This window comes from Arachis hypogaea, chromosome 3 (assembly GCF_003086295.3).
Source record: "Arachis hypogaea cultivar Tifrunner chromosome 3, arahy.Tifrunner.gnm2.J5K5, whole genome shotgun sequence".
Lineage (NCBI taxonomy): Eukaryota > Viridiplantae > Streptophyta > Magnoliopsida > Fabales > Fabaceae > Arachis > Arachis hypogaea.
This window is the reverse complement of record NC_092038.1, coordinates 54,434,072-54,506,160: the sequence shown is the minus strand read 5'-3', so window position 1 is coordinate 54,506,160 and position 72,089 is coordinate 54,434,072. Positions and strand designations below refer to the sequence as shown.

The following is a 72,089-nucleotide window of genomic DNA, read 5'->3' as shown; positions in this document are numbered from 1 at the left end:
TTTTGAAAAGCTTGACAAAGGGCTTTAGTGTGCAAAAAATATGTTCTTGGAGGTGTTGAGACCTTGAGAGCTTGGGGACAAGTGATTTGGAAGTGCTCCAGTTGAGCGTAGGAAGTCGGCTAAGGTATGGTCTCGGTTTCCTGTATCTAAAATGTAATGTGGTGTGAAAACTTAGGCTAGAGGCCCTAAGATAGGCATTGAATTGTTGATGTTGTTGAATGGTTGAGAAATATGATGTGGTCATATATATGATTATGAATATTGATGCCTTGATGGTGTAATATATGAGAAAAATGCATGTTGTGATATATGTTTGATGAATGGTTGGGGTTGAATTGTGGGTGAAACCATGTCGATGGTGAGTATGATATTGATTATGTATAATGATGATTGATTGGAAATTGTATTATTGGAAATGGGATGAAGAAGGATGTATGACATGTTAATATGTTTGGATTTTTAGCCATTTAATTGAGATGGGTTGAAAGGTTGGCATGGTGGTTGTGAAATTGATAAAAATGTTAATGTATGAGTTGAGGAGGCTTGAGGTTGATTCTTGGAATGTTTCGGGTTGATTTCAAAAAAGGATAAAATTAGTATGTTTTGGTTGATTTTGAAAAGGGTTGAAATTGGTTTGTTTTGAAAATGGCACTTTGTGGTTTTGTATGAAAATATGGCTTTTGGGCATACTCTGATGGGGCATAACTTTGACTCCGGATCCCCGTTTTGTGCCAAACTTTTTTAAAAATGAAATTGGATCCGGGATGTTCATGCCATTCGAAGAATAGGCGAAAATGATTTGAAATGAAGAAGTTATGTCCATCGGAAGATTGAGGGTTAAATCTGTGAATTCTGCAGCTTTTAACTTAGAAAAATTTTTAGCAGAATTCTCCCACAAGTGAGCGTGACTGATGCGTACGCGTCTTTTTCGAAAATGCACCATCCATGTGTGTGCGTCAATGCACTGCACCAAATGCCAAGCCATTTTCCCGAGAGTTGTGCGAGAATTGTGTCAGTTTTGTGCGTGGGGCACAAACACACCCACACGTACGCGTGGCTGACGCGTAGGCGTCACTTGGCTGTTTTTCCGTCGATGAACTTTTTGGCGATCCACGCGTGTGCGTGGGCGACGCGTACGCGTGACCTTGTTTTCATCCCAAAGTTGATTTTTAAGTTTTAAAAAGCCAAATCTCATACTTCTAAGCCTCCGATCTCACCCTTATGTCAGAAATCATTATGATATGCCTAGCAAGGAGAAAAGAGCTAGGGGATGTGGTAACTTGTGAATGAAACAAGGGAAAAATTTATGATCATTGATGATCAAAGATTATTATATGAGATGCGGAGGATGGTAGTGGAAGTGCGTTATGTTCCATGAGCCGAAGGACTGTATATGTTGATAAATTAGCTGGTTCTGGATTGAACTATGAGCCGGATAACTGAGTTATTGCCAGATTACGGCGGAGCCATTGTTGATTTATGGCCGAATATGATTGCATGTATATGCGTATTGAATGAAATGTGAATGTTGCACTTCTACTATCTGAGATACGAGTTTTCCTGGGTGAAAGCAGTGGCTAGCCACCACGTGCTCCAGGTAGAGACTCGATAATCTGCTGACCTTATGTCGTAAGTATGGCCGGACACTGTGAAAGTTCCAGATGAGCTCGCCCCCGTGGATAAACACTAGTGTGGGTGTTGTATGGATACACATTAGTGTGGGTGTTGTATGATTATGGTTATGATCATGATGATGATCGAAAATAACTCGAGTTGGGGATGCACGATAGAGGGACGGTCCAATGGTTAGCTACCAGGACTTGTCGGGTTGGCTATATAACCGATAGATGATATCATCAGCCATTAGGGATAGGCATTCATGATGTGCATATTATGTGAATTGTTTGGAATTGCCTAATTGACTGCATATTACTTGCTAATTGTCTAAATGTCGTATCTGTTTCCTATTTATATATCTTTTGTCTGATATAAATGTGTTTGCTATATTATACTCCTGCTGGTGGTTGGGAGGTCTGAAGGACTTGGAAAGGGAAGTAATAGATAGACTGAAGAATCTTTAGTTAGTTGCCAATTATGGTTTAGTCTATTTATAAGCTTTGAATTTATCTAGTGGAAGTTCTAGGATTGTCTTTGGCTTTCCCAGGACATTACATGTTAGATATGTGTGTACTGTTACCATACTTAGAACCTCCGGTTCTCACCCATGCGGATTTTGTGGTTTTGAAATGCAGGACAAGAGGCTTTCTTGCTGAAGCATGATGGAGACTTCTGGATCGTTCGAAGATCCTTTGTTCTTGGGACTCTATTTTGGTTTTATGTTTTCTGTTTGATACTTTTATCTCTACTAAATAATACAAACTATGATGACTCCTCTTATAGGAGGTTTTGGAGAATAGGTTTTCTGTATTTATGTCCCTTTGGGTTTCTTTTGGGGTTTCCTATTTTATTTACATGTATATATTGCTATGCTCGGACCAGTTATCTTCACAATCGGATTTTGAGTTTTGATATTCCTGCTTCTGACACTCCTTTGTATATATGATCTCGCTTTAGCTTATTCCTTATTCGTCACGTTTTCGATTGGAGTGTTGCGCTTTCGAGTTGCGATTTTGTTTTACCCCTTTTTCTTCAAAGACTCCTAGTTATAACCAATTATTCATACTACTATACGTACTAAATTTTTATTTTAGAGGTCGTAATACCTTGCCATCTCTGAATTATGACTTAAGCATAAGACTCTGTATGGTAGGGTGTTACAGAGCTCATTTTACATTTTTAGGATAGATAATTAGGAGTAGGAGTAGTGTAGATAGAAATTCTCTCTTAGGGTTTTATTTAAGGTTTTACAAATTTTCATTGTAGCATTTTATAGCAAGTTTTGATCTTGGATTTTGCTCATCTTTAATGTAAGTACTTCTTAATTTCCTCTTTAATTTCACTACTCTTGTTACATTTTCATCTATTTCAAGTTACTTTGTTCATTTATGCAATTTTGGTTTCTTGAAGTTTTGGTTGATGAATTTAGTGTTTTATGGTTTATATTTGCTTGATTGCATGTTTATTGTTGTTATTGTGAATATTTTGGTTATAGCTTTCATTTTCCTTTGCAATTTCCTATGTTTTACTTTTATACCCACCAAGTGTTTGTGAAAATGCCATTTGGTAATTTTGAGTAGATTTTCACACCTTGGCTAAGAAAATTTGTTCTTAGGATACTAGAGTCATGATGTCCGACATTTAGCGATAATTCTTCGGTAATTAGTTGACTCTTGTTTCCATTGACGCCAGCTTTTTACCAATTAATTGTAAGTTAGCTAGGACTTATGGATTAAGGTCAATTATGCCTTCTTGACTTACTTCTCAATGTTAGGGGTTGACAAAGCGAGATTGACTCATCATAATTATCATAGTTGTGGTTATGACGATGATAGGATTCCTTAATTCTCATTCCCAAGTCAAGGCTTTTTATGCATTCATAGAATTTCCACTAAGTTTTGATCTTGTTTCCATTTTAATTGCATTATATATCTTTTTCAATCATTTCTTAGTTCTTATATTCGCTTAGTTCTTTTAATCTTTCATTCTTTAATTGCAACCCCCATGATTTCACAACCAAGAATATGTGCCTAATTTGCATTGTCTGAGGGAAGATGACCCGCGACTTCAAAACTCCCGATTTTTATTGGTTTGTGTAGTGACAAACAAAATTAAACTTTGGTTGAGAACTAAGTGTTGACTCGGAACTATACTTGCAACGCACTTCTTTCTATTGCGAAATTCTGAGTCGACGTTTGGCTAGCACCAACAACCCAGTGCACTTGCTGGTTCAATTGCATGGAGTGTGAAAATCCGTGCACCAATAGTCAGTCCACTTCCAAGGCTCTACAGGAAAGACTGCTCTAACACCATATTATAACGGCCCAACTTCTAGCACGTCATGATTATACTAAAAGTAAGGTGTTACCGGCCTGTTTTTCTTTGTTATATATTTAATACTAAACCTTTATGTCAATATCACGTTCTAGGTTTTAAGGAAACAACAGAAAATTTTGTTTTTATTTATTAAAATAATTTATCAAAGATTTTCAAGTAATAATAATCACTTAAATACTAATAGTAATAAGGGTTAAGTACTTTTTTGTCCCTAACATTTTGGGTCAAAATTAAAATCATCTCCGACCTTTTTTTCTTAATAAGGGTTAAGTACTTTTTTCTTATTAATCCTCTTTCTATTTTTTGGACTAAAATACCATTCTTCATCATCTCTCCTCCTTTTCACCCTTGTTAGTAAGAACATCTGCCTTCTATGCACTCTCCTAATTATGTAGCAAAGATAGGGGATTTTGAACAAATTATATTCAAACATGGGTTAAGGATAACCATGAGGAAATTAAAAATGCAAATCATCAAATTGAAGATGTAGAACCCACATGCAACCAACAATTCAGTAGCTATTAATAGAAGTCATCATAATCAAATTAACATCAAATTCCAATTAATGGCCTAAGAAAGATGAACCCGGAACCCCTTAAAATGGCTAAACAACTTCGTTGCCAAATACCCTACCATCAAGCATGCTCCAAACACCACCACTCAAATCAGTTTCAAAGGCAAGGGTTTTCACCCACTCGTACACTCCCTCCATGTTTTGTGTACCGTTTCGAAAGGGGTTTACGGTTGAAGCAAGAGGAATAATTGGTGGTTCAGAGCATCTGATGAACAGAAACGGGTTGGGGAAAGCTCTAGGCCATTGGGATTCGGAGAGGTTGAGGATTATGTGGTTAGAGGAGGAGGATAGAGGGAGTAGAGGGTTGGTGATACCGTTTTCCGCCATTATGAGAGTCTGATTTGAAGGTCTTGTGTGTCGAGAGTACAATTTGAAGGTTTGGCAAAAACTCTAAAATACCCAGAAAATTACAAATTGCCAAGTCCTCTTCCTACTGCAGGTCCTTCACCACTCGCTTCAGCTCCACCAGCGTCTCTTCCTTCTTCTTCGCCTCCGCCTCATTCTCGCACCCTGTTAAGTTTAGCAGATCTGCGAGCTTCTCTATTTTTTATATGGCTGGTTCTCCCTGTCGAAGTTGTGGTGGAGCTAGATCCTTCATCATCATCGTCATAGCGCTGCTGGTAACCACAGCATGAGGTGCCGCAGCTGAGGGAAGAGCTTGCGGCTTCTGAAGGAAGTGAAGGAATGTGGCGTGGAAAGGGATTGGATTTTATGGAACCCAGCTTCTAAAGGTTTTTTTATTTTTGTTTAAGGGTAATATTATCCAAAAATATTTTTCATGGACAAAAGGATGATTTTATAACATTTTGTAATGTTGATGATGATTTTAATAAGAAAAAAAGGTTGGAGACGATTTTGATTTTGACCCAAAGTCTCAGGGACAAAAAAAGTACTTAACCCTAATAATAATAAATGTTATACAAAATAAATCAAATTAAACTCAGATACAACAACTACCTCTCTGTATAAAATAAAATCTTAAGTAACAAGAACGAGGGAACTCTATGAAAGCACTTAACTCATAAGCAAACTCTACTATTTGCCCGTGGATTCACACTGAGTCTTCAAGCCTGTGTCACTGAAAGGGTGAAAAATTTTAGAGCGAGAACTAAACCATAAGTTCTCCGTAGAGGTCGAAAATACCGTAAAAGTAAAGAATAAATGCACATAGCTCTCTTATCTTTCAGGAATAATTTCCTTTATTAAACCTTTAAAATTCTGAGTCTTACTTTAAATAATTTAGCAGTTTCCTTTAAATTACATTATTTTGAAATAATTTTAAGTTGCATTAATCAACTCTCAATCACCTCAATTTACAATCACATTTATAAACTAACAAGCACAAGCAAGTTTCACAATACAGACATACAAGTAATTCACGCAAGTCAAATGGAAGAAAATTTCACAAATAACCTAACAATGCAATAAAAGGCACATCCAAGCAATTCATACAAATGCATATGATGAATGTCTATTTTTATACAGGCCATGAGGTCACGTGTCGATTGATTGCCCATAGTTCGACAACATTTTTAAGGTTGAAGTTACTTACCACCATCCTCACAGAGAAAACATCCTTTCGGTCTCAAGTGAGAAATACGTATCACTATCTTCATTGAGCCTTATCCTTTGGATCTCAAGTGGGCATTGCATGTCACCGTCCCTACTAAGCCTCATCATTTGGGTCTCAAGTGAGCGTTACATATCACTGCTCCACTAAGTCTCATACACAATATCTCAATTAAGCTTACATTTTGCCTTCCTCACGAGATCATGCTAAAATCCAAGTTCTTTAATTTAAATAATTCAATTTTTTTTCAAACCTCATTTCCTTTAAACCTTAAACCTTAATTCCTTAAATCTTAATTCTTAAATCTTAATCTTCAAACTTCTCTTGACCTTATCTTTACTCATTTTCTTAACTTTTTTCTTAATCTTCCTCTTTAACCTTTTTCTTAACTTTATCTTTTCTTTATTTTTACCCTTAACTTTTTATATACACATACATATGCACTTTAATCCTTAACTTTTACGTAATTACTTTTCTACCCTTAAATTTTTACATAATTATCCTTTTATCACTAAAATCGGTTTAATCTTTACCTTTATATATTTCTTTAACTTTTCCTTATTCTTCTTAAGCTTTTTTTTCTTTAAACTTTAATCTTTAAATTCACTTTATTTTTTTTTTTACTTTTAACCCACTTAATTCAAACCACTTTAAAACGCTGTAACCATTTATTTCTAGCTATCAAATATCCAATTTATTAATCATACATCCTGGGTATAATTTATACAATTCAAATTAACTAAATCCTATATTTTTATAAAATTTTGGACATAACCTCCTCTAAAAATAAGACTTAACTACCCTGAAGAAGTGCCTCGTTCACAACAATTCACCAATTATTTCTCAATCAATTTCACATAATCAATCAAAATTAGAATTTCCAACCAAATTATTACAATAATTATCCTATCAACTACCATACATAACTATACTCAAATCAATCATAATTTCCGCAGCAGTAACAGCCACAGAAGCACCATGCAACAACAATAACTCAACCCTGAGACATTAATGTCGCAAAAACCTCAGTAATATATAACAGAACAACGACTATAAAAATTTCAGAGCATGACAACCTATTGTACTTAGATAAGAACCCAAAGAACGGAATGGATACAACTCTGGTGATGACATTCGGCAGGCAGAACAACGACAGGAAGCTCTGGCGGTGATGCAACGACTTTGAGACAGCGTACTAGCCCTTCTTTCTCACATGCAGCAATATCAACATTCACCACTGTCAGCTCCTCTCTTCCAGTCAAACCCAATAGTGATGACGGCGGCTCCTGAAAGCTATGGCTGCGTTTCAACAGCGACGGCAGCAGGGGTGGTGGAAACAGCCCACCACCACCGCTTTTCTCCTTCTTCGCGAGCGGTTACTATTCAGCGACGATGACACAGCTTCGACAATGGCGTCGGGCTCCACGAATGGCAGCAGTGGTGAAGAAAACCACCTCTCTCTCTCTCTCTATTCGAGCTCGACGGCGATACCTACGATGATGGTGACAGCTTGGTGTCAGCGGAGTTTCAGCGACAATGCACCATAGCGCAGGACACAGCCTCCTCCCCCTCTTCTCCGACACGCCTCTCTCTCTCTCTCTCTCTCTCTCTCTCTCTCTCTCTCTCTCTCTCTCTCTCTCTCTCTCTCTCTCTCTCTCTCTCTCTCTCTCTCTCTCTCTCTCTCTCCCCATGGTAACTCGAAGGCGGCACCGGTGGTAGTGACGCCCACTGCATCGTCTTCCTCTCCCACTCCCCCCTTCCTTCTTGCTTTCTTTTCCCTCTTTATTTCTCTTTCCCTCTTATATGATTTCTCTCTTTCTTTCTACGTAGGTGTGGATGGAAAAAAGGGGTGAGTGGTGCTGATTAGGGCTAGAGAGGTTAAGGCTAGGGTTAGAAAAGAGTAGTTTAGGCATTCTAATAAAATTTGAGGGTAGAATAGTAATTTAAAATCAAATATAATCCATATTACTTCAAGTCCTTATTTATCAACTTACAAATTATTTTTAAATAAATACTCTAATTAATTTTCTTTTAGTTCAGAAAATCAAAGTGTTAAACCCCAAATCTCGATTATTGAAATTAAACTAACATATCCTTATTATTTTTTATTTATTAAAACTTTAAATTTTAAATAAGAAAATACCTGATTATCATAAATATTATATAAATTCTAATTAGTTTTAAACTCAAATTATCGTAATTTTGATTTAATTACTTTTGGTAAAAATAATTTTCTAAAAATAAAACCATAAATAAACATAATAATTTATAAATAATTCTCTTTTTTAATTTTCCAAATACTCAGAGTGTTACATTCTATCCCACTTAAAAAAAATTTCTTCCTTAAAAATTAATATAATATACAAAATATTATATAATTTTAACACTTTACTTTTGAAGACATCAGAAAAAAAAAGTAAAAAATTTCGGTATGTATAATTCTAAATATTAAAAAAATCATATGACATAAATATAAGAAAAAAAAATGTGATGCAAAGCAAAAGCTACGAAATAGGCTTGATACTTGAGACCATTCAATTCCTACACACTCACCAAAATAACATCATTTTTTTTTGGTAAAATTTACAGATTTATTTTGTTATCAAATTTACCAAGTTTTATAAAATTCAAATAATATATTTACTTATCTATTATATTTAGTTTTTTATTTAATATACTAAAGTTAATTTCTTTTCCAAACTATTTAGAGTAAGATGGTAGTTTTTATTTTCCTTTTTCAAACTATTTATTTATTTATATTATTAATTTATTGAAAATATTAAAAATATCAGTGTATAACTACATTATGCATAATTGTTAAAATTGAACTAATCAGACTATTAATTTACTAGTTCATTAGTTGAACTAATAGGTCACTTATTGAATTAGTTAATTCAGTCTCATGTAAATAAAAAATATAAAATATTCAAAAACTTAAAAACTAAAATTTGAAATATATATCTTCACTAATATTTTAAAAATAATTAAGTCTCAACAAATTATAATCAATAAGTTATAATTCAGTTATTATTATATAATTATATAAAATTCTAGTATTTTTTATAATAAAAATTTTTTAATTTTATTTTTATATTAAAGTAATTATTTTTAATTTTAAAAACTAACTAATTAGTTGATATTTTTTATTATATTAGTATATGCTATATGTATTTATTGAAAAAATAATATTAATAAATATCATATAATCATAAAATATAGTTATATTGTAATTAATAAAAATATTTTATATTTTTTATTTATACATATTTAATAATATTTATATTGATATTAATAATTATGCATAATAAAAAATATAATTAATTTAAACATAAGGAAATATCAAATTAAGATAATATCTAACAAAATTATTGTACGATTTTACTATATATTTAATAATTATCATATAAAATAGTAAGGGAGCATACAGTAACAAGGAGAACTTGGATTCAAACCTTATGTTCATTAATTTTTACCTGTATTTGTTTACAGGTACGAAACACTAACAAGAGACACAACTTAATTTTTTTTATGCTTGTTAATTTTTTATAACTATATTTTTTATTATGATATTTTTTCAAATTTTTTTCGAATAAAAAAATAAGAATAAATTGAATTTTCATAATTTGTTCTAATTTATCACCATATAAAATATAAAACACTAATTTTTATGTCTTGCTCTCAATATCTTATTTTGTCATGTTTTCATAACCATAATCAAAATAATCTTCAAGAATATTCTAATAGTTTCTATCATTCTTCTTCAATTTTAGATGATCATTAATTATTACATCACAAATAGATTTTTCAAGTAAAATTTCAGTTAGAACTAACAAGTCTTATGTGGGAGTAGTGGACGGCTAATTTTTTTTAGAAATAAAAGAAAATTGTATGTAATTCATTGTAATAGTTAATTGGTGTATTTTTTATATGAACTTTTATTTTTTTTAGTGTGATTTTTTATATGAATTTTTATTTTTTATTTTAAATAATAAATCAGATCCTGAAATTTAAAAAATAATTAAATTTGTAAAAACATCTGAGAGTCAAATTTTATAATGCACATTTAATTTTGTGTTAAAACAATTTTTTTACTGTAAAATAAACCATAGAGTTTGATTTATATATTTAAAAATTTTTTAATATTAAAATAAGAATCAAAATTGTATATTTAAAAATTAAAATAAAAAAATTTAACCTTTAAATTTGTATATTTTAAAAAAATTAAAAATCATAAATCTGACTTTAAATTTGTAATCTCCACATAAAAAAAATACATCCAACGTTTAAATTTATGATCTCCATATAAATTTTAATATTGTTAAAAAATCCTATTGAAAATACAACACCAAAATTAAAAAGTCATAGTGGACACCCTGGCAGGCATATAAAACATACAAAAGCAGCAGCAACAGAAAGCAGCTGACACAATTATCCGTTGGAACAGAACCCAGTTTTGGGTCCTAAATTTCAATGTCCTAAAAATGGATTTCCAAATATAATACAAATAATATATGCAATTATTTTATGTATATTTAATGAGTACATCTTTTATTTTATGTATTAAACATAATTAATAAAAAAATTATTTTTCACACATTCAAAAAAGAATACACTTAGATTAATAGACCATACCACCCACAGTTTGTTCTTTGTTAGTTATTATCCCTCCTACACGTTTTCCTAATTGCACTTGCGCTTACCCTTCTTGGTCAAGCACTCAAGCATTCCCCTCCCAACTTTTAATCTAATATTTTATTCATAAGAATACTAAAAGTAATTTTTTAATAATTAACTACTTTTTCTTTAATATCTTTTACTTTTATATTAACAATCACTACATTTAAGACATTTACTAATAATTTCAATCAAATCAAATGCTCTACTAATTTGTGATGAAGTTAGTGATAATCATATATATTTAATAAATAATAAGTATATTTAATTAATTATTTTTAATTAAAAATCATATATATCGAGAAGGGCTGGTTCACAATTTTTTTAATAGATTACAAAAATCGTTTAAAACAATTTCGCTAAGAAATTAATTATATCAACCAACAATCAACTAATAAATGGTTCATTTGCAAAGGTTAAAATAGAAAAAAAAAGTTTAAAATAAAAGATAAATATTAAATGATTATTGATCAAAACAAGTTGATTCTCAATTTAATTATTTGAATAAGTGAAATTCGTTAAAGTTAAACTTTGATTTTTCTTTTCTTTTTTTTTTAATTTAAAAAAAGAAAAAAAAAGCAAGAAAATATAAACGTTCAAAGATCAGAGGCTGCAAGTCTAATAATGGAGGATTCTCCCACAGCATTGGACTATTCCAAGAGTAGGCATTCATGTGGTTAGATGGTCAGCATCTGAAAGCCGTTAGCTGAGCGAAGGTCATGGCAAACGTACAAACTACAAAGGCAAACCAACTGGGACAATATGCCTGATAACTTCCAATACATTCCCATATTAAAGGTCAACATACATGGCAGGTGGTGAAAGAGAAATTTGTCAATTCAGGTCTAGTTATAAAAGAGAGAATGTATGGAAAAAGTTTTAAAAGTTTTTAAAATACTGGTATTCTAGTAATTTTAGCGGTTGATTTTAATTAATATATATTAAATATTTTTTATAATTAAAATTATTGGAATATTAATATTTAAAAAAAATTGAAATTCTTCAAAATGTTTAATAAGTAAATTATTCAAAATAATACTCAAAAATTTATATTATTAATAAAATTAATTTCAAAAGATATAAATAATAAATACGTTTTATAAATAATTTTAAAGTATAAAAAATTAATGAAAAATCATATCTCTTTATAAGTGACAAATAATAAAACTTTAATATTTATATTCGAATTTTTTTAAAATATTTAGATAATTATTTAAAAGATCCATACAAACAATTAAAACAAGATTTTGATTTATAGACCTTTTTAATAAAAAAGTTTCACTTATTCATAAAAAGAATAAAAGAAAAATTACTTGCCATCACCAAATTTTAAGAATAGAAAGATTTTACTTTTTTAATAATGCTTGCGAAAGTCTAACTCATTCTTAAATGTTTATTACTAAGTATTGCATTTTTTATCAAGTAAATAAATATTAAATTTTTATTTATTATATTTTATATTAATAGTTTAGATTTAGAATTTAAAATTTAAAATTTAGGATTTATAATTTAAAATTTAGGATATAATTTTTTTTTAATTTTTAATAGCAAATTAATTTTCATGGATCGTTGTATACTTTATTTTCTTCGAATCGCATAAGTATTTGCACAAAAGATTACATCAAAATTAATCTAATCTCTAAAGATATTTTTGAGAATATATATTTAATAATTTGATTATTTTTGTCACGCTTTTAAATTTTTCAAAAATTTATTTGTAATTCCTATCTTTTTAGATTACCTTTGTCTGCTATATAAACTGTTGAGTACCATATATATTTTACGTTTTCTGTCATACATTGATGTACCATAAATTGCAACAGTGTGGTCTATGATAATCACTTTAGACATTGTATTGAATATAGAATCATATTTGTCTTGTTAACAGTATTGTCACCGTTATGAATACCGATGTTTCAGTATTTTTTGTTGTTGATCTCAATTTTATTTAAATTTTATAATTGTGATTAATGCTTAAAATTATTAGAACATCAATATTTTTAGATACTTGAAAATTTTTCTAGAGTATATGTCACTATATTTATTTATTTATTTATTTTAGAAAAAATAAATTTTAGGAGATTAAAATATTAGTTCTTAATTTTTTATGAAAAATTAAATATCTTAAAAATCCAATTAATATTTATTCCATAATTATTAACCTTCTAAATTTAAAAGTCTTAGATACAATTTTTATTGTGTCTTTTTTTTTATATTTTTTACTTTTGATATTAAAGATAATTGATTGTGCAACATGTATATTAAAATTAGTCATTAAAATCAGTTATCAGTATAAAATATATGTTAAAATATAAATATACATTAAAAATAAATTAAATTACACATATTTATACATAAATGTATTAATGACTAATTTTAGTGACTGATTTTGATGAACAAATACTATTTTTAAAAGATGATTAATAATAACTACTAAGCAAAATATTATAAAAAAATATGTATAAAAATATATTTTTTATTTAGTTTTAAGCTTGGGCTAAAATTAAAAAAAAATCTTAAAACTATAAAAAAATCTATAAATATTTTTTAAAAATATTATTTATATATTAAAATTAATTATTATATATTTATATATAAATATATATTATTTAATTTCTTTTTGATATATATTTTTTTATTAATAATTAATTGTAATGATTAATTTTAATATATACTAAACATATTAGTATGTTTTTGTTTTGGTAAATGTTATAGTGCCTAAAAAATAATGTCTATTTATTAAAAATAATTAAAAATTAATATTTAATTTAAAAAATATAAAAATAAATTATTTTTAAAAATTCAAAATTTATCACAAAAAAAATTAGGTAAAAATTAAACAACAATTATTAAACATCATAGAATTAACCTTTTGTTTTAAGCTTGCATTATGATGTCATGTCAGATCCACGTCAGATGAACGTGGATAACTCGGATTGTGTGTCAATGTTACTTACAAAAGGGAAAGTGGATTTTCAGGTTGTGGGACCGCCTGCACCCTATGTGGATGATTGTGGTCCACCAAACTTGTACGTGCCACGTGAGAGTAATGCACAATTTCAGTATGAAAAATGATTTTAGTGAGCACTCACGCAGTCATGCTTCTTATACTTGTATGAAATTAGGAATTAATTAATGCTTAATTTACTATTAAATATAATTTTTTGTATCTCATTTTAATTAAGGCCCACATTATATTAAGAGGACAAATCACGTAAATAAAATAAATTTCTTTTAATATTGTTTATTTATAATTTAAAAAAAATTATATTTTGATGTTGATTTAAATTTATGTATTATAAATAAAGAGAGGACACTTAAAAAATAAAGTATATATAAAAAAATTTGTAAAAATGTGCAACGATTTATGTACAAAATATATTTAAAATTGAAATGCATATACATATTCTTTCACCAATCGTTTTCATATTTACAGATTGAGTTTTGTAAAAATAGATTAAATGAAAAAATTAAAAATTAAAAATTAAAAATAAATAAATTTATGAAAAAAATATATTTTTATTAATGACAAATAAGTAATACAAAAATTAAAGATGAAAAATAGTAATAAAAAATAAGTGTTGAGACGTTTATAATGTCATATAAGGATAAATAAATTCTTTTAAAGTGAATAAGTGTTAATTAAAATTTATTGTTGGGTATTTAATAGAACACACGAATACTAATTTTATGAAATTTTTTTGTTTGAATTTGATAAATAAAGTGAAAAATAATAAAAAGAATTAGAGAGAACAAAGGATAGAAATGATCTCTCAAATTTTAAAAAAAAGTTCTTTAAGAGAAGTGAGTTGAGATCTTTTTATAGTCTCAAGTTATTTTAAAAGGAGTACATTATCTAATAGTTACACTATCACATTCAATTTACTCTTTTTGGATATTCCTATAATTTTAAGTCTTTTTAATTAAAAATAGATGTAAAAAAAATGAAGTTGATTTTTACAAGTTAACATAGCAGTTCTAACACTGGTCCGAATGTTCATAACAAAGAGGTGTCCCGATAAAAGAGTGTGCATGACATGTGACATTAGTAAAGAGACATCTAGTTTGGTTTATTCTTAACTAGAAGACACTTTTTACACTTCAAATTCAATCAATCCACTTCCACCAATTTAGTTCTCACTTAAAAAGAAATTCAACTTTTTAAGATGTTTTTTTTTTCAAAATTCATCCTTTTTGCCTAACACCTTTAGGAGCTAGAAACTTTATTCTTTTTTTTAATTATATTTTGGGCTATCTTAAAGCGTTTGATTTTAAGAAAAAGATAAGATAAGTTAATAAGAACAAGATATAAAGAATAGAGACACTAAAATTAGTATTCTTATATTTTGTTTGATAATAAATTTAATAAATTATAAAAGTTTAATTTATTCTTATTTTTTATTCAAAAAATTTGAGAAAAAAATATTATAATAAAAAATATAATTATGAAAAATTAATAAAAAATAAAAAATAACTTGTATCTCTTGCAGGGACGGATGCATTCATTGAGTAGTGGGGGCAACTGTTGATAAACTGCTATTTTATAGTTTATCTTGCGCTTACTTTAGTGGGTTTTATACATTATTCTCACACTTATTCATTGAATTCGCATGTTTTACATTTTCCTTCCTAATTTTATACTTTGATTGAAAACATGCTTCGTTGGTCTTAAATTTGCTAATTTTAACCCTCTCTCTGTAAACCCCGGTTAAATTAGTTAATAAATTAGTTTTTAATAAAGAGGATTAAAAATGTGAATATTATATTAAATTAGGATAGAGCTCATCGAAACGAGAATTTTGACACCAATTTCAAAGAAAACGGTCCAAAATTGGACCGAACGGGCCGAACCGGTTGAACCGGGCCCAAACCGGGCTGTTGGTCCAACCGGACCCACACTTTAAATGAGCCCACGTTCCTTTCTTCTCCATTTTGGCTTCAGCGACATGAAAGCTCCAGGGAGAGAAAGCAACGCCGAAACCCTTGCGGCAAATTTCAATTCGCCGTAACTTCTCCGTCCGAGCTCCGATTGCCGCACCGTTTGCGGCCACGCGTCCACCGCATCGAGCTCTACATTTCTATCGGGACAATTTCATAGGTAACTTATTTAATCACTCTCAGCTTCATCTTCCCCCAATTTTCGAATTTTGAGTGGGAATATTGAATTTCTTTGATTTCTGATGTTTTAGGATCCAATTAGCTTGAGAGAAACGTTCACTCTTGCTTATGTGAAGCTTGGGTAAGGTGAGGATACGATAATTCTATTTTATTTTCATTAAATTTGAGCTTTGAGTATTAAATTGGGTATATATGTATTATGAATGTGTATTAGGTTGAAAATAAATAATTGGAGCTTGAAATTGTGAATACTGGAACTTGGTGGAAGCGGATTAGTTGAGTTTTGAGGGGCTGTCTTGGTTTTGAATAAATAGCTTTGGTCGTTACGTGAAAATCGGCCAAGGTATGGTTTAGGTTTCTTGCATTTAATATATAATGTTCTGTGAAAACTTAGGCTAGGTGACCATAGGATAAGTTGGAATGCGGGTGTATGTTTAATGTTTAGTAATTCTTCGATGAATATATTTGGTTGAAGTTTATTGGATAATTAGTTATTAATTTTGGATGGTGAATGTTATTATTGATGAACATGGTTAGTTTGGTGCTTGTTGATTAATTAATAACTTGGTGAATTATTGATTTGAGGTATCTTGTGTTAGAAGCCTAGGATTAGTGAACTATGATCCTTAGTTGAATTTTTGGTTGTTGGATTTGAATATTGTATGAGTATAATTGTTGATCTGAGGTAGATTTATTGTGGTGACTGTTATGATGATGAGGAAGGGTGTGTTGAATTGAAAAGAAAGCAGGTTTGGACCCGAAAAGGGTGGCAAAGTCCGAGTTTTAGAGGAGGTGCTGCCAAAATTTTATAAAAATTAGAGATTTTGTTTATATGATTATCTAAAAAGATTTAGATTCAAAGATTATATGGTTTGAATTAGAGTTATTAAGAAAATAAGTATGTTTTAAGTTTGAAGTTTGATTCTTAGAAAAGAATGAATTATGTTTTGAATTGGAACTATTGATGGACGAAATGAGAGGTGTGATATCGAAGGACAAGGATTGAATATGTTTAACGTATGATGATGAATGAGATGCAATTGAGAATGATGTGGATGTTAATGAATTATAATTGAATTATTTATATGGCTTATGAATTTGAATAATCTGAGATACGAGGTTCCCTGGATAAAGTGCCGTGGCTTGCCACCACGTGTACCAGGTAGAAAACTCGATACTCTGTTGACCCTACGACGTAAGTGTGACCGGGCACTATATAAATTCCCGGGAATGTTACCCCCATTGAGCAATATTGATTATTTGAGATAAAGCTATGCATAGACTCTTGGGGATGCACGTCGGGGGACAGTCTAAGGACAATTCAGACTTGTCGGGTTGGCTGGATAACCGACAGATGAGCCTCATCAGCCATAGGACAGGCATGCATCATATGCATATTATTTGAACTACTTGCTTGTGTATTAACTGGGTATGCCTAAATGTACTTGCCATGTTAAATGTATATTTGTTATCTGCAGTACTTGTAACCTTCTTGTACTTGCCTTTGTTTGTTTACTTGTCTATGAAAATGCATGATGGAGTTGGAGGTAAGGAGGAATGACAGAATGGGATTTAGATTTAAGGTTAAGTTAAGTTAGGTTTAAATATCCTTAGTAAACCACCTTTTATGGCTTCTACTTAATACTTTAAGCTCTATAATCTGAGTGTCGGTGTTCTAGGATTGCCTCTGGCATTCCCAGGACCTTATATATTATGTGTGTGGCACCTTTACCATACTGAGAACCTCCGGTTCTCATTCCATACTATGTTGTTGTCTTTCAGATGCAGGTCGAGAGGCATCTCGTTAGGCGTCTGGACTCTTAAAGCGGAGTGGTTACTGGGATAGCTTGTTATGCTATGATGTATATATATGTACTTAGTTTTCTCTCCGCATGACTTATTCTTTTTGATCCTCTTAGAGGTTTATGGAGAGGCAGGATTGTGTATATGTACTTTTGGGTTTGGATATGTATGTATATATGTGTAAATATTCTCCGGCCAGTCTTGACTTCGCAGGCTGAGTTAGGAGCTTGTTATTTTGTATCCTTGGTATTCTACTCCTACTTCTGTTAGCTTATGTTTGATAGTTATGATTTTCTTAGCACGTAAGTTAACTCGTTCCTTGAGCGTTGCGCCTTTATTGTGCGATTTTTTTATTTTCCCCTTTTCTTTAAGGCTCCTAGCATATTATAATTTTTCTGCTATTATATGTACTCATTTTATTTTAGAGGTCGTAATACCACACCACATTCGTTTTACGACTTAAGCGTAAAGCTTAGTGTGGTAGGGTGTTACACTCTCATTACCATTCGATGCTGTTATATGTTTGCTGAGTGTTTTCAGGATTTATATAAGGCAGGAATGGCTTAGAAGATGGATAAGAAGCATGCAAAAGTGGAAGGAATACAAGAAAATGAAGTTTTGAGAAGCTGGCAGTGACGCGTACGCGTGACTAGCGCAGGATTCAAGCGACGCGTACGCGTGGGACGATGCATACGCGTGACCAAGTTTTTGATTCAGCGACGTGTACGCGTGGGCGACGCGTACACGTGACAAAGCATCACGTGCTGCAGATATTAGAAAACGTTGGGGGCGATTTCTGGGCTGGTTTTGGCCCAGTTCCAAACCCGAAAACACAGATTAGAGGCTACAGAGTGGGGGAATCAGGGGTAAGCTATTCTTGCCCCCCTATAAACCCTGAAAACACTCAGCAAACATATCACGGCATCAAATGATAATGAGAGAGAATTAAAATTAGAAAATTTAATGCCAACGAAGCATGTTTTCAATCAAAGCACAAAATTAGGAAGGAAAATGTAAAACATGCGAATTCAATGAATAAGTGTGAGAATAATGTATAAAACCCTCTAAAGTAAGCGCAAGATAAACCGAAAAATAGCGGTTTATCAACTGCCCCCAGTGAAATTTCAGAAATTACTTAGTAGTTCTTAGTAAAATGTCTTAAATGCCCCAACTATATAATTTGTTTTGACCCCACCCCAAATCAAATCCGTAACCCTTCTTTTTTTCCAATCTTCTTCATCTACTCCCGGCCTCCAGCCTTCGTAACCCGCACTCAGCACTCTTGTCTCTAGAGACCAGAGCCACTCCACGTCTCAGCTAGTGTCATAGTTCTCTCCCCGCTGACGTCTCCGGCTCTTTGCCCTCTTGTTTCCAGAGTTACTGCCGTGTCTCCACATCTCTGTGTCTCCTTCTGCCTTCTTCTTCATCGATCGGTTCCGTCCGTCCTTCTTCTTCAAATACTGCAAATCTGCAATCCTCTTCTCTCTTTGGTTTTTACTTTTCACTCTTCATGCTTCAACAAAGGATGCCTGCCTTTCAATCTTGAATTTTTTTAGTACATTCATGAATCATGATTCACCGATCTGTAATTCTGCTTATTTACTTATTTGCTTTATTGTTGTTTGATAATTGATTTAATTGATTTGTTAATTGTGAATTTTTGATTGAATATTTGAATTTATTCTGATGTAATTACAAGTTTAGTTTGATTAATTTATTTGTTAATTATTTTTGTGCATTGACGTAATTTAAAGACTGTATTTATACGGTACTTTTTTTTCTTACTTGATATATAAAGGTTGTGTCTTTCCTACTTGCTTAAGATGAAAAAAAAAAATGGGGACTAATATGTAAAGATTTATTAATGCAATCTGCAAAATCTTATTTATAAAAGTTTTATGTGACTATGTGAGACTGTGGAGCAGTAGAAGTCCATCATATTTAACTTCTAATGGATAAATTTTATGAGCTTTTGAAATAAGTTTATATGGTATTGTTTAAATTTCATTATAAGACCTTTTTCTAGGTTATGTTATCCATTTTAGGCTCTAGCTATGGAAAATTGAAATGCTCAATTTATGTTTTTCGACTACTAATGTTGAACAATGAGTAATATTACCTCATTGAGTTAGATGACATTTATAGTAATTCTGTCTCGTCAGTAGGTATGCATTGACATCGCAGGAGCTTAGAATGGATTGGAAATTGGGATATTAGGTGTTGTTGTTGTTAGAAATTTATTTAAATGACATATATTTATCAATTTTATATTTATAATTTTATATTATAATTTTTAATTTGTGTAGAATTGTGAATTTTTTATTAATTAATTAACTTAGATTTATAATTTTATCTTATTAGTAATGGAGAGATATTTTAAAAGAATCTTATCATTGGAGATTGAATTCCAAAATAATTCATTAACCTCTTCTAATAAAAAGAGGTTTTTAGAATTCGAAGTAAATAGTCTTATAGCAGATTTAGGACAACGACCAAATATTTCAAGTTATCACCTAAATGAGAGAGACAAAGTTAGATGTGCATCTTTGCAAAAAGGTCTTTGTCAACCAAGAACTCATAATTTTTCGTAAACTGCGTGTGGTTCTTCTTTCCAAAAATTTAATCCTAATTGGTTTGTTGATTATGGCAACTGGTTAGAGTATAGTATATCAAAAGATGCTGTTTTTTGTCTTTGTCGTTATCTTATGAAACTCGAGACCGAAGGTGGTGATGCTTTTGTAACTACTGACTTTTCAAATTGGAAAAATAAAAGAGAGACTACAAATTCATGTTAGGATTTATGATAGCACTCATAATCAAGTTTGGAGAAAATATGAAGCACTTATGAGACCAAAACAACACATCACTGCTGCTATTGAAAAACAATCTGAGCAAGCTAAAAAGAATTATCAAATTCACTTGACAGCAACAATTGATTGTATTAGATTTCTTTTGCGATAAGGATTGGCTTTTCGTGGTAATGACGAGACAGATGATTTTGTTAACCAAGGAAATTTTTTGGAACTTCTAAACCTTCTTGCGCAACATAATGAAGAGACTGGTCGTACTTTCAAAAATGCTCGTGAGAATCTTAAACTAATAGCACCCTCAATCCAAAAGACATTGTAAGAGCTGCTGCAAGGAAAACAACAAAAGTTATTATAGATGATCTTGAGGATGAATTATTTGCTGTATTGGTTGATGAAGTTGGTTGAGACTCGAAAAAATATTGTTTATCCATTAATGTTTCTTCTTTTGAAATTAGTATTAGTTTTTCCGTAGCAACTGCATCAGTTGAAAGAACTTTTTCTGCTATGAACATCATAAAGAGTCGACTTCGTAAACGTATGGGAGATGAATTTTTAAATGATTGTTTAGTGACATACATAAAAAGAGAGACATTTGATTGTATTGACAATGAAAAGATTATTCAATCTTTTCAAAATATGAAACATAGAAGAATGGAATTCTAAATTAGTTGTTATTATTTTGAATTATTATTTTATTTTAATTTATTAGTTAAATAATTTAAAGAATATTCCTATTTTATAACATCATAGTATAATTATAAAAGTTATTATATTATGTATATTTTGTCCCTATTGAAATTTTTTTTGGATCCGTCACTGATTTTTTGTTAGTGTTTCTGTGTCTTTCTTATCAAAATAGATATAAAATACATTAATTCAGTATTTTTAGACATAATATTTCTATTTATATCTTATTTATCAAACATGATTTTGTATTTCTGTGTTTCTATCTCAATGTCTTATATCTGTAAATAGATGCAGCTAAAATTATTTATACACAAAAAAATTTATAATCAAAGACTAATATGTAGGCATGCAACTTAACAAAATGCTATAGATCACTACGCCAAATAAGATGCATAATGTCCCTTATTTGTGACCCCTTGCTTTTAACGGTCTCTATTCAGTAACATTCCAATGCTTATGTATTGTTTCTTTAATCGGTAGAATTTAATACCACAATCCTGATATCCCTGACACTTATTTTTATTTCGGTAGCTTTTAAGGATTTTTTTTTTCTTTTCATTTTGGGTAAGAGAGTTGAACTCGCCAATTTCTAACTGCTACACAGGAACCTCAAAAAGTCAAAATGATTGAAGAATTGTTATTATATTGTTCATAGTTTTTTTTTTTTCGTTTAGATTATGCACGAGAATTCACTAGTATGGGTGAGAGAAGGATTGAGAATTCATCGATCTTAGTGATAACAGAATTGGATTTTTGAAATGATAGACTAAGGTCCAGTTTTGGGTAAATAACTTAAATAAGTTCTTTTGAAAAAAGAGTTTAAAGTATAAGGACTTTTATTAATAGTAGCTTATAAATAAGTTATTTTGTGTTTAGATTTTTAACTATAGAAGTACTTATTTTAAAGTTGTAGCGTTTGGATAAATAACTCAAAAAATACAATTTTTTGACATAAGAGAATGGATATTAAATTTTTTTAAATTGTTTAGACTCATAATTTAAACCAGTCTCTTTCAAGAATTTTATTTTTAAATTTGTCCAACCAACTTTGTTAAAATGTGTTCCAGGTCTATTTCGAGCCACTATTTCTTCTTTACATATTTTTATGAATACAACAATATTTCGTTCATTCCAATCAGCTTTAAATTTTCTTCCGAACTTGCCACTTTCATGAATTTGTTGGGAAAAAACATAAAAAAAAATTATAAAACTAATTATAAAAATAATAGCAAGTTGTATAAAAATAAAATCACATATAAAAAAATAAAATTAAAATCACACATAAAAAAATAAAATTAAAATTGAGATTTCATAGCATACAAAATATTCAATACAAATTTAATAATAAAAATAGAATGATAAAATGATAAAAAAAATACCTGAAAAGAATATATGCTGGTTCAGATGGAACAGAAGATGGTGGTGAAGGGTCAATACTTCCAGCAGATGAATCATTACATGAAAATGGTGGTGGAAGGCCAACACTTCCGGTAGATGAAACATTGCGTGTGAGGATGATGGTGGAAGGCCAGTGCTTCTAGAAGATGGAACCTTGCGTGAAAATGGTGGTGAAGGGCTAGTATTTCTAGCAGAAACAGAAAATATTTTTCCACAGAATCAAGAACGAAAGTAAATTTTTTTGTTTTGAAATCAATTTTTTTTTTCACGGAAGTGATAAAATGACTTATAAAAAAGGAGAAAGTCATCTATTTCTACTTTTTTCAAAAGCTATAAATTAACTTTTGGGGAAGTTAAAAGCTCTTCTTAAAAATAGTGCCAAACACACTTATCGTAACTTTTCATAATTCAAAAGTAAAAAAAAGTAACTTTTGTGCATTCCCAAACGGGCTCTAATACCTGCAAATATATTCTGACGCTCAAGTCAAAATGGATCTAAAAAGTAAGATGACACATGTTCGGAAAGACAACAGGGACATTTTAAGACAAAAGAGCATAATGGGTATTTTACACTTCCAGAGGGCTCTATCACTAGAGCACGTGCAAAGAAGTTTAAGGAGAGTTTTGGAAACCTGGCAGCGCTTGTGCATATGGAGTTACATCAAGTTCTAACCAAGGAAGAATGGGCAAGGCCCATTGGGCTAAGTCAGGACAGCAAGAAGCCCAATAATGCTTTCTGAATTTAGTGGGAGACATAATTTATTTTTAAATTTCGAAATTCTAGACTTTTGTTTTAGTTTGTTATGTGATCAAAAGTTTGTTAGAAGACTTATTTTAAATCTGTTATGCTTAGTAGTATTTTTAGGGATTTTAAATTTAAATCAAATCTGATCTAATCCAATAAGATCAAATTTGATTTAAATTAGTTATCTTATCTTTTAGTTAATCGTTAGGTGCCTATTTAAACACCTTTTGTGAGATAATTTACATAACTTTGATGAATAAATTTCAGTTGCTTTTAAGCACTTTTTATTGTGTGAGAAGTGAGGTGAGTGATTTGCTTCACTTGTTGCATGAGGAAGATTGGAGGATCCAACACTAAGGTGATCTGCGTGGTGGTTTCTTTCAGTTTTCTCCCCTCTGATCTAGGTTGTCAAGGACAAGTTCTTTGAAGGTCTAGTAGGGAATCCTTTCCGGTAACCTAGGTTGCTAAGAACAGGTATCTTAGAGGTCTAGTAGGAAAAATCCATTTATCTATTCTTTTTAAATTCCTTATCATCTGGTATCAGTTACAGGTCGTAGGTAAATTCTTATTTATCTACACGTTTCATGGGTCTTGTTTAATCTCTTTATCTTTCCTTTCAATTTATGCAATTTACTTTAGATTAAAAAAAACGAAAAAAAAACTCTTCCTTAAATTCTATTACTGCAATTTCTGTTTATTCCAGTTAACAAAAAAATAAACGTTAAAAAAAAGAAAAAAATAATTTTAAATTTTCCCATTGTTTATCTTTTCAAATTTTCCTTGGGTTCTACTTAGGATCCAATTTTGCTAGTTTTTGTCATCCTAGTATCACTCCTTGTTTCCTTTTTTTCACATACTTTAATTGTCTTCTTGTCAAGTTGAACGTTTCTATCATTCAGATTATCTTAGTTTGGTGTCTCAATTCCTCATCTTCCGAAGTGCAACTTGTTAAGGCAATCCAAGAGTGGAAAAAGGCAAGAGTGGTAAGCTCATCAGAGGATAAAAGCCACATATTAAGTGAAACACGAGTGTCCTATTCCGAGTGATACACATGAGAAGAGTGCTGTAAGGTCTTTTCTTTTACAGGTTCATTGATAGCTAACACTGAAGGGAACCCCGATCCACAACTAACTTTCCACCTCGACGCATTTGCCAGCATCCTTACAGGGATTCAACAACGTCTTGATGACATGGATTCTCGAATTAACTCTTTTTCCGCTAGGCAAAAAGTACGGTCACGAGAATCTATTCATAATGATTCTACGGAGTCTGAGGAGGAGACTTCATCCAGATCCCGGCATCATAGACAATCGGTAGATGTTGATAATAACCTTAATGCTATCAAGATGCGCATCCCAGAATTTAAAGGCAGAAGTGATCCTGAGGCGTACCTGGGATGGGAACGCAAGGTAGAGCTCCTCTTTCAGTGTCATAACTACACTGATGTAAAAAAGGTAAGGCTAGCGGCTGTCAAATTCTCAGATTATGCCCTTGTATGGTGGGCCGAGCTGGACAAACAGAGGAGGCGGAATGGAAAATCACCAATTTCTGTCTTGGAAAAAGATGAAGAAGGTCATGCGACAACGGTTTGTCCCTTCTTACTACTACAGGGAGCTACATCAACGGCTCCAACAGTTATACCAAGGTTCTAAGTCTGTAGATGAGTATCATAAGGAGATAGAGATGCTGCTAATCCAAGCAAATATTGAGGAGGAGTCTGAGGCTACTATTGCATGTTTCTTGAGTAGGTTGAACCGAGACATTGCAAATACTGTAGAACATCTCCCATTTGTGACTATGGAAGACTTGGTGAACCTAGCTATCAAAGTGGGAAGATAGCAAAAGGTGAAAGGGCTGCGTAATTCTACTTCAAGGTGGGATTCGAGAGGTGCTAATTTCAGGAAGAAGACTGGATCCAAACCTACCGAATCAAAGGAGAAGCCCACAGAGCAGCATAGGAAGCCGCACACACCTAATTCCACTTCTACACCTCCTGCACGGCTGATATACTCCATTTTGAGGGTTTATCTTGTGTTGATTTCAGGGGTTTTATCAATAATTCCACACGTTTTCTACATGAAAATACAAGACTTTGTGTTCCTTTCCTAATCTTGCCTCATGAATGAAAACATGCTTATTTTGCACTAAATTAGATACATTTCTAATCTTCTCTTGATGCCATTCGATGCCGTGACCTGTGTGTTAAGTGGTTTCAGAATATAGGGCAGAGACGGACCGGAAGAGAGAAGAAGGACGGGTGCAGAGGAAGGGAGCATGAGAATTGAACTTTGGAAATCTCGGCATGGGCGCGTGCGCGCACTTGATGCGTCCGCGTGGATTGAGAAGTTAAGAAGTCGAAGCCAAGAGCCAAGCCACGAGCCGGCTTGCGTAGCGGCTAGGCCATGATCTCCAGTAGCGCGCACGCGTACATTACGCCTCCGCGCACATTACAAGATGTCCCGTGGACGTGCACGCGTACATTGCGCGTGCGCGCCGATGTGCGAATATGATTTTTTTTAAGAGTCACGTGACTTGGGCCTGGAGGCAGTTGGGAATCCCATTTTGGGGAAGTGCTCTGGCGGGAAAAGCTTAAGAAGACCAAGGGAACAAGGGTTAAGCACTTTTTTAGCTCATTTTTAGATTCTAGATATTTTTTGGAGGATAGTTAGTTACACTTGTGGAGAAGGAGAGAGATTCAAAAGCTCTCACTAGGGTTCATCTTCATCCAATTCTTGAATTTTCATTCACTCTTTGGTGAGATCCATTGCAATTCTCAATTCATTTTGTTCATGTCATAGATCTTCTTCTCCAATCTCAATTAGTGTTTGTAATTGCTCAATTCTCATAGATCTTGGATTCAACTTTGTAGTTTTGGATTTAATCAATTTCTTTAGAATCTCATTTCCATTGTTGTTCTATGTTAATTGTTGTTAGTTCCTTGTGTTGAAATAGTTTTAATTCTACTTTCCTCTCAAATTTACCATGGCTTTCACTCTTGCTCACCAAATGTTTGATGAAATGGCAACACTAGTTATGGAGTAAAAGTTTCTACTTGGCATAGGGTTTGAGCCATTAGAAGAAGTTGAATAGTTGTGCCAATTGTTGATTTGGAATTAGGGATTGCTAATTGACTTGGAGTACACTAAAGCTAGATTTCCATAAGGTAAAGCTAGGACTTGTGACTCAAGTTGATTACTCTCATTTGACTTTCCTCTATGCCTAGGGGTTAACTAAATGAAGCAAGGCCTAATTGTTGTCATCATTGAGAGAACTATAAGGATAGAATTTCTAATGCCAACCCTAAGCCAAGTCTTCTAAGGATTGATTGTTTGTTTTCTATTTTGCAAAAACCTTCAGAGAATCATAACAAGGCTTTCTAATCAATAAGATGCACGCTCTAGCAATTCCAAGGGAGGACGACTCGGGAGACTAATACTATCGGTTATAGATTGTAGGATTGTTTGATGCGAAGTTTAAGTGTCGATTAGACTATACTCACGATCATATTCATCATTGAATTCTAAATCGACATGCTAAATTTCGTTTATCAATGGCATCGTGATATTACCTGCTTTAAGTACCACGGATTAGGCCATTATGCTTCCGAGTGTCCAAATAAAAGGACCATGGTAATTAAAGCAAATGATATTTTCTCAGAATCTGATAACTTAGATGGGTATGAAGACATGCCACATGCGGATGATGCTACAGATAATGAAGATATAGTTGAGTATGCTGTTAGTGGCGAGACCCTTGTTACTAGGCGGATCTTAAATGTACAAGCCAAGGATGATCGTCTAGAACAGCGAAAGAACATCTTTCATACAAAATTTTTATTGGGAGGTAAGGTTGGACTCATGATCATTGATGCTGGAAGTCATACAAACGTTGCTAGCTCTACTTTGATCATGAAATTAGGGTTGAAATGCACCAAACACCCTAACCCTTACAAACTGGAGTGGCTAAGTGATGTTGGTGAGTTAAAGGTTATGAAGCAAGCTCGCATACAATTCTATATTGGGAGATATAATGACGAGTTACTTTGTGACGTGGTTCCCATGCAGGCTTGTCATCTACTCCTAGGCCGTCCATGGCAGTATGATAGGAAGGTGGTCCATAATGGTTTCACAAACCGATACTCCTTCACTTATCTTGGGAAGAAGATTACCCTTGCACCTTTGTCACCTAAAGAAGTGTACCTGGAGCAACTAAGCATGCGCAAATCTACTAAAGAGTATTTAGGATGTGAGAAAATTGAAAAACAAGAGGGTAAAGAGAGAGCTTTGAGAAATAAAACGTGTGAGAAAAAGTGTCAGGGCCTGAGTGAAAAAGAGAATTCTAAAAGAGAAGCATCTGTAGAGAGTGAGAGTGCTCACAAAATTTGTTTTTATGCCAAAGAGAGGGATCTGAAGCATGCTAGTTTAGAGAAAAAAATATTGGTGTTAGTACGATTTAGAGAGTCTTTATTTTCTACCATTGAAACTAACCATAACCTGCCTAGTACTTTTATTTTACTCTTGCAGGAATTTGGCGATGTATTTCCAGATGAGATGCCCTCAGGTTTACCTCCATTACGAGGTATTGAACATCAGATTGACTTTGTCCCTGGATCAAGCATTCCTAATCGGCCAGCTTACCAGACCAATCTTTAGGAGACGAAGGAACTGCAACGACAAGTCGAGGACCTTTTGGCTAAGGGTTTTGTGAGAGAAAGCATGAGTCCTTATGCTGTTCTGGTACTATTGGTGCCCAAGAAGGATGGCTTATGGAGGATGTGTGTTGACTGCAGAGCTGTAAATAAGATTACGGTAAAGTATTGCCATCCTATTCCTAGACTTGATGATATGCTTGATGAATTGCATGGTTCTGTTATTTTTACTAAAATAGATTTAAGGAGTGGTTATCATCAAATACAAATGAAACTTGGTGATGAATGAAAAACATCTTTCAAAACTAAATATGGTTTGTATGAGTGGTTAGTTATGCCATTTGGTTTGACTAATACACCTAGTACATTTATGAGACTAATGAATCATGTTTTGCGAGAGTTTTTAGGTAAATTTATGGTTGTTTATTTTGATGATATCCTTATCTACAGTAAATGTCTTGATGATCATATTTTGCATGTTCAATCTGCTTTAGAGGTACTTAGAAAGAAAAAATTGTATGCTAATCTCCAAAAGTGCTCCTTTTGTCTGAGTAAAGTTGTATTCCTAGGTTTTGTGATAAGTTCTGCAGGAATTGAGGTAGATGACGAGAAGGTGAAGGCTATTAGAGAATGGCCCACACCTCTGAGTGTCTCTGATGTTAGAAGTTTTCATGGTCTTGCGGGTTTTTATCGGAGGTTTGTTAAAGATTTTTCTACTATTGCTGTACCTTTAACTGAAATCATCAGAAACATGTCAACTTTAAATGGGATCAGGAATAAGAACTTGCCTTTAACACCTTGAAAGAATTATTGTGTTTTGCCCCCATTCTTATTTTACCAGATTTTTCTAAAACTTTTGAAATCGAAATGTGATGCTTTTGGAATTGGTATAGGTGCTGTTTTGATGCAGGAAAAGTGAGCAATCGCCTATTTTAGTGAGAAGTTGAATGGGGCCCGCCTCAACTACTCCACTTATGATAAAGAGCTTTATGCCTTGGTGCGAGCTTTGGAAGTGTGGCAGCATTATTTGCTACCTAAGGAATTTGTGGTACATACTGACTATGAATCCCTCAAACACTTGAAGGGCCAAGGGAAGCTGAACAAGAGACATGCAAAATGGATAGAATTCCTTGAATCCTTTCCATATGTAATCGCCTATAAGAAAGGTAAAGAGAATGTGGTTGCTGATGCATTATCTAGAAGGTATTCCTTAATCACAACCCTTACTTCTAAACTGTTAGATTTTGAGTGTATGAAGAAATTGTATGCAATTGATTCTGCTTTTGCCTCTATCTATGCTGCATGTGAACATGGTGCATATAACAAATTCTATAAGCATGATGGCTTTCTTTTTCGGGGTAAAAGAATTTGTGTACCTACAGAACTACTTGTTCTATTAGGGAGTTACTTGTTCTAGAATCACATAGGGGGGTTTGATGGGTCATTTTGGTGTGCATAAGACTTTGGATGTTTTATCTGAGCATTTTTACTGGCCCCACATACGTAAAGATGTTGAGAAATTTTGTGCTAAATGCATTGCATGTAAACAAGCTAAATCTAAGTCTTTACCACATGGTTTGTATACTCCTTTACCTGTTCATGTGCATCCATGGGTTGATATTTCTATGGAGTTTGTTCTTGGTTTGCCTAGAACTTGGAGAGGTCGAGATATCATTTTTGTTGTGGTAGATAGATTTAGTAAAATGGATCATTTCATTGCTTGCCATAAAACTAATGATGCCACACATATTGCTGACCTATTCTTTCGAGAAGTTGTGCGCTTACATGGTGTTCCCCAAACTATTGTTTCTGATCGTGATGTCAAATTCTTAAGTCACTTTTGGAAAGTTTTGTGGAGTAAGCTAGGAACAAAATTATTATACTCAACTACTTGTCACCCTCAAACTGATGGTCAAACTGAAGTCATAAATAGGACATTGGGAACCTTATTGCGTGCTGTTGTTGGTAAGAATTTGAAAACCTGGGAAGATTGTTTATCTTTTATTGAGTTTGTTTATAACAGGACAATCCATTCTTCCACTGGTTTTTCACCTTTTGAACTTGTCTATGGTTTTAATCCTCTCACTATCTTAGATTTAATGCATTTACCTTTGAGTGATATTATTAGTTTAGATGGAGCTAGCAAGGCTGAGAAAGTTAAAGCAATACATGCAAAGGCTCGTGACCTAATTGAGAGGAAGAACAAAACCACGGCTGAAAGGGTTAACAAAATCCGAAAGCATATAGTCTTCGAATCAGGAGATTCGGTTTGGGTACATTTGAGGAAGGAGAGATTTCCTACTCAGAGGAAGACTAAACTTGATGCTAGAGGGGATGGCCCATTCCAAGTGCTTGAGAAGATCAATGACAACGCCTACAAGATTGACCTACCAGGTGAGTATAATGTCTCTGCTACTTTCAATGTTTCTGATCTCTCTCCTTTTGATATGGACACAGATTCGAGGACGAATCTTTTTGAGGAAGGAGGGAAAGATACATGCTCGGAAAGACAACAGGGGCATTCTAAGACAAAAGGGCAGAATGGAAATTTCACACTTCCAGAGGGCCCCATCACTAGAGCACGTGCAAAGAAGCTCAAGGAGAGTTTTGGGAACCTGGCAGCGCTTGTGCATATGGAGTTACATCAAGTTCTAACTAAGGAAGAATGGGCAAGGCCCATTGGGCTAAGTCAGGACAGCAAGAAGCCCAATAATGCTTTCCGAATTCAGTGGGAGGCATAATTTATTTTTAAATTTCGAAATTCTAGACTTTTGTTTTAGTTTGTTATGTGGTCAAAAGTTTGTTAGAAGACTTATTTTAAATCTGCTATGCTTAGTAGTATTTTTAGGGATTTTAAATTTAAATCAAATCTGATCTAATCCAATAAGATCAAATTTGATTTAAATTAGTTATCTTATCTTTTAGTTAATTGTTAGGTGCCTATTTAAACACCTTTGGTGAGACAATTTACATAATTTTGATGAATAAATTTCAGTTGCTTTTAAGCACTTTTTATTGTGTGAGAAGTGAGGTGAGTGATTTGCTTCACTTGTTGCATGAGGAAGATTGGAGGATCCAACACTAAGGTGATCTGCATGGTGGTTTCTTTCAGTTTTCACCCCTCTGATCTAGGTTGTCAAGGACAAGTTCTTTGAAGGTATAGTAGGAAATCCTTTCCAATGACTTAGGTTGATAAGAACAGGTATCTTAGAGGTCTAGTAGAAAAAATTCATTTATCTATTCTTTTTAAATTCCTTATCGTAAGATGTTAGGTTGTGTTACATTTTTGGAGAGAGCCAATGGCTCTCTTTATATAATTTGTGTTGCTATTTTATTTTATCTTGTTGGTTAAAGTTACATAAGAAAATATGTAAAGTAACTTGTTAGAATAGTTAATAGTTGAGTTAGTTGTAACTAAATAATTGCTAGCAAAATTTGTATACAGAATCGGTTAAGAGGTTAGCTTATTATGTTATTTAATAGTTAAAGCTAGTTGTAAAAGTTAGTAAGTAAGCTCAATTCAATGAAATCAATTTTGAGACGGTGAGAAAATGCCAAAAACTCTCTGGTCACAATTTCTTAGTTTGTGAAGTTTTTTCAATTTTCTTCCTAAACATTTTACCACTTCAACAATTAAAATAAGGGAGGTATTTGAATTTAAATGTTAGTTATTAGCTTTTGACTTTCTAACCAATTTTGACCGTACGAATGACTTGAGTTTAAGAACCGGATCATTGTTGGACCGTATGGGACTCCAGACGTCAAGTCCGAAACAAATTATAAAAATTCTTGATACTTATAAAATTTTATGTTATATTTTTTTAGCACTAAGCTAGATAGAAAACTTATATTATGTATAATAGATCTTTTTTTTTTCAAAATATATGAATTACGAAGTTTGATGAACAATGAATGAACTAAATCTTTTATCATATAAATCTTTATGTGATAGAATGCTTTAATGTATTTCTATTTGATTCTATAAGCAGATTTTTTTTTTAGTTGAAAAATGAATATATTTTATTGGAAACTCATATGTAAATAGTAAGTCGCTCATAATTTAGCATATAATAGAGAAAGAAAAACTTATTGTTAATGATATATTAAAACGGTCACTAAATATAATAAAAACATGAGAAAAAAAAAACTGCTGCAATGATTTGGTGACAGTTTTACCAGTAATTAATTGTCCAAGCAATTGTCCAAACAATAATATACGGATGACGCTCAAATTGGTGACCGTTATGTAACTATCGCAAAAAAGTTCAGCAAAATGGGTCAAAATCAAATATATATATTGGAGAAAGAAACTAATAGGATATATATGCTGTTGTTTCATTGTAGTTGAATCGTCAGAACATCAAATATATATATTGGAAAAAGAAACTAATAGGATATATAAAAGAATTTAATTATATAAGAAGAATGTAAACAAAAATGATTATTTATATATTTTAATTATATAATATTACATTTTTAAAATACTTTAGCTTTTCATTTGAGAAATATGAGTCAAAATCTAAAACAAACATTTCTATAAAAAATTACATGCGTTATATATGTGCATTAACTAACAAATGAAATAAAATTAATCTTATAAATATTTTATGCCAACTTTAATTTATAAAAAGATATCTTTATTCTTCTACTAATTAATAAAATATTTAATCGTAGAATAATTGATGTTGGCTAGGTAGTATAATTAATTAATTAATTAATTGTTGACTAATATTTTATATTGAATAATATATTGAAATTGATATCTAAAATGTTAAGCATGTCCTGCAAGGTCTACATTTGTTTTTGAATTTTTTTTATATCGTTTCTTCAAATGAAAATAGTTATACTTTTTAAACAGATCAGATCACATATACAACTCGTTATGGAAGTTTTACAATTTTGATTTATATTAAAAGCATTTAATTTTTATGCTTGTTATAATAAAAAAAAATATATAAATAACTAATTATATATTATTATATTAATAAAAATAATTAATTTTTAAATTTATTATTTAAAGAATTATTTAAATATATAAATTTAATTAACTTATATTATTAATATATTAAAGTTAAACCCATCGCACGTACAATAGGAATTTGTATGACTATGCGTGACTGACTTGAATATGAATTGTCAATAATGCAAGTTCCGACCAAAAAGAAAATATATAATTGCCAAATTATTTATTAAATTCTAAAATAAACAAACCCAGCAGCGTTGAGTCAAAGACATGAGGTACCACAAAAATATCCAATACTGCTTAAATTAAACACAAAGACAGAGATATAGAAAGTTTTCAAGTATATTAGTATATTGATGTTTTAGTAAATTTTAACGATTGATTTTAATTATATACATTATATATTTTTTATAATTAAAATTAATAATTAAAATTTTTTAGAAACAATACTAGAAAATGGCATTTGAAAAAAAGATAGCGAGGAGAGAGAGTATGTCGAGGAGCACTGTACTGATGATTTTTAAATTCATAGTTTTTTTAAAACAAAATATAAACATCTCAATTTTAACAATTTATTTTACATAGTGATGCAAAATAATTATTTTATAGTCAAACAATAACGTAAAATATATACATATAATTTGGAGGAGGTATTTGTTTTGATATTTAAAAAATTTAAAATATTAAAATTAGAATTTTTTATTTTTGATTTCAAAAAATTTAACAATTTAAAACTAAAAATCTAATATTATTTTTTAAAGAATTTTTACATTTTAAAAAAGACGAAAAAATAATATAATTTAAAATATCACAATTTGACCTCATATTTAAAATTTTTTAGCCACAAAGTGAAGTATATAAATTAAATTGTTAGATAAAGTAAATAGTTATATTATTAGTGTGTAAATTGTAAAGAATGATTTGAAGTATCCTGAAAGAGTTGCATATTATTATTGTCAACATTTTTGCAGTTTCTTTTTTTATTTCTTTGTTTCCATGCTAACCGCAAAAACATTGACAATAATAGTATACGATTCTTTCACAAAAACAGACACAAATTTAAATTTTATATATATATTGTCTAATTCAAACAGGCTAAAGTTTGATGAGTAATGAGATAGTGAGATGTATGTTACATTAACCTTCCTCGTTAGGTTGATTTAATTTAGGTTTAATTATTTTTATAATTTTATTAAATTTTTAATTTAAATTTTATATTTTTTAATTAAATTTTTATACTATATAAAATTTTGTAAGCAAATTCTTATTATGACAAAAATATTAAAATTGAGAGAATATTTTATTAAATTAATAAAATATTTTATTAATTCTAATAAAATATTTTTATTATAATAAAAATTTAATTAAAAAATTTAATATAATAAAAAAACTTAATTAAAAAATATAAAAATTTAATAAAAAATTAAAAACGAACAGAATAATTAAACTTTTAATTTAATCCTCTTCGTACTTTTTAATTAATTAAGGTTAAATTACACAGTTGGTCCCTATGCTTTTAGTGAAATTGTAAATTGGTCCCTAAAGAGAATTAAAATTTGTAGTTTAGTCCTTGCCGTTCAAAAAATGTTTGATTTAACAGAATATTCTCTATTTTGATCATGTGAGTTGCACATGTGATAATAGGGACCAATTTACAACTTTAGTGAAAGTGTGAGGACCAACTGTGTAATTTAACCATTTGAAAATGATAAAAAATTTTCTAGGCTACCTGAATCCACCCCGCCCTGCCCCTCTCCAACTCTCTCACTCTCACTTTCTCACTTTCCAAAATGGCACCCCAACCCCAACGCTCTCTGTCTCTCACCTCGGCTCACCATCGTTGTGCCTCTCGCCTCCGTCACCGCACCAGATCAACTAATAAATTGAGTTGCTATTTTTATGTTGATTTGTTGCTATTTTTTTCTTAGACATTGAATTGTTCGCTTTGAGCATGCTTGGGATTGGAATTGTTCTCTTCCATTTATCGGTGTTCAGTATTGGGATTTGATGTACCAGAATCACTACCCACACATGTAATGAATATGTTCTTTGGCAAGTGCACCAAATATCGTCAAGTAATAACCCACAGTGGAGTGGGATCGTATCCACAGAGATTGATTGATTGAGCAGTTTTGGTTAATGAGTTAATTAGTTAAGCTAACAAAAGTGGAGAATATTGAGTGCTGTAAATTAAATTGCAGAATTGTAAATGGCTCAAAAGTAAAAGAAAGCTATAAAGTGCAGAAAAGTAAATAGTAAGAATGTAAAGAACAGAAACGTAAATGACTGAATTGTAAATGAGGATAGGGAATAGCAGAATGTAAATAAAGCTATAAAGAATGTGGAAGATAAGAATAAGGGGAACGCCAGTGATGAGCGGATAATTATACGCTTTTTGGCATTGTTTTTAGGTAGTTTTTAGTATGATCTAGTTACTTTTAGGGATGTTTTCATTAGTTTTTATGCTAAATTCATATTTCTGGACTTTACTATGAGTTTGTATGTTTTTCTGTGATTTCAGGTATTTTCTGGCTGAAATTGAGGGACCTGATCAAAACTCTGATAGAAGGCTGACAAAGGACTGCTGATGCTGTTGGAATCTGACCTCTCTGCACTTGAAATAGATTTTCTGGAGCTTCAGAACTTTAAATGGCACGCTCACAATGGCGTTGGAAAGTCGACATCCAGAGCTTTCCAGCAATATATAATAGTCCATACTTTATTCGTAATTAGATGACGTAAACTGGCGCTCAACGCCAGTTCTATGCTGCATTCTGGAGTCAAACGCCAGAAACACGTCACGAACCAGAGTTGAACGCCCAAACAGGTTACAACTTGGTGTTCAACTCCAAGAGAAGCCTCAGCTCGTGTATAGATCAAGCTCAGCCCAAGCACACACCAAGTAGGCCCTGGAAGTGGATTTCTGCATCAATTACTTACTTCTGTAAACCCTAGTAGCTAGTCTAGTATAAATAGGACTTTTTACTATTATATTTTCATCCTGGATTGTATTTTTGATCTGGTGATCACGTTTTGGGGGCTAGCCTCTCGGCCATCCCTAGACCTTCATCACTTATGTATTTTCAACGGTGGAGTTTCTACACACCATAGATTAAGGGTGTGGAGCTCTGCTGTACCTCAAGTTTCAATGCAAGTACTACTATTCTCTATTCAATTCAACTTATTCTTATTATAAGATATTCGTTGCACTTCAACATGATGAATGTGATGATCCGTGACACTCATCATCATTCTCACCTATGAACGCGCGTGACTGACAACCACTTCCGTTCTACCTCAGACCGGGCGCAAATCTCTTGGATTCCTTAATCAGAATCTTCGTGGTATAAGCTAGAATTGATGGCGGCATTCATGGGAATCCGGAAAGTCTAACCTTGTCTGTGGTATTCTGAGTAGGATTCTGGAATTGAATGACTGTGACGAGCTTCAAACTCGCGATTGCTGGGCGTGATGACAAACGCAAAAGAATCAAGGGATTCTATTCCAACATGATCGAGAACCGACAGATGATTAGTCGTGCTGTGACAGAGCATTTGGACCATTTTCACTGAGAGGATGGGATGTAGCCATTGACAACAGTGATGCCCTACATACAGCTTGCCATAAAAAGGAGTGACAAAGATTGGATAAAGACAGTAGAAAAGTAGAGATTCAGAAGGAACACAGCACCTCCATACACCTATCTGAAATTCCAACCATTAGATTACATGAGTAACTTTATCTTTATTTTCTATTTAATTTATTATTATTATTCGAAAAACCAATAATCTCTTAAATTAGTTAAATCCGCCTGACTTGGATTTACAAGATGACCATAGCTTGCTTCATACCAACAATCTCTGTGGGATCGACCCTTACTCACGTAAGGTATTACTTGGACGACCCAGTACACTTGCTGGTTAGTTGTGCGGAGTTGTGACAAAGTGTGATTTATGTTTGAGAGCACCAAGTCTTTGGAGCCATTGTTGGTGATCACAATTTCGTCCACCAAGTTTTTGGCACCGTTGCCGGGGATTGTTCGAGTTTGGACAACTAATGGTTCATCTTGTTGCTCAGATTAGGTAATTTTCTTTTCAAAAAGTTTTCAAAAATCTTTCAAAAAAAAATTCTTTATTTTCGTTTTTCTAAAGAATATTTTCGAAAAATTTATTAAGAAAATACAAAAAATCATAAAATCATAAAAATCAAAAATATTTTTTGTTTCTTGTTTGAGTCTTGAGTCAATTTTTAAGTTTGGTGTCAATTGCATGTTTTAAAAAAATTATTATGCATTTTTCGAAAAATTCATGCATTCATAGCGTTCTTCATGATCTTCAAGTTGTTCTTGGTAAATCTTCTTGTTTGATCTTGATGTTTTCTTGTTTTGTGTCTTTTATTGTTTTTCATATGCATTTTTGCATTCATAGTATCCATGCATTAAAGAATTCTCAGTTTGGTGTCTTGCATGTTTTTTTTTGCATAAAAAATTTTTCAAAAATATGTTCTTGATGTTCATCATGATCTTCAAAGTGTTCTTGGTGTTCATCTTGACATTCATAGTGTTCTTGCATGCATCATGAGTATTGATTCATAATTTTCATGTTGTGAGTCATTTTTGTTGTTTTTCTCTTTCATCATTAAAAATTCAAAAAAAATAAAAAAAATCTTTTCCTCATTTTTTTATAATTTTCGAAAATTTGAGTTGACTTAGTTAAAAATTTTTAAAATTAGTTGTTTCTCATAAGTCAAGTCAAATTTTCAATTTTAAAAATCTTATCTTTTCAAAACTTTTTCAAAAATCAAATCTTTTTCATTTTTTTTATTAAGTTTCGAAATTTATTTTTTTAATATATTTTTCAAAAATCTTTTTCTTAATTTTATCTTTATTTTCGAAAATTATGCTAACAATTAATGTGATTGATTCAAAAAATTTGAAGTTTGTTACTTTCTTGTTAAGAAATGTTCAATCTTTAAATTCTAGAATCATATCTTTTAGTTTCTTGTTAGTCAAGTAATTAATTTTAATTTTAAAAAATTAAATCTATCTTATCTCATCTTTTATATCATATCTTTTTCAAAAATTTGATTTTTAAATATCTTTTCTAACTTCTTATCTTCTTATCTTTTCAAATTTGATTTTCAAATCTTTTTCAACTAACTATTTGACTTTTTGTTTGTTTCTTATCTTTTTCAAAACAACCTAACTACTTTTTCCTCTCTAATTTTCGAAAATATCTCATCCCTTTTTCAAAATTCTTCTTAAATTAACTAATTGTTTTAAATTTTAATTTTAATTCTATCTCATCTTTAATTTTTGAAAATCATTAACTCCTTTTTAAAATTAATTTTCGAATTCTCTCTCTCATCTTCTTCTATTTGTTTATTCATTTACTAACACTTTTCTTCACCTCTCTTCATCTCCAATCACTGCCTCTATTCTTACCCTTGTGTTTGGATTCTCCTTTCTTTATTCTTTTCTTCTTCTACTAATAATAAGGATCCTCTTTAATGTGACATAGAGGATTCCTCTTCTTTTCTTGTTCTCTTCTCTTTCATATGAGCAGGAACAAGGAAAAAAGCACTCTTGTTGAAGCTGATCCTGAACCTGAAAGGACTCTGAAGAGGAAACTAAGAGAAGCTAAATTACAACAATCCAGAGGCAACCTTTCTGAAATTTTCGAACAAGAGAAGGAGATGGCAGCCGAACCGAACAACAATAATGCAAGGAGGATGCTTGGTGATTTTACTAAACCCATGTCCAAGTTTGATGGAAGAAGCATCTCAATTCCGGCCATTGGAGCAAACAATTTTGAGTTGAAACCTCAATTAGTTGCTCTAATGCAACAGAACTGCAAGTTTCATGGACTTCCATCTGAAGATCCTTACCAGTTTTTAACTGAGTTCTTGCAGATTTGTGAGACTGTTAAGACGAATAGAGTAGATTCTGAAGTCTACAGGCTCATGCTTTTCCCTTTTGCTGTAAGAGACAGAGCTAGAACATGGTTGGACTCACAACCTAAAGATAGCCTGGACTCCTGGGATAAGCTGGTCACGGCCTTCTTTGATAAATTCTTTCCTCCTCAAAAGCTGAGCAAGCTTAGAGTGGATGTTCAGACCTTCAAGCAAAAAGATGGTGAATCCCTCTATGAAGCTTGGGAAAGATACAAGCAGATGACCAAAAAGTGTCCTTCTGACATATTTTTAGAGTGGACCATATTAGATATATTCTATTATGGTCTATCTGAGTTCTCTAAGATGTCATTGGGCCATTCTGCAGGTGGATCCATTCACCTAAAGAAAACGCCTGCAGAAGCTCAAGAACTTATTGACATGGTTGCAAATAACCAGTTCATGTACACTTCTGAGAGGAATTCCGTGAATAATGGGACGCCTCAGAGGAAGGGAGTTCTTGAAATTGATGCTCTGAATGCCATATTGGCTCAGAACAAAGTGTTGACTCAGCAAGTCAACATGATTTCTCAAAGTCTGAATGGATGGCAAAATGCATCCAACAGTACTAAAGAGGCATCTTCTGAAGAATAAGCTTATGATCCTGAAAACCCTGCAATGGCAGAGGTAAATTACATGGGTGAACCTTATGGAAATACCTACAATTCATCATGGAGAAATCATCCAAATTTCTCATGGAAGGATCAACAAAAGCCTCAACAAGGCTTTAATAATGGTGGAAGAAACAGGTTTAGCAATAGCAAGCCTTTTCTATCATCTTCTCAGCAACAGATAGAGAATTCTGAGCAGAGCTCCTCTAATTTAGCAAATATAGTCTCTGATCTGTCTAAGGCCACTTTAAGTTTCATGAATGAAACAAGGTCCTCCATCAGAAATTTGGAGGCACAAGTGGGCTAACTGAGTAAGAAAGTAACTGAAACTCCTCCTAGTACTCTCCCAAGCAATACAGAAGAGAATCCAAAGAGAGAGTGCAAGGCCATTGATATAGTCAATATGGCCGAATGCAGAGAGGGAGGAAAGGACAAAAATCCTAGTGAGGAAGGCCTCCTGGGACGTCCTCTGAGCAAGAAGGAGTCCCCTATTGAGGACCTAAAGGAATCTGAGGCTCAAATAGAGACCATAGAGATTCCATTGAACCTCTTTCTGCCATTCATGAGCTCTGAAGACTATTTTCCTCTGAAGAGGATGAAGATGTAACTGGAGAGCAAGTTGCTCAATATTTAGGAGCTATCATGAAGCTGAATGCCAAGTTGTTTGGTAATGAGACTTGGGAAGGTGAACCTCCCTTGCTCATTGGTGAATTAGATACATGGGTTCAGCAAACCTTACCTCAAAAGAAACAAGATCTTGGAAAATTCTTAATACCCTATACCATAGGCACCATGACCTTTGAAAAAGCTCTGTGTGACCTAGGGTTAGGCATAAATCTTATGCCACTCTCTGTAATGGAGAAGCTGGGGATCATTGAGGTACAACCTGCTTTATTCTCATTACAATTGGCAGACAAGTCAGTAAGACAAGCTTATGGATTAGTAGAGGACGTGTTGGTAAAGGTTAAAGGCCTTTACATCCCTGCTGATTTCATAATCTTAGACACTAGGAAGGAGGAAGATGAATGCATCATCCTTGGAAGACCTTTCCTAGCCACAGCAGAAGCTGTGATAGATGTTAACAGAGGAGAATTAGTCCTTCAATTGAATGGGGACTACCTTGTGTTTAAGGTACACGACTATCCTTCTATAACAAGGGAGAGTAAGCATGCAGAGCTTCTCTCAGTACAGAGTCAAACAGAGCCCCCACAATCAAATTCTAAGTTTGGTGTTGGGAGGCCACAACCAAACTCTAAGTTTGGTGTTGAACCCCCCATATCCAAACTCTAAGTTTGGTGTTGAGAGTCCACAACGTTGACCTGATCACCTTTGTGGCTCCAAGAGAGCCCACTGTCAAGCTAGTGACATTAAAAAAGCGCTTGTTGGGAGGCAACCCAATTTTTATTTATCTAATTTTATTTTTTATTTTATTGTTATTTTATGTTTTATTAGGTGCATGATCATGGAGTGTCACGAAAAAATATTAAAATTAAAATCAGAATCAAAAATAGCAGAAGAAAAATCACACCCTGGAGGAAGGACTTACTGGCGTTTAAACGCCAGTAAGGAGCATCTGGCTGGCGTTCAACGCCAGAACAGAGCATGGATCTGGCGTTGAACACCAGAAATAAGCAACATCCTGACGTTTAAACGCCAGGAATGCACCCTGAGGAGAGCTGGCGCTGAATGCCAGAAACAAGCATGGAACTGGAGTTCAACGCCAGAAACATGCTGCACATGGGCATTGAACGCCCACAACATGCATCACTTCGGTGTTTAAACGCCAGAATTGCATGGAAAGGCATTTTACATGCCTAATTGGTGCAGGGATGTAAATCCTTGTCACCTCAGGTTCTGTGGACCCCACAGGATCCCTACCTACCATATTCTCCCCTCTTCCCAACATTCATCCTCTCTTTCCAATAAACACTCTTCCCCAAAACCCTTCACCAATCACCTCCATCTCTCTTCCCAATTACCCCCTTCACCACTCACATCCATCCACTCTTCCTGATAAACCCCACCTACCTTCAAAATTCAAATTTCTTTCCCACCCAATCCCACCTATATGGCCGAAACATACACATCTCTCCCTTTCCTCCATATCTTCTTCCATTCTTTCTTCTTTTGCTCGAGGGCGAGCAACATTTTAAGTTTGGTGTGGTAAAATCATAGCTTTTTGTTTTTCCATAACCATTGATGGCATCTAAGGCCAGAGAAACCTCTAGAAAGAGGAAAGGGAAGACAAAAGCTTCCACCTCCGAGTCATAGGAGATGGAGAGATTCATCTAAAGGGTCTATAGCTCAGTGGTAGAACATTTGACTGCAAATCAAGAGATCCCTGAGATACCTCAGGAGATAAATTTTCCTCCACACAATTATTGGGAGCAACTAAGGATAGGAGCACCAAAATCACTAGGGATCATGCAATAGAAGTAAGGAAGAAACATAGAGGAGCTCAAAAAGCACCATTGGTCCTTCAAGAAGGCGCCACCCTCACTAAGGTGGACTCATTCCTTGTTCTTATTTTCTCTGCTTTTCGGTTTTTATGTTATATGTTTATCTATGTTTTGTGTCTCTACTTCATGATCATTAGTAGTTAGTAACTATGTCTTAAAGCTATGAATAATTCCATTAATCCTTCACCTCTCTTAAATGAAAAATGCTTCTAATTCAAAAGAACATGAAATACATGAATTTCAAATTTATCCTTGAATTTAGTTTAATTATATTGATGTGGTGACAATACTTTTTGTTTTCTGAATGAATGCTTGAACAGTACATATTTTTGATCTTGTTGTTTATGAATGTTAAAATTATTGACTCTTGAAAGAATGAGGAATAAGAGAAATGTTATTGATGATCTGAAAAATCATAAAATTGATTCTTGAAGCAAGAAAAAGCAGTGAAAAAGCAAAAGGCTTGCGAAAAAAAAGGTGGCGAAAAAAATTAGAAAGAAAAAGAAAAAGCAAGCAGAAAAAGCCAATAGCCCTTAAAACCAAAATGCAAGGGTAAAAAGGATCCAAGGCTTTGAGTATCAATGGATAGGAGGGCCCAAGGAAATAAAATCCAGGCTTAAGCGGCTAAATCAAGTTGTCCCTAACCATGTGCTTGTGGCATGCCGGTCCAAGTGAAAAGCTTGAGACTGAGTGGTTAAAGTCGTGATCCAAAGCAAAAAGAGTGTGCTTAAGAGCTCTGGACACCTCTAACTGGAGACTCTAGCAAAGCTGAGTCATAATCTGAAAAGGTTCACCCAGTCATGTGTCTGTGGCATTTATGTATCCGGTGGTAATACTGGAAAACAAAGTGCTTAGGGCCACGGCCAAGACTCATAAAAGTAACTGTGTTCAAGAATTAACATACTTAACTAGGAGAATCAATAACACTATCCGAAATTCTAAGTTCCTAGAGAAGCCAATCATTCTGAACTTCAAAGGAAAAAGTGAGATACCAAAACTGTTCAGAAGCAAAAAGCTACAAGTGCCGCTCATCTAATTAGAATTAATATTCATTGATATTTTGGAATTTATAGTATATTCTCTTCTTTTTATCCTAATTGATTTTCAGTTGCTTGGGGACAAGCAACAATTTAAGTTTGGTGTTGTGATGAGCAGATAATTTATACGCTTTTTGGCATTATTTTTAGGTAGTTTTTAGTATGATCTAGTTACTTTTAGGGATGTTTTCATTAGTTTTTATGCTAAATTCACATTTTTGGACTTTACTATGAGTTTGTGTATTTTTCTGTGATTTCAGGTATTTTCTGGCTGAAATTGAGGGACCTGAGCAAAACTCTGATAGGAGGCTGACAAAGAACTGCTGATGCTGTTGAAATCTGACCTCCCTGCACTCGAAATGAATTTTCTGGAGCTATAGAACTTTAAATGGCGCGCTCTCAACGGCGTTAGAAAGTAGACATCCAGAGCTTTCCAGCAATATATAATAGTCCATACTTTATTTGTAATTAGATGACATAAACTGGCGCTCAACGCCAGTTCTATGCTGCATTCTGGAGTCAAACGCCAGAAACACGTCACGAACCAGAGTTGAACGCCCAAAACACGTTACAACTTGGCGTTCAACTCCAAGAGAAGCCTCAGCTCGTGTATAGATCAAGCTCAGCCCAAGCACACACCAAGTGGGCCCTGGAAGTGGATTTCTGCATCAATTACTTACTTCTGTAAACCCTAGTAGCTAGTCTAGTATAAATAGGACTTTTTACTATTATATTTTTATCCTGGATTGTATTTTTGATCTGGTGATCACGTTTTGGGGGCTGGCCTCTCGGCCATCCCTAGACCTTCATCACTTATGTATTTTCAACGGTGGAGTTTCTACACACCATAGATTAAGGGTGTGGAGCTCTGCTGTACCTCAAGTTTTAATGCAAGTACTACTATTTTCTATTCAATTCGACTTATTCTTATTCTAACATATTCGTTGCACTTCAACATGATGAATGTGATGATCCGTGACACTCATCATCATTCTCACCTATGAACGCGCGTGACTGACAACCACTTCCGTTCTACCTCAGACCGGACGCATATCTCTTGGATTCCTTAATCAGAATCATCGTGGTATAAGCTAGAATTGATGGCGGCATTCATTGGAATCCGGAAAAGTCTAACATTGTCTATGGTATTCCGAGTAGGATTCCGGGATTGAATGACTGTGACGAGCTTCAAACTTGCGATTGCTGGGCGTGATGACAAACGCAAAAGAATCAAGGGATTCTATTCCAACATGATCGAGAACCGACAGATGATTAGCCGTGCTGTGACAGAGCATTTGGACCATTTTCACTGAGAGGATGGGATGCAGCCATTAACAACGGTGATGCCCTACATACAGCTTTCCATAGAGAGGAGTGACAAAGATTGGATAAAGACAGTAGAAAAGTAGAGATTCAGAAGGAACACAGCACCTCCATACACCTATCTGAAATTCCCACCATTGGATTACATGAGTAACTTTATCTTTATTTTCTATTTAATTTATTATTATTATTCGAAAAACCAATAATCTCTTAAATTAGTTAAATCCGCCTGACTGGGATTTACAAGATGACCATAGCTTGCTTCATACCAACAATCTCTGTGGGATCGACCCTTACTCACGTAAGGTATTACTTGGATGACCCAGTACACTTGCTGGTTAGTTGTGCGGAGTTGTGACAAAGTGTGATTTATGTTTGAGAGCACGAAGTCTTTGGAGCCATTGTTGATGATCACAATTTCAGCCACCACCCAGCTTCTTAAGTGGCACGCCCCTTGTGTTGACATCCCTGGCGTGCCATGCCTTCGAACCCAAGTGGTACGCCCAGGGTCTTCTTTACACAATGGTTAGCCTGGCGTGCCATGCCTTCAAACCCAAGTGGCACGCCCAGGCCTTCTCTTCTTGCTCCTCTTCCCTGGGCACTTGAACTGGCGTGGCACGCCTTGGTGTTCAAGTGGCACTTGAACTGGCGTGGCACATTTTTGTTCTTTTTATGGTCCTTTTAGGTAAGATAAAGGGGTAGATAATGCAAGTCATCAGGATTGGAAGAGAAGAAAAAGTTGTCATATGAGAGAGGCGAGATGGAGGAAGGAGGCGAGACCTGACTCATGAGCACAAATGCGGTGGATCCGGCATAGCGACGGTGAACCGAGGTGAGAGATAGAGAGCGATGGGGTTAGGGTGTCGTTTTAGAAAGTGAAAAAGTGAGAGTGAGAGAGTTGGGGAGGGACGGGTAGGTTCAGATGGCCTAGGGAGTTTTTGGTCACTTCAAATGGTTAAATTACACGGTTGGTCCCCATACTTTCACTAAAATTGCAAATTGGTCCCTGTTGTCAAACATATGCAGCTCAACTGTTCAAAATAGAGAATATTCTGAGAATATTCTATTAAATCAAACATTTTTTGAACGGCGGGGACTAAATTATAAATTTTAATTTTCTTTAGGGACCCAATTATAAACTTTTAAAGTGTAGGGACCAATTTGTAATTTCACTAAAAGTATAGAGACCAACTGTATAATTTAACCATTAATTAACTCTCATCTGTCCCCTTCTTTTTTACTATTTTTTATTGAATACCGCATTCTCATTAATTTGCTTTAGGTGTTTTTGTTCTTTACAGTATTTTTTTTAATTTTAAAACTTGATTTGATAAAGATTTTTAGGGATGTGTAAACACAATATATTGTAACATCGATTTGTGCAATAGTTGATAAATTAAAAACATTATGTGATTGTATTTATAACCTTTTAAAGTTGTTCTAGCCCAGCCCACTAAGAACTTGGGTTTGGTCGCGAGTCACCGATCCAACGGGTTTTCCGATCTAAACTAAGAGAAAACCCGTGCGTCACTTCCTTTTTTTTCAAAAACCCGGATAGCTGGCTGAAGCTTCCAAACGAATGGACCTGTTCACAAGGGATCCACTCGAGTACGAACCATAAATGGGGAGGGACCTACCCCTCCCCATAGGGACATCACCTATCGTAACCGAAATTGCCGCCTTTGTACGGATACTGACCTAAGTGTTGGAGTCCTTGCAGGTGGTCCTACCATTTCGTCATTCCACCAATCCAGACGAGCATCTTCCTCTGGAGTCCTCTCATCACCCAGTCAACATCAGAACCAGGCTCCAACCATCCAGCTCGTGCTTAGGTCCTAACCCCTACAAGTTTCTACTCCAGCGATAATCCAACACGACCCCCCGAATATCTGAGCAGACGAACATTGGCATCGTCTGTGGGAACCTGGCACAAGGATGGATGATTTTCTACTTGGTGAAGGAGTAGGAGAAAGAGGCAGAGAGGAGAGAGGACCCCGTTTGAGAAGCAGGATAAGCTCGGCTACATCCTCACTTGAACCCTCAGGACCGCACTCCCGTCGAAACGACCTCCCCTCTGAATCTCCTGAGAGACGCCCATTCGGCAGAACGGGTGACAGCAGTGCAAGGATCATACAAGAGCTCCGTCACCGAGTACAAAATCTGGAAAGGGAGCTAGTGGCGAGGGACCGTTACCGCCTTGAACACTGTAAGGGCCCTCTTCCCAGTCTGTCCCATACCCGATCCCCTTCAAGGAAATTGGAAGACCAGGAGAGAAGCCCCCAAGAGAGACAAGAGAGAGCGAGCCAAGGCTTGGTCTCATTCCACCCGCGACATGTCGGAAGGCCATAGGGAGACCAAAAGAGATAGAGTTAGGAGAAGACGCGACCCCATCATCATGGGTGCCACCCTTTTTCATCCCTTGATTCTCAAGGTCCGGCTGCCAAAGAACTTTGACAAGCCCAAGGACATGAGGTACGATCGGACGCAGGATCCTCAGGAACATCTGACGGCCTTTGAGTCTAGGATGAACCTATAAGGTGTAGGTGACGCGGTCAGATGTCGGGCTTTTTCTGTAATGCTGGCGGGCCCCGCAATACGGTAGATCAATGTGCTTTCGCAGGAGTCCATTACCTCTTTGCGGATATATCTCGCAGCTTTTTAGCACAGTTCACCACGCGTATCGCCAAGGAAAAACACCCAATCAACCTGCTGGGTATCACCCAGAAAGCTGGGGAATCAATCAGGAAGTTCCTGGATAGATTTAATGACGAGTGCCTAGAAATCAACAATTTGATTGACTTAGTAGCCAGCTTATGCTTGACGAATAGCCTACTGCATGAAGACTTTAGAAAACACCTTACCACAAAGCCCGTCTGGACCATGCAGGTGATCCAGAACGTGACAAGGGAAAACATCAATAATGAGGAGGTTAGTCAAGTGGTGGCAGCAAATAAGCGACAGTCGACCGACCCACCTTCCTGTCAATTCGGGTACACAGAGAAACCAAGAGAAACGCCAAAGGAAGGGGCATCGGAAAAGCAATTTAAGCCGTTTCCCCTGGTGGGGAAGTTAACGAACTATATCCCCTTCATGGTTCCTATAATAGAGGTTCACCAACAAATTGTGGATAAGGGCATCCTATCCAAACCCCGACAACTGAAGAACAAGACAGACAGGAATAATAGCTTGTACTGTGACTACCACAAAGGCTTCGATCACAAAACTCTGGAATTTTTTTTTACCTAACAGACGCCCTGGAGCAAGCTATTCATGAAGGCAAGTTGACTGAGTTCTCTCAATTCTTATGGGAGCCGAAGAGAAGAGAATGTGAATGATCTGAGGAAGACTGGTGCACGAATCTCCATACTTCATACAACTGTACCAGCAAGTGCACTGGGTCGTCCAAGTAATACCTGAGCGAGTCAGGGTCGATCCCATGAGGATTGTGGTTTAAAGCAAGCTACGATTATCTTGCAGGTCATAGTCAGGCGAATTAAGAAGTTGTTGGTTTGAATTTGGTTGAAAGCATAAAAGAAATAGTGTATAAAATACCTTGTAAATTTAAATGGAACCAGTGATAAGAAGATGGTTAAGGATTGGAGTTGCCTTGTCTTTCTGAATTAACTCTGGTCTTACTGACTCTTTCAAGTGTGAATGATTTCTTCTATGGCAGGTTATATGTGATTAACGCCGGATGGCCTTGGTAATCAATCTCCTTTGCTTCAGATCAAATGCCGTATGGCCGCGGTCATCCAATCTGAACGAGGGTGAAGCTCTAGCAGTTCATTCCCTTTGGTGATCATACTCAAAACGCCACAAACAGGGTCAAATCTTCCAAATCAGAGAATGCTGCTCCTTTGGGTTCTAGCCCCTACCACAGAGACCCTAATCTCCCCGTAAATTGGCTGAACTAGTGTCTCGAGAAGTCCTTAACAAAGTCATGGATTAGCTGTCTGAGAGATGTATAATCAAGCTGGCGGTTCGTGCTTTCCAGTCACGTATTCACACGGACCCAAGTAGACATGGGTGGTTGTCTGGCACGCGGTCTGAGTATGATGAATGGAGCTGATTGTCATTGATCATCTCATTCACCATGTTGAAGAACAAATATACATCTTAGAATTGATCAAACACAGATTGAAGAGAAACAGTAATATTTTTATTAATTCATAGAACTCAACAGGGCTCCTCCCCTCAACCTAGGGGATTTAGAAACTCATACTAATAGGAAATACAATGCTAAAACGAAAATATGCTGAAAGAGATGGTAGAAGATCTTAAACAAGTATGATCTTCTCCCTTAAATACTAAACTAATGACTAGTAAAGGTAAAACAATCTTTTTAGTGCTAAAATCCACTTTCGGGACCTACTTGGTGAGTGTTTGGGCAAAGCTTTGATGAGATCCACATGCTATGAGACCTCTAAGGTGTTGAATGCTGGCTAGGGATCCTCTTTTGGCGTTTGGATGCTGGTCTCTACTCCTTGGGCGCTGGACACCTGAAAGGGGGGCAGAAGACTGGCGTTGGAGGCCAGTTTTGAGCCTTTTAATCTGAAGCAAAGTAAGGACTATATACATTGTTGGAAAGCTCTAGAATTCAGATTTCCATATCCGTTGAGAACGCTCCATTTGGACTTCTGTAGCTCCATAAAAGCTCTTCCGACTGCAAGGAGGTCAGATCTGGACAGCATCTGCAATGCTTTCTCTGTCTCTGAATCAGACTTTTGCTCCAACTCCTCAATTTCAGCCAGAAAATACCTGGAATTGTACAAAAACACAAAAACTCATAGTAGAATTCAAAAATGTGAATTTAACACTAAAACCTATGAAAACTTAATAAAAATTAAACAAAATATACTAAAAACTATATGAAAATGATGCCAAAAAGCGTATAAAATATCTGCTCATCACAACACCAAACTTAAACTGTTGCTTGTCCCCAAGCAACTAAAAACATAGTAGGATAAAAAGAAAAGTAAGATACAATAAATCTCATAGTTTCCAATGAAGCTCAGTTTCAATTAGATGAGCCGGACTTAGTAGCTTTTTGCTTCTGAATAGTTTTGGCATCTCACTATCTATTGAAACTCAGAAATGTTGGTATCTTTAGGAACTTATAATCAAGAAGATATTGTTGACTCTTCTAGTTCAGCTCTTTTTATTATTGAACACAGCTTTTAGAGTCTTGTCCGTGATCCTAAGCACTTTATTTTCCAGTATTACCACAGGATACATAAATGCCACAGACGCTTTAACTGGGTGAATCCTTTTGGATTGTGATTCAGCTTAGATAGAGGTGTCCAGAGTTCTTAAGCACACTCTTTTTGTTTTGGATCACGACTTTAAATGCTTAGTCTCAAGCTTTTCACTTGACACCTTCACGCCACAAGCACATGATTAGGGACAGCATGGTAAAGTCGCTTAGGCCATGATTTTATTCCTTTAGGCCCTCCTATCCATTGATGCTCAAAGCCTTGGATCCTTTTACCCTTGCCTTTTGTTTACAGGGTTATTGGCTTTTTCAATCTGCCCTCATTTTCCTGTATTTTTGGGCAGTAATGGATTTTTCTCTTTATTTATTTGTTTATTTTGCCATTTTTTCTTTCTTTTTCGCATGCATTAATTTTTTTTGCAACATGCTTTTTCTTTTTCTTTTTGCTGCTTTTTCTTGCTTCAAGAATAAATTTTTGGATTTTTCAGATTATCAATAATACTTTTCCTTTTTCATCATTCTCTCAAGAGCCAATATTTTAAAATTCCAACTTCAAATATGCACTATTTATTCATACATTCAGAAAACAAAAGCAATGTCACCACATTAAAATAATTGAACTATTCTTATTTTAAACTTTAAATTCATGTATCTCTCAATTCTTTTCAATTAAAATTTTCTTTTAAGCAAGGTGAGAGATATATGGAACATTTTACAACTTTAGGATATCAATACAAATGATCATGCAACAAGAACGAGAGAATAGACAATACAACATAACAGAAATTAGGAAAATACGAAAGAAAAGGAGATAAAGAGAACGAATCCACCTTTAATGGTGGCGGCTAGTACTCCTCCTTGAGGATCCAATGTGATTCTTGATCTCTTCAATGTCACTCCTTTGCCTTTGTTGTTCTTCCCTCATAGCCCTTTGATCTTCTCTAATGGATCTTTGGTCTTCCCTTATTTCATTGAGGATGGTGGAATGCTCTTGATGCTCCACCCTCAATTGCTCTATGTTAGAGCTCAATTCTCCCATGGAAGTATCCCATTGATCCCAATAGCTTTGAAGAGGAAAATACATCCCTTGAGGCATCTCAGGAATCTCATGCTGAGGCTGTTGCACAGGCTTTTGTGCATGCTCTCTAGTTTGCTCCATCCTCTTCTTATTGATGGGCTTGTCCTCCCCAATGGAGATATCTCCCTCTATGACAATTCCAGCTGAATTGCATAGATAACAGATGAGGTATGGGAATGCCAACCTTGCAATGGTGGAAGGCTTCTCAGCTATCTTACAATTCTTGAGGAATCACCTTATGGACTTGATGCGTGAGCATCTTTTCTATCTTTTCCAAGTGAATTTACATCTAATTTGTTGAGTTTAATAAAGAATTAATTATCTTTTAGCCAATATGGATGCTTGGTGCATGAAATTGTGATACAAAATGGCGCCAACAACTTGGTACGCACAATTGTAATCTCAACTCTTTTTCACAACTTCGCACAACTAACCAGCAAGTGCACTGGGTCGTCCAAGTAATAAACCTTACGTGAGTAAGGGTCGATCCCACGGAGATTGTCGGCTTGAAGCAAGCTATGGTTACCTTGTAAATCTCAGTCAGGAGGATTCAAATGGTTATGGAGTTTTAATAATTAAAAAGATAAATAAAACATAAAGTAAAGATAGAGATACTTATGTAATTCATTGGTGAGAATTTCAGATAAGTGCATAGAGATGCTTTGTTTCTGTTGGATCTCTGTTTTCCTACTGCCTTCATCCAATCCTTCATACTCCTTTCCATGGCAAGCTATATGTTGGGCATCACCGTTGTCAATGGCTACTTCCCGTCCTCTCAGTGAAAATGGTCCAAATACGCTGTCACCACACGGCTAATCATCTGTCGGTTCTCGATCATCTTGGAATAGAATCCAGTGATCCTTTTGCGTCTGTCACTACACCTAACACTCGTGAGTTTGAAGCTCGTCACAGGCATCCCTTCCCAAATCCTACTCGAAATACCACAGACCAGGTTTAGACTTTCCTGATCTTTCGGAATGGAGGCTAAGAGATATACGCTCAATCTAAGGTAGAACGGGAGTGGTTGTCAGGCACGCGTTCATAGGTTGAGAATAGTGATGAGTGTCACGGATCATCATCACGTTCATCATGTTGAAGTACAAGCGAATATCTTAGAATAGGAATAAGCATGAATTGAATGGAAAATAGTAGTACTTTGCATTAATACTCGAGGAGCAGCAGAGCTCCACACCTTAATCTATGGTGTGTAGAAACTTCACCATTGAAAATACATAAGAACAAGGTCTAGAGGTCCAGGCATGGCCGAATGGCCAGCCTCCCCAAATATGAAAATATATCGTCCAGAATGTGTCTATGATCTGAAGATGAAAATACAATAGTAAAAGATCATATTTATAATGAAACTAGCTTCTAGGGTTTACAGAAATAGGTAAATGATGCAGAAATCCACTTCCAGACCCACTTGGTGTGTGCTTGGGCTGAGCATTGAGCTTTACACGTGTAGAGGTCTTCCTTGGAGTTAAATACCAGCTTTGGTGCCAGTTTGGGCGTTTAACTCCAACTTTTATGCCAGTTTTGGCGTTTTGACGCCAGAAAAGGGTAGAGAGCTGGTGTTTTGACGCAATTTTACGTCATCAAAACTCGCATAAAGTATAAACTATTATATATTGCTGGAAAGCCTTGGATGTCTACTTTCTAACAAAATTAAGAGAGCGGCATTTGGAGTTCCGTAACTCCAGAAAATTCACTTCGAGTGCAGGGAGGTCAGAATCCAACAACATCTGCAGTCCTTTGTTAGCCTCTGAATCAGATTTTTGCTCAAGTCCCTCAATTTCAACCAGAAAATACCTAAAATTACAGAAAAACACAAAAACTCATAGTAAAGTTTAGAAATGTGAATTTTGCTTAAAAACTAATAAAAATATACTAAAAACTAACTAAATCATACTAAAAACTATATAAAAACAATGCCAAAAAGCGTATAAATTATCCGCTCATCACAACACCAAACTTAAATTGTTGCTTATCCCCAAGCAACTGAAAACAAAATAGGATAAAAAGAAGAGAATATACAATGAATTCCATAGTATCAATGAAACTTAGTTCTGAACAGTTTTGGCATCTCACTTTTTCCTTTGAAATTCAAAATGATTGGCATCTATAGGAACTTAGAATTTTAGATAGTGTTATTGATTCTCCTAGTTCAGTACATTGATTCTTGAACACAGCTACTTTATGAGTCTTGGCCGTGACCCTAAGCACTTTGTTTTCCAGTATTACCACCGGATACATAAATGCCACAGACATATAACTGGGTGAACCTTTTCAGATTGTGACTCAGCTTTGCTAAAGTCCTCAGTTAGAGGTGTCCAGAGTTCTTAAGCACACTCTTTTGCTTTGGATCACGACTTTAACCACTCAGTCTCAAGCTTTTCACTTGGGCCTGCATGCCACAAGCACATGGTTAGGGACAGCTTGATTTAGCCGCTTAGGCCTGGATTTTATTTTCTTGGGCCCTCCTATCCATTAATGCTCAAAGCCTTGGATCCTTTTTACCCTTGCCTTTTGGTTTAAAGGGCTATTGGCTTTTTCTGCTTTCTTTTTTTTCTTTTTCTTTTCTCTCTTTTTTTTCCATATATATTAATTTTTTTTCACTGCTTTTTCTTGCTTCAAGAATCAATTTCATGATTTTTCAGATTATCAATAACATTTCTCTTTGTTCATCATTCTTTCAAGAGCCAACATTTTTAACATTCATAAACAACAAGATAAAAAATATGCACTGTTCAAGCATTCATTCAAAAAAGAAAAAGTATTGCCACCACATCAAAATAATTAAACTAATTTCAAGATAAAATTTGAAATCCAAGTACTTCTTGTTCTTTTGTAAATAGGCACATTTTTCATTTAAGAGAGGTGAAGGATTCATGGAGTTATTCATAGCTTTAAGACATAGACACTAGACACTAATGATCATGTAATGAAGACACAAAACATAGTTAAACCTGAAGCTCAAAATCGAAAATAGAAAAATAAATAGACAAGGAGATTAAGGAATGAGTCCACCTTAGTGAGGGTGGCGTCTTCCCCTTGAAAATCCTATGGAGTGCTTGAGCTCCTCAATGTCTCTTCCTTGCCTTTGTTGCTCCATTCTTAGTGCTTTTGGTGCTCCTATCCTTAGTTGCTCCCAATAGTTGTGTGGAAGAAAATGTATCCCTTGAGGCATCTCAGGGATTTCTTGATGAGGGAATTCCTCATGCTCTTGTTGAGCTCCATGAGTGGGCTCTCTTGTTGTGCAGTCAAATGCTCTATTACTGAGCTATGGACCCTTGAGATGAATGACTCGGAGGTGGAAGCTTTTGCCTTTGCTTTCCTCTTTCTAGAGGTTTCTCCAGCCTTAGGTGCCATAAATAGTTATGGAAAAACAAAAAGCAATGCTTTTACCACACCAAACTTAAAAGGTTTGCTCGTCCTCGAGCAGAAGAAGAAAGAAAGAAGGGGAAGAAGAAGAAAATAGAGGAGATGGAGGGTGGTATGTGGTTCGTAAGGGTTGGATTTGGGCGGGAAAGGTGTTTGAATTTAAAAGTGAGGTAGGTAGGGTTTTTGGGAAAGAGTGTTGTGGGAAGGTAGGTGGGGATCCTGTAGGGTCCACAGATCATGAGGGGTCAAGAAATTCTCATCCCTGCTCCAATTGGGCGTTTAAAATGCCTTAGAGTGCAATTCTGGCGTTTAAACGCCAGTTTGCTGCCCTGTTCTGGCATTTAAACGCCAGCTTTCCTTCCTGTTCTGGCATCTGAACACCAGTTTTTTGCCCTATTTTGGCGTTTAAATGCCAGTCTGGTGCCCTATTTTGGCATTTAAACGCCCAGAAAGGTGCCAGATTGGGCGTTTAAATGCCCATTTTGCTACTCTTACTCGCGTTTAAACGCCAGTAAGTCCTTCCTCCAGGGTGTGCTGTTTTCAATGCTGTTTTTTATTTTTTCTTTATTTTTGTAATTGTCTTTGTGACCTCACATGATCATCAACCTAAAAGAAAACAAAATAATATAGATAAAATTAAAATAAAATTGGGTTGCCTCCTAATAAGCACTTCTTTAATGTCAATAGCTTGACAGTGAGCTCTCATGGAGCCTCACAGATGATTAGAGTATGGTTGAGATCTCTCAACACCAAACTTAGAGTTTGGCTGTGGCCTCCCAACACCAAACTTAGAGTTTGAATGTGGGGGCTCTGTTTGACTCTGTATTGGAAGATTCTCTTCATGCTTACTCTCTATGGTTACAGATGGAGAACCTTGAGTCTTTACTACAAGGCATTCTTCATTCATATGAAGGATTAACTCTCCTCTGTCAACATCAATCACAGCTCTTGTTGTGGCTAGGAAGGGTCTTCTAAGGATGATGAATTCATCCTCATCCCTCTCAGTGTCTAGGATTATGAAATCAGCAGGGAAGTAAAGGCCTTCAACCTTTACTAGCACGTCCTCTACTAGTCCATAATCCTTTTTCATGGATTTATCTGCCATCTCCAATGAGAATTTGGCAGCCTGTACCTCATAGATTCCCAGTCTCTCCATTACAGAGAGGGGCATCATGTTTATCCCTGACCCCAGGTCACACAGAGCTTTTTCAAAGGTCATGGTGCCTATGGTACAGGGTATTTAGAATTTACCAGGATCCTGTTTCTTTTGAGGTAAATTTTGCTGAACCAATGTATTCAGTTCATTGGTGAGCAAGGGAGGCTCTTCCTTCCAAGTTTTATTACCAAATAGCTTGGCATTCAGCTTCATGATTGCTCCTAAATATTGGACAATTTGCCCTTCAACAATGTCTTCATCCTCTTTAGAAGATGAATAGTCATCAGAGCTCATGAATGGTAAAAGGAGGTCCAAGGGAATCTCTATGGTCTCTGTATGAGCCTCAGATTCCCTTGGTTCCGCAGTAGGGTATTCCGTACTGACCATTGGACGTCCCCTGAGGTCTTCCTCAATTGGATTCACGTCCTCCTCCTTCTCTAAGGTTTCGGCCATGTTGATTATATCAATGGCCTTGCACTCTCCTTTGGGATTCTCTTCTGTATTGCTTGGGAGAGTGCTAGGAGGAGTTTCAATAACCCTTTTACTCAGTTGGCCCACTTGTGCTTCCAAAGTTCTAATGGAGGATCTTGTTTCAGTCATGAAACTAAGAGTGGCCTTAGATAGATCAGAGACTATGTTTGCTAAGCTAGAAGGATTCTGCTCAGAATGCTCTGTCTATTGCTGAGATGATGGTGGGAAAGGTTTGCTATTGCTAAACCTGTTTCTTCCACCATTGTTATTATTGAAGCCTTGCTTCTGTTGATCCTTTCATGAAAAATTTGGATGATTTTTCCATGAAGGATTATAGGTGTTGCCAAAGGCTTCACCCATGTAGTTCATCTCTGCCATTGCAGGGTTCTCGTGATCATAAGCTTCTCTTCGGAAGATGCTTCTTTAGTATTATTGGATGCATTTTGCAATCCATTCAGACTCTGAGAGATCATATTGACTTGTTGGGTCAATATCTTGTTCTAAGCCAATATGGCATTCAGAGCATCAATTTCAAGAACTTGTCTCTTTTGAGGCGTCCCATTACTCACAGGATTTCTCTCAGAGGTATACATGAACTGGTTATTTACAACCATTTCAATAAGTTCCTGAGCTTCTGCAGGTGTTTTCTTTAGGTGAATGGATCCACTTGCAGAGTGGTCCAGTTACATCTTGGAAAATTCAGACAGACCATCATAGAATATATCTAATGTTGTCCATTATGAAAGTATGTCAGAAGGATACTTTTTGGTCAGTTGCTTGTATCTTTCCCAAGCTTCATAGAGGGATTCACCTTCTTTCTGTCTGAAGGTTTGAATATCCACTCTAAGCTTGCTCAGCTTTTAAGGAGGAAAGAACTTGGCTAAGAAAGCCGTGACCAGCTTATCCCAAGAGTTCAGGCTATCTCTGGGTTGTGAGTCTAACCATGTTCTAGCTTTGTCTCTTACAGCAAAAGGGAAAAGTATAAGCTTGTAGACTTCAGGATCAACTCCATTGGTCTTAACAGTATCGCAGATCTATAAAAATTTAGTTAAAAACTGATAAGGGTCTTTTGATGGAAGTCCATAAAACTTGTAGTTCTGTTGCAATAGAGAAACTAATTGAGGCTTTAGCTCAAAATTGTTTGCTCCTATGGCAGGGATTGAGATGCTTCTTCCATAGAAGTTGGAAGTTGGTGTAGTAAAATCACCAAGCATCTTCCTTGCATTGTTGTTTGGTTCGGCCATAATTGTTTCTTTTGCTGCTTCCTTTTCAAAAATTTCAGTGAGGTCCTCTTCAGAGTTTTGTGCTTTAGCTACTCTTAGCTTCCTCTTCAGAGTCCTTTCAGGTTCAGGATCAGCTTTAACAAGTATGCCTTTATCTTTGTTCCTGCTCATATGAAAGAGAAGAAAACAAAGAAAATATGAAATCCTCTATGTCACAGTATAGAGATTCCTTAAGGTGTCAGAGGAAAACAAGAATGGAAGGATGCGGTAGGTAAGGAAGAATTCGAGCACACAAAGAGAGATGGAGTTCAAATTGACAATGGAGGAGGAATATTAGTGTTTAAATAGAAAAAGATAAGAGAGGGGGGAGAATTTTTGAAAAAAAAAAGAATAAAATTTAAAATAAATTTTAAATTGGCCGTGGTTTTGAAAAAGATAAGAAATAGTAAAACAAGCAAAAAGTCAATTAGTTAGTTGAAAAAGATTTGAAAATCAATTTTGAAAAGATAAGAAGTTAGAAAAGATTTTGAAATTGATTTTGAAAAAGATATAATTTGAAAAAGATATGTTTGAAAAGATATGATTGAAATTTATTTTGAAAAAGATTTGAAAAGAAAATTAAAAAGATTTGATTTTTTTTTTGAAAAAGATATGTATGAAATGATACGATTTTGAAAAAGATATGATTGAAAATATTTGATTTGAAAAATATTTGATTTTGAAAAAAATATGAGGATTTGAAAAAGATTTGATTTGAAAACAAAATTCCTCTCCTTGTGTCATCCTAGCGTTAAACGCCTAGGAGCTGCATATTTTGGGCGTTTAACGCCCAATTGCTGCATGATTTGGGCGTTTAAACGCCCAGCCAGGCACCCTGGCTGGCGTTTAAATGCCAGTTTTCCTTATTCACTGGGTGTTTTGAACGCCCAACTTTTTCTCTGTAATTCCTCTGCTTTATGTTCTTGGATCTTCATTTTGCTAAATTCTTTATTCAAGGAGGTATGTTTTCAATTTCGAAAAACAACAAAATGAGTCGAAACATATAATTCTTGGATCAAAACACAAGATATATGCAAGAACATTATGAACGTCAAGATGAACACCAAGAACAATCTTGAAGATCAAGATGAACATCAAGAACTAAATTTTCTTAATGAAAGAAAACATGGAGGACACCAAACTTAGAACTTTCTCATGTTTGGGCCATATGAATGCATATGTAGAACATCATGCAGTGCAAATAAAAAAATCATGAAGATCAAACAAGGCAATTCATCAAGAACGACTTGAAGATCATCAAGAACACAATGCATGTGTTTTGAAAATTGCAAGACAATTAAAATCATGCAATTGACACCAAACTTAAAATTTGGCCCTAGATTCAAACAAGAACCATGAAATATTTTTGAGTTTTTATGATTTTATGAATTTTTTTGGATTTTTCAAAAATTATTTTGAAAAGAACGAAAAAGAAGAAAAATTTTGAAAGATTTTTGAAAACTTTTTGAAAACAAAATAAAAAGAAAATTACCTAATCTAAGTTACAAGATGAACCGTTAATTGTCCAAACTCGAACAATCCCCGGCAACGGTGCAAAAAACTTGGTGCATGAAATTGAGATACACAATGGCACCAACAACTTGGTACGCACAATTGTAATCTCAACTCTTTTTCACAACTTTGCATAACTAACCAGCAAGTACACTGGGTCGTCCAAGTAATAAACCTTACGTGAGTAAGGGTCGATCCCACGGAGATTGTCGGCTTGAAGCAAGCTATGGTCACCTTGTAAATCTCAGTCAGGCGGATTCAAATGGTTATGGAGTTTTAATAATTAAAAAAATAAATAAAACATAAAGTAAAGATAGAGATACTTATGTAATTCATTGGTGAGAATTTCAGATAAGTGCATAGAGATGCTTCGTTCCTGTTGGATCTTTGCTTTCCTATTGCCTTCATCCAATCCTTCATACTCCTTTCCATGGCAAGCTGTATGTTGGGCATCACCGTTGTCAAAGGCTACTTCCCGTCCTATCAGAGAAAATGGTCCAAATGCGCTGTCACCGCACGGCTAATCACTTATCGGTTCTCGATCATGCTGGAATAGAATCCAGTGATCCTTTTGCGTCTGTCACTACGCCCAACACTCGCGAGTTTGAAGCTCGTCATAGTCATCCCTTCCCAGATCCTACTCGGAATACCACAGACAAGGTTTAGACTTTCCGGATCTCAGGAATGGCCACCAATAATTCTAGATTATACCACGAAGACTCCGATCTTTCGGAATGGAGGCTTAGAGATATACGCTCGATCTAAGGTAGAACGGGAGTGGTTGTCGGGCAGGCGTTCATAGGTTAAGAATAGTGATGAGTGTCACGGATCATCACATTCATCATGTTGAAGTGCAAGCGAATATCTTAGAATAGGAATAAGCATGAATTGAATGGAAAACAGTAGTACTTTGCATTAATACTCGAGGAACAGTAGAGCTCCACACCTTAATCTATGGTGTGTTGAAACTCCACCGTTGAAAATACATAAGAACAAGGTTTGGAGGTCTAGGCATGGCCGAATGGTTAGCCTCCCCAAATATGAAAATATATCATCCAGAATGTCTCTATGATCCGAAGATGAAAATACAATAGTAAAAGGTCCTATTTATAATGAAACTAACTACTAGGGTTTACAGAAATAGGTAAATGATTCAGAAATCCACTTTTGGGCCCACTTGGTGTGTGCTTGGGCTGAGCATTGAGCTTTACACGTGTAGAGGTCTTCCTTGGAGTTAAACACCAGCTTTGGTGCCAGTTTGGGCATTTAACTCCAACTTTTATGCCAGTTCTGACGTTTTGACGCCATTTTACGTCGTCAAAACTCGTGCAAAGTATGGATTATTATATATTGCTGGAAAGTCCTGGATGTCTACTTTCCAACGCAATTAGGAGCGTGCCATTTGGAGTTATGTAGCTCCAGAAAATTCACTTCGAGTGCAGGGAGGTCAGAATCCAACAATATCTGCAGTCCTTTGTCAGCCTCTGAATCAGATTTTTGCTCAGGTCCCTCAATTTCAGTCAGAAAATACCTGAAATCACAGAAAACACAAAAACTCATAGTAAAGTCTAGAAATATGAATTTTGCTTAAAAACTAATAAAAATATACTAAAAACTAATAAATCATACTAAAAACTATATAAAAATAATGCCAAAAAGCGTATAAATTATCCGCTCATCAATGTTACTTTGAGTCTTTTGCAATTTTGTTTATTTTAGGTAGCATTCGACTGGATTTGATGGAGTTTCTGCAGCTCAAGAATCAAAAGAGATGGCAGCGAACAACGACGCGTACGCGTGACTGACGCGTACGCGTGATTTGGAGATTTCCATGGTGATGTGTGCGCGTGACTGACGCATATGCATGATTTGAAGAATTACGCAGCGACGCGTGCGCATGACCGATGCGTTCGCGTGACTTGCGAAAAAGACCATCGACGCGTATGCGTGACATGCGCCATGTGCAGAAAACGCAGAAACCGTTGGGGGTTGATTTCTGGGCCCCATTTTAGCACCCAAGTTAGGCACAGATCCAGTGAAGCCAAGTAGTCCCCATGTTGCAAGACGCGGAGTAGTTAGTTAATTCTGATTTAAATTCAAATTTGATTTTAAAATAGGAAAATATATTATTTTAATTTTAAAAAATTAGATTTTAAATTAATTAGGATTAGTTATAAATAGGAGAGATTTCTCTTCTAAAGAGGGGGGTTCCATTAGGAGATTCCATAAGGGGGATTCCATTAGGGAATTCTATACAAATTTACATTCCACATTCCATGAGCAACTAATCCTCCACTGTAAAGGTTAGGAGCTCTGTCTATTTGTAAGGATTGATTTTATTGCTTTTTCTATTTTAATTTATGCATGGATTTATAATTTAAAAATTGTTTTCGCTCTTTATTTTATGAATTTGGGTGGAACGAAAGTATGACCCTCTTTCTATTTGAGTTCTTATAAAACTTGGAAAAGCTCTTTACTTGAACAACAGTTTGAAAACATATTCTTTATTTTAATTATTTGGATTTAACGGGATACGTGACATATAATCCCCTTATTTTAGGATAATTAGAATTTTTGTGGCATATAAACTAGAATTTGATCATGTAGCTTCTAATTGGAATTAATTGACCAAGGAATTGGCAGTTAATGAATTTTAGAGGAGACTAGGAAGGTCTAAGGAATTAGGGTCTAGTCACATATAGTTTGTCATGAATTAAATCCAACATGATTAAAATAGTTAGTAAGCAAAGTTAATCCGGAAAAATAGATAACTCTGAAATCTTAACTGTTTCCCTAATATTTTATTTTCAACTCAATTACTTTACTATTTTAATTTCTGCACAATTATTTAATGCTCTTTGAATATCAAAACACTCTTTTCTGCTTGCCTAACTAAGCCTATCACTCAATAACTGTTGCTTAATCCATCAATCCTCGTGGGATCGACCCTTACTCACGTAAGGTATTACTTAGTACGACCTGGTGAACTTGCCGGTTAGTTTGTGGGTTATAAAATACCGCATCAGTACTTCCACCTCACTTCCAATCATGATGCAATGGATCATGATGGCTCTATCAACAGTCACTTCTGACCGATTGCTAGTAGGGATGATGGAACATTGGATGAATTCCAACCATCCTCTAGCTATGGGCTTGAGGTCAAGCCTTCTTAGTTGAATGGGCTTGCCTTGGGAATCTCTTTTCCATTGTGCTCCGTCCACACAGATGTTTGAGAGTACTTGATCCCATCTCTGATCAAAGTTGACTCTTCTAGTGTAAGGATGTGGGTCTCCTTGCATCAGAGGCAAGTTGAACGCCAACCTCATACTTTCCGGGCTGAAATCTAAGATTCTCCCTCGGATCATGGTGCTCCAATTCTTTGGATTTGGGTTCACACTAGTGCCATGGCTTTTAGTAACCCATGCATTAGCATAGAATTCTTACACCATTAAGATCCCAACATCTTGAATGGGATTGGTTAGGACTTCCCAACCTCTTCTCCGGATCTCTCTTCGGATTTTCGGATACTCATTCTTCTTGAGCCTAAAAGGGACCATAGGGATCACTTTCTTTTCTGCCACTACTTCATAGAAGTGGTTTGGTGGGCTTTGGTGATGAATCTCTCCATCTTCTAAGATTCAGAGGTGGCGGCTACTGCCTTTCCTTTCCTCTTTCTAGAGGATTCTCCAACCTTGGGTGCCATGAATGGGAATGGAAAGAAAAAAGCTAGGATTTTCCAACACCAAACTTAAAACTTTGCTCGTTCTCGAGCAAAAATAAAGTAAAGAGAAGAATGGAGTAGAAGAAGAAGAAAATAGAAGGAGATAGACAGAGAGAGAGAGAGAGAGAGAGCTTTCGGCCAAGTGGGGTTTATAAGTGTATGAGAGGTGTGTGTATGAAGGGTTGTAAAGAGGGGTATTTATAGGAGTGGGTTAGAGGTTGGGTTTGGCCATGGGTGGGTAAATGGGAGGGAAATTTCATTTTGAAGTGGGTGGGGGTTGGTGGAATTTATGATGGTTTTGGAGAAGTGATATGGATGTGATTGGGCTAGGATTTATAGGGAAGAGTGTATGGGGAAGTGTGAAAGTAAATGGGGTAGATGAAGATGCCGTGGGACCCACTGGTCCTGAGAGGATAGGAAATTCAGATTCCCTGCACTTTGCACTGGCGTTTGAACACCCAGGATCTGCTCCTTGGCTGGCGTTCAGCGCCAGTAACACTCCATCTAGAGTGTTCTGTTTTTACTGCCTTAACATTTTTTCTCTGTTCTGACTGCTGCAAATGATCATGACCTTAAAAGTAACTAAAAGAAAAACAAACTGAAAGAAAATAGAAATAATTACTTAAGGTTGGGTTGCATCCCAACAAACGCTTCTTTAACATCATTAGTTTGATGGTTAGCTCGTTACGGAGGTGAGTATGGGCTCAGAAGTTTGCCCCTTACAGTGAACTTTCTTCCTGTCTTCTCATGAATGAGGTCTACATGCTCTAGAGATAGAATACGACTCACTGTATGTGGTATGACTGGTTTCTTGGTGAAGACAACTCTCATGCTAGGTGAGAGGCCTTCAGTTGGGACTTTCTTGTCCCTCCAACCTTTAGGGACTTTCTTCCTAGTACCTTTATTCTTAGAGCTTGTTGATGGCTACCCAACACCAAACTCAGAATTGATGTTTAGGGGCTCTGTAAAGCTCTGCACAGAAAGAAAGTGTTAGAACACTAGGTGTTGCACCACTGTCTTTATCTTTTCAGAGGGAGAATTGGGATTGGACATCTTGAACAAGATATAGTCCTCTCCTAGTTGGAAAACCATTTCTCCCTTTGCCACATTAATCATGGCTTTTGTAGTAGCTAGGAAAGGTCTTCCTAGGATGATAGAATCATCTTCATCCTCTCCTATGTCCAAGACTATGAAGTTTGCAGTGATGTAGTGGTCTTCAAACTTTACCGAGACATTCTCTACTAAGCCATATGGCTTCTTAATTAAATTTTCTGCCATCTCTAGTGAGATGTTTGCAGCCTGCACCTCAAAGATTCTCAGCTTCTCTATTACAGAGAGTGGCATGAGGCTGAAGCTTGACCCTAGGTCACACAGAGCCTTCTCAAAGGTCATGGTGCCTATGGTGCAAGGAATTAGAAAGCGTCAATGATTTGGAAGCTTCTGAGGTAGCTTCTGCTGAACCAAAGTATTGAGTTCTTTGGAAAGCAATAGAGGTTCTTCCTCCAGAGGCTTTGTACTAAATAACATGGAATTCAACTTCATGAGAGCTCCTAGGTACCGAGCAACTTGCTCTTCTCTAGTGTCTTCATCCTCATCAGAGGATGAGTATTCATTAGAACTCATGCACTGCATGAGTGCATGCAAAGGAATCTCTATAGTCTTTATGTGAGCCTTGGCTTCCTTTAGTTCTTGGATAGGGATTTCTTGAGTGGGTATTGAGCACTCAGAGGGTGTGCCTTTACTGGCATTTAATGCCATCTTTGTTGGCTCTTTGGGTGTTGAACGCCCATGTTGTACACCCTTACTAGCGTTAAACACCAGTTCCTCTATCATTTTGGGTGTTGAACGCCCAGCAGGGGTATCCTGGCTGGTGTTCAATGCCAGCTTCTCTGTCTGGTTGGGCGTTGAACGCCCAGTGAGGGGTTCCTCACTGGCATTCAGCGCCAGAATTCCTGCCTGTTTGGGCGTTGAATGCCCAGCTAATGCTCCATGGCTAGCGTTCAACGCCAGCTCTACTATCAGGATGGGCATTGAACACCTAGTGAGGGCTTCCTCACTGGTGTTCAATGCCTTTCCACTTTCTCCAGATTCGGCCTCAGCCTCAGCGGTGATGGCGTTGCACTCTTCTCTTGGGTTCACCTCAGTGTTGCTTGGAAGAGTGTTAGGAGGGGTCTCAGGGATCCTCTTGCTCAACTGACCAACTTGTACCTCTAAATTTCTAATGGAGGACCTTGTTTCAGTTATGAAACTATGAGTGGTCTTAGAGAGGCTGAAAACCAGAGTGACTAAGTCAGAGAGGCTCTGCTTAGGGGTTTCCCATTTTCTGTTGAGAAGATGGGAACGGTGATCTGTTGTTGAACCTATTCTAGTTCCTTCCACCTTGATTATTGTTGAAGCCTTGCTGAGGCTTCTATTGATCCTTCCATGAAAGGTTAGGATGATTCCTCCATGAAGGGTTGTAGGTGTTTCTATAGGGTTCTCCCAAGTAATTCACATTCTCTATGGTGGGTTGATAAGGATCATAAGCATCTACATCAATAGATACTTCTTGGGTACTTCCAGCTGCTGTTTACATTCCAGTCAAATGTTGAGAAATCATATTGACTTGCTGGGTTAAGATCTTGTTCTGAGCCAATATGGTATTCATATTATCAACTTCAAGAACTCTTTTCTTCTGAAGTACCCCATTACTTACAGGGTTCCTTTCAAAAGTGTACATGAATTGGTTGTTTACAACCATCTCAACGAGTTCTCTTACTTCTACAGGTATTTTCTTCAGGTGGAGTGATCCACATGCAGAGCTGTCCAATGAGATTTTGGACATCTCAGACAGACTATCATAGAACATGCCTATGATAGACCATTCTGAGAGCATATCAGGAGGATATCTTCTGATCAGTTGCTTATATCTTTTCCAAGCTTCATAAAGGGATTCACCTTCTCTTTGTCTGAAGGCTTGAACTTCCACTCTGATTTTGTTCATTCTCCGAGGGGAAAATAATTTAGCCAGAAAAGCATTAACCAGCTTTTTCCAAGAGTCTAAGCTCTCTTTTGGTTGAGAATCCAACCATATCTTAGATCTGTCTCTTACTGCAAAAGAAAAGAGCATAAGTTTGTAGACCTAAATATTTACTCTAATGGTCTTAACAATATTACAGATCTACAAGAATTTAGCTAAGAACTGATGTGGATCTTCTAGTGGAAGTCTATGGAAGTTGCAATTCTATTGCAGAAGAGAGACTAACTGAGACTTAAGCTCAAAATTGTTAGCTCCAATGACAGGTACATAGATACTTCTGCCATAAAAGTTAGAGGTAGGCATGGTGAAGTTACCAAGAACCTTTCTTGCATCTTCTTTAGGTTCGGCCATGTCTTCTATTTCTTGTTCAAAATTTTTTGAAAGGTTTCTTTTGGAGTGTTATACTTTAATTTGTTGTAAGCTCCTCCTTAAAGTCTTTCCAGGTTCAGGATCAAGATTAAAGAGGGGTTCTTTATCTCTATCCCTGGTCATAAACAAGGAAAGAAGAAACAAGAGAGAAAAAAGAATGGGAGCTCTATGTTCAAGAACAGAAGATTCCTTGTGAGATGTGAAAAAAGAAGAAGAAGATAGAAAAGTGAAGATGGAAGAAGAAAGAGGAGAAGGGTTCGAATATATAGAATTAAATAAGAGAAGAATTGGAAATAGAAAAGATAAACAAGAATTAAAATATTTTTGTTTTTATTTTATTTATTTATTAATTTCGAAAATAAGGTTAATAAATTAAAAAGAATTGAAAATTAGTTAGTGAATTTTCGAAAATAGAAGGGAGAGAAGAAGAAAATAATTTTCAAAAATTAGGAGAGAGAAGAATTAGTTAGGAAGTTTTGCAAAAGAAAAGAGAGAAAACAACTAACTAATTAAAAAAAGAATTGAAAACAAGATAAGATAAAAGATTAGAAAAGATTTGAATTTAAAAATTGAAATTAGAAAAGATAAGAAAAGATAAGATAAGAAACTAAAAAGATTTGAAAAAGATGTGATTTTAAAATTTGAGATTAGAAAATATTTGAAAAAGATTTAAAAGAAAGATAAGATTTGAAATTTGACTTTGAAAAAGATTTGATTTTAAAATTGAAATTTGAATTTGAAAATTGAATTTTGAAAATTGAATTTTGAAAATTGAAAATTGAAATTTGAAATTTGGATTTTTAAATTTTGAATTTTGAAATAAGATAAGATAAGATTTTGAAAAAGATAAGATCTTTTATTTTGAAAATATTTGAATTTTGAAAATTTAAAACTAAGATAAGATAAGATAAAAATTTTGAAATTAAAATCTGAATTTTTAATTAAAAATTTTGAAATTTTTTTAAATAAAGATAGAAAAGATATTTTTTATTTTTGAATTTAATGAAGAAAGAGAAAAATAAGTAAAAGACACAAAACTTAGAATTTTTAGATCTAGGACCCCAAGTTTTCGAAAATTTGAAGGAAAAACACAAAGGGACACCAGACTTAAAAATTTTAAGATCAAAATAAGGAGAAAAGCAAGAACACTTTGAAGATTAAAAAGAACACCAAGAACAAAACTCAAGAAAACTCAAAGAACACAAGAACATGCAAAAGACACCAAACTTAAAATTTTTAAAAATCAAACACAATTTTTTGAAAATTAAAAGAAAAACAACAAGAAGACACTAAACTTAAATATTGACACAAGATTTAAACAAAGAAACTATTTTTGAAAAATTTTTAGACAAAAGACTCAAAAATTTCGAAAAACTCAACAAGAACAAAAACAAAAGGACTCAAACAAAAAACCAAGATTAAACAAAGAAAATAAAATCTTTTTTTTGAAAAAGGTGTTTGATTTTTTTTTTTGAAAATAGGGTGAAGAAAAAAAATAAACGAAAAGCTAACAAAATTAAAGATAATACCTGACCTAGGGAACAAGATAATCCGTCAGTTGTCCAAACTCTAACAATCCTCGGCAACGACACCAAATACTTGGTGCACGAATCACCACACTTCGTACAACTGTTCCAGCAAGTGTACTGGGTCGTCCAAGTAATACCTGAGCAAGTCAGGGTCGATCCCACGAGGATTGTGGTTTAAAGCAAGCTACGATTATCTTGCAGGTCTTAGTCAGGCAAATCAAGAAGTTGTTAGTTTGAATTTGGTTGAAAGCATTAAAGAAATATTGTATAAAATACTTTGTAAATTTAAATGGAAACCAGTGATAAGAAGATGGTTAAGGATTGGAGTTGGCTTGTCTTTCTGAATTAACTCTGGTCTTACTATCTCCTTCAAGTGTGAATGATTTCTTTTATGCAGGCTGTATGTGATTAACACAGTATGGCTGCATTCATCAATATCTTCTACTTCAGATCAAACTCCATATGGCTGCGGTCATCCAATCTGAACGAGGGTGAAGCTCTAGCAGTTCATTCCCTTTAGTGATCCTACTCAAAATGCCATAGACAAGGTCGAATCTTTCGGATCAGAGAATGCTGCTCCTTTGGGTTCTAGCCTCTACCACAGAGACCCTAATCTCCCCGTAAATTAGCTGAACTGGTGTCTTGAGAAGTCCCCAACGAAGTCGTGGATTAGCCGTCTGAGAGATGTATAATCAAGATGGCGGTTCGTGCTTTCCAGTCACGTATTCACACGGACCCAAGTAGACACGGGTGATTGTCAGGCACGCGGTCTTAGTATGATGAACGGAACTAATTGTCACTGATCATCCCATTCGCCATGTTGAAGAACAAATAGACATCTTAGAATTGATCAAACACAGATTGAAGAGAAACAATAATACTCTTATTAATTCATAAAACTCAGCAGGGCTCCTCCCTTTAACCTAGGAGGTCTAAAAACTCATACTGATAGGAAATACAATGCTAAAACGAAAATATGTAGAAAGAGATGGTAGAAGATCTTAAACAAGTGTGATCTTCTCCCTTAAATACTAAACTAATGACTAGTAAGGGTAAAACAATCTCTTTAGTGCTAAAATCCACTTCCAAGGCCCCTTTAGTGAGTGTTTGGGTTGAGTTTTGATGAGATTCACGTGCTATGAGTCCTCTAGGGCATTGAACGCTGGCTAGTGGGTCCTCTTTGGGCATTTGGTCGCTGGTCTCTTCTCCTTGGGCGCTGGACTACGCCTGAAAAAGGCAGGAAATTGGCATTGGCCACCAGTTTTGAGCCTTCTAATTTGAAGCAAAGTAGGGACTATTATAAATTTCTGGAAAGCTCTGGAAGTCAGCTATCCATAGCCATTGAGAAAACTCCATTTGGACTTCTGTATCTCTAGAAAAGAACTTACGAGTGCAAGGAGGTCAGATCTGTACAACATCTGCAGTGCTTTCTCTGTCTTTGAATCAGATTTTTGCTCCAGCTACTCAATTTCAGCCAAAAAATACCTGAAATTTTACAAAAACATAAACACTCATAGTAGAATCCAAAAATATAATTTTAACACTAAAACTTATGAAAACTTATTAAAAATTAAACAAAACATACTAAAAATGATAAGAAAATGATGCCAAAAAGCCTATAAAATATTCGCTCATCAAGGACTGAAGCTGCACTGTAAAGACAAGGCAAAAATCCAATGAAAACCCTAACAATGTCCCTACGGTAGTCATTAATATCGTCGTAGGGAGATGCACCCCCAAGTCAAAGTCGGTAGCAAGAAAGGCTACCAAGGTCCTAGCAGTGTCTTCAGGAAGCCTTAAGGCCTCGTCCAAGGACCCTCCCGAGATATCCTTTGGCCCAAAAGATCAATGGTGCTACGATCATCCCGAGAATCCACCCATGGTGATTACGGAAATGATCAAGATAGGCCTAGTCAAACGAATTGTCGTCAACACGGGGGCCGACTCCAATATCATGTTCAGGAACGTATTTGACACCCTGGGGCTCAAAGAAGCCGATCTCAAGACCCACAAACATAGGGTCATTGGTTTGGGTGACAACTACATAAAGCTGGACGGGGTAATTTCTCTCCCGATCTGTGTGGAAACCGGGAAAAGTAAGAGGTCCGTAATGGCAAAGTTTGTTGTCTTGAGAGACTCTACAGCCTATAACATCATCCTGGGAAGGAAGACCATCAATGAAATCTTAGCTGTTATATACACCAAATTCTTGATGATGAAATTCGTGGCAGACGACGGAACCATCGGTTCCATCAGGATAGATTTAGAAACGGCAGTTGCTTGTGACAATGCCAACCTCTCATTGAGAAAGAAGTCGAAAGAAGCATCTGGGGTGTTCCTGGCCGATTTAGATGCAAGAATAGATGACAAGCTGAGGCCGGAACCCCTAGGTGACTTGGAGAATTTTCGAGTCGGAGACACAGAAGAAAAGTTCACTTTTGTGAACAGAAACCTCCCCCACGAGCTAAAAGAACCCCTAATGAAAGCCGTCAGAGCAAATGGCGACCTTTTCGCTTGGACTCCGGCTGATATGCTAGGGGTAGACCCTGAGTTCATATGCCACCGACTTGCTGTGAAACCAAACGCTAATCCGGTAGTGTAATGACGAAGGAAGATATCGTAGGAAAGGGCTAACGAGGTGGCCAAACAGAAGGCCAGCCTGTTAGAAGCAGGATTCATTAGGGTGGCTGTCAAATGTGGTTCTCATTAAGAAATCCAATGGAAAATGGAGGATGTACGTCGACTACTCGGATCTCAATAAGGCATGTCTAAAAGACTCTTTTCCCCTCCAGAACATCGACGCCCTGGTAGATGCAGCAGCAGGATACCAGTTCCTAAGCTTCATCGACGCGTACTCTGGGTACAACCAAATCCCAATGCACTATCCCGACGAGGAGAAAACGACGTTCATAATGCCAACTGGGACATATTATTATAGAGTAATGCTATTCAGACTGAAGAAAGCAGGAGCTACTTACCAGAGGCTGATGAGTAAAGTCGTTAACAACTTCATTGGCAAGTCAGTTGAGGTATACGTTGACGATGTCTTGGTAAAATCAACTGAACCAGGAAACCTAGTTGGTGATCTCTAAGCCGTCTTCGAGGCACCCCGAAAGCACAATATGAGGCTTAACCCCCTCGAGTGCACATTTGCCATGGAAGCCCAGAAGTTCCTGGGCTTCATAATAACACAAAGGGGGGTGGGTGGAAGTGAACAAGTGCGAGGCCGTCCTCGGGATGATGAGCCCAGGATGCGTCAAAGATGTACAGAGGCTGGCTAGGAAGCTTACGACCTTGTCTTGATTCCTCAGGGCCTCAGCAGCGAAGGCCCTCCCATTCTTCAATTTGATGAAAAAGGGAATAGCCTTTGAATGGACTCCGGCTTGTGAGGAAGCATTCAACCATCTCAAAAAGATACTTTCAGCACCCACTGTTCTCGGTAAGCCAAAAGAAGGCGAGACCTTGTTCTTGTATTTGGTGGTGACAAAGCAAGCCATGGTGGCTGTCCTCATTCCGGAAGAAGAAAAGATCCAGCAACTAGTGTATTTCATTAGCAAGGCGCTCCAAGGGACGAAGCTAAGATACATTAAGTTGAAAAAGCTCGCCTATGTTCTATTAATCTCGTGTCGAAGGTTGAGGCAGTACTTTCAAGGGCACCCAATCACCCTAAGGACTGACCAAGCCATTTGCCAAGTTCTACAAAAACCCAACTTGGCGGGATGTATGATGACATGGGCGATCGAATAATCCCAGTACGACCTGTAGTATGAACTTAGACATGCGATCAAGGCCCAGGCAATGGTAGACTTTCTAGTGGAATTGACGGGGGATCCGTCCGGGAACACGGATACGCAGTGGAAGCTCAACGTTGACAGAGCCTCCAACCAGGTGTTTAGGGGAACAGGGATAATCCTTGAAAGCTCGGCAGGAATTATTTATGAGCAATCAATCAAGTTCAACTTCCCGATTTCTAATAACCAGGCAGAGTATGAAGCCCTAATAAGAGGCTTGGGCCTAGCTAAAGAGGTTGGTGCATCTAGAGTTGAAGTCAACAGTGATTCTCAGATTGTGACCTCTGAAGTTAACGAGACTTACCAAGCCAGAGATTTCATACTTCAGAAATAGTTAGAGAAAGTAAAGAAGTTATGTGAGGATTTTGAGGAGGTAACAGTTCAGCATGTACCCAGGAAAAAGAACGCTTGGGCCGACCTCTTGTCAAAACTAGCAAGCACGAAACCCGGCACGGGAAACTGATCTCTGAATCTGGGATTAGCAAAGGAGCCATCAGTAGCCGTGTGCGTAACCCAAGTGTTGAATCCTCCTTCATGGATGGACCCAATTCTTCGCTTCTTGGAAGGTGGCCAACTCCTTGAAGACGAGAAAAAAGCTAGAGCAACAAGAAATGAAGTAGCTAAGTATGTGGTGATACAAGGGCAGCTGTATAAAAGAGGGCTCAACCAGCCCCTGTTGAAATGGCTACGTCCCGACCATACGAACTACATCTTAAGCGAAGTCCATTAAGGGTGTTGCGACCACCACATTGGGGGAAAAGCATAACTAGGAAGCTCATCAGAGCTGGATATTATTGGCCTACAATTATTTCAGATGCATAGGAATTCGTCAAGAAGTGCAAGAAATGCCAAGAAAATGCCAACTTCTACAAGCCCCCAACAGGGGAATTAAGCTCGATGCTGGCCTCCCGACCTTTCTCTCAGTGGGGAGTCAATCTCCTGGGCCCGTTCCTGGTTGCCCCGGGCAAGTAAAGTATCTGATAGTTGCCATTGACTACTACACCAAATAGGTGGAAGCAGAGCCATTGGCCAGAATATCGTCATAAAATTGTCAGAAATTCATGTGGAGACAAGTGATCACCAGGTTCAGAATTCCTAAGATCGTGATATCGAACAATGGGACGCAGTTTGCAGACAAGAAGTTTGGGGAGTTTCTGTCCGGGTTGGGGGTTAAACAGAAGTTCTCCTCAGTAGAGCACCCTCAGAGCAATGGTCAGGTAGAAGCAGCAAACAAAATCATCCTAAAAGGATTGAAAAAGCAACTT

At 35.5% G+C, this 72,089-nt stretch overlaps 1 long non-coding RNA gene and 2 other non-coding genes across 3 annotated transcripts; 2 read left to right on the top strand and 1 right to left on the bottom strand.

Moving 5' to 3' along the window:
* The first annotated feature begins 15,701 nt into the window (after positions 1–15,701).
* On the top strand, positions 15,702–17,947 carry LOC140183793 (uncharacterized). Its single transcript, XR_011879926.1, has 4 exons — positions 15,702–15,870; positions 15,962–16,016; positions 16,105–16,233; positions 17,673–17,947. It is a non-coding gene; the product is annotated as an uncharacterized lncRNA (long non-coding RNA).
* Positions 17,948–39,037: 21,090 nt separating this feature from the next.
* LOC112793362 (small nucleolar RNA R71) lies at positions 39,038–39,141 on the bottom strand. Its single transcript, XR_003198058.1, has one exon. It is a non-coding gene; the product is annotated as a small nucleolar RNA R71 (small nucleolar RNA).
* A 17,227-nt stretch (positions 39,142–56,368) lies between these two features.
* Positions 56,369–56,472, top strand: LOC112793413 (small nucleolar RNA R71). The gene has a single exon (XR_003198105.1). It is a non-coding gene; the product is annotated as a small nucleolar RNA R71 (small nucleolar RNA).
* The last annotated feature ends 15,617 nt before the right edge of the window (positions 56,473–72,089 follow it).